We start from the raw sequence: 72,089 nt of genomic DNA, 5'->3' as shown, positions 1-72,089 counted from the left end.
TGATACTTATAACTATCCATAGTAAACTTTTAAATGGATTCCAATCAAGTGGAGAAGTTGAATTTCTGACACAAGCCACTGTGACTCCAAAACCTTTTAGATAAATCAGCACTGCCTCCCACCACCAAAAGAGCCAACATTGACATAGACCCACGTTAGGAAAAAGCATTTTGGTGGGAAATGACAGAGAAAATAGATTCATTTCGCTCATTTTTTTTTGAATTTTGCATATTCTGTCAGAAGACAGAGTCTTAACATAAAATTTCTCCTGGTATTTCCAAAATCTTTTCAATTCACTGTGAGTGAGAACACTTTATGATGGATATATTAGAGGTTTATAAATAGTATTTGGCCAGATGGATGGCATGAAATCCCATAACAGTGCCTTAGATAGGCCTGTATGGGCTTTAATATAAGTGACCAGTTTCAAAGTGTCCTTCTAAAAAATAACAAGTATTCTGAGTCCAATGTTATTTCATTGTGCTTCCATTTCTCTCCCTTCCCTCCATCAAGCCTGAATTTTCAGTCATTAGTCATTGTGGAATGTGGGATTCTCTCAAATGAGGTTTCAATCTGGAACCCTTAGAATTTCACCTTCCATAGCTGAAATAATTTGAAGCAACCATACAATAACCCACACTAGGGATGTGTAAATAATCTGCCGCAGGCCGTTAGTGATTAGAATTGTTTGTCTAAAAATGTCCTTAGGTCAGCTGGCAGGATGCTGTTCTTCTAACCTCTTCCCATTCTGGTTTTGTTTTGCTTTGTTTTTTTCCATTTGCTGACTTCTCACAGGATGTGAATTTGACTTCAATGTCACAGAACTGTGGAGAACATTTTAGAATTAGTCAAGACCATATAACATAGTCCATATTTCATTCATCTTTAATGCTTAACCGAAGTCTGTTGATGATATTTATATAAGATAACTTCATGGCCACTAATGACCACCCCCTTGTCCCTCAAAAGATGACTTCTCGGTCATAGAAACGTGTCTTCATCTTTTTTCTCAATTTCTTCAAAGTAGCACTACTCATAAGGAAAGAACAGCTGGTTTATCCCAAGAAGAATGAAGGTGATACTTGACCATCTAACTTTGCTAATCTCCTGAAGTATCAAATATTTGAAAATGCTTCAGCTGATCCCTCACACATCACACCCACTCAGGCAAAAATCACTGACATTGAAAATTAAAATCCGCACTATTTTAAAATGCATATTTTGTTCACTGCACTGATAATGAGTTCTTTTTAAAGGTATCACTGATTCCAGCCACAAGTCCCTGGCTGTCAGAAAATGGCAGATTGCTCTTCTGATAAAGTGACACAGCATGAAATATGTCTTTGAACAGAGGCTCTCATTTAAACTGTGGAGCTCACACCTAAGGAGGCAATACCACTAATTGGAAAATGTCTCAAGAAAGATCACAATATGTCGCAACAACAGAGTACTCAGTTGTGCTTTCTGGGCAAAGAGGAATAAAAGAAAATAATGCTAATTTTCTCATCAGTTTATACAAACTATTAAATGTGTTTTTAATGTGGGGAAATATATTTTAGCTGAAGCAGAAATCCTGTCATGCTGAAACCTCCATTTTGGTAAGAGTCTTCTTTTGTAAAGTTCTTTTACTTCCAGCCTAACACTATCATATTCTTGTACTGAATTACTTGAAGATAATAATTACCACTCTTCCCAAAAGGCCTTGAGGTCTGCCCTGCCGGGAAGGAGAATGAGGGTTGGATTTTCTTTGGGAAGAAGAGGGCTGGGTTTTACTCGCCAATACACTAGGCTATGCCTTGCTGTGAAGATCCAGATTCGTGTTCTTCCCCAGATTACTCATTTGGGTTTTCATCAGTCCCAGAAGAGGAGCACTGGATGCTTTATACTGAAAGTCACGTTTAAGCTGAAGCAAAGACAAATGGAGAGGATGAAAATCCACACTTCCCCAGCCAGACTAATGGGATCCACCCTGGAAATCAGTGCACATTTCGTGTTGTAGCCAAATGACTTCGTATCTCCTGTTAGTCTTCTCCAAATGCAGTGCAATAGGATTTAGCAACTCTAATCTGAAATCAACCTTATTCTCTTGCCAAAGAAGGCTTGACAAGTAGAGGAATCTAATTAGAAATTCGGTTTTGGTGAGGATGGCTAAATAGCACATAGTTTATACATTCATCATGGCGATAGTAATACTAAAAATCCAAATAGGTAAATTGGAATAAAGACATTCCCACTCAAAGAAAAGAAAGAAGTATTAAATGTGCTCTAGTAACAACAGTCTCTGTTCTGACATTTTAAACTGATCTTTCCTAATTTGATGAGAAAATCCCTTCATCCTTTACGAGGACAAAGATTACACTTGGAATGCCCTCCTGACACTTCCCTGAGAGACTGAAAACTCGTATGAGAAGAGCTGGAGTTCACATCTCCTGAGCTTCGTCCTGCGGTGAAGATCGGCCCAGCAACAAACATGCTTTCTCCCCTTAACACCCATTGTGGTGCCTCCTGATCTGTCAAGAACTCTGTCCAAAGTGTCTGGTTCAAGACAAGAGAGAACTTAAAACATTTTTTCAGTACCAAGATGAATTTACCAGGGTAGGTGTTTACTAAGTGGGCAGCTCCCTTTCAATGCATACAATATTTTTTCTTAACCAGCCAACAAGCAATATCCTAGAGGTCCTGTAGAGGAAATAAAAATCAGTACCCATGTGGAAACTTAACTGTAGCAAGAAAATACCCCAATATTGCAAATACGTGCAATAAACATACTCAACCTTCAGCTCTTAGCTTAAACATTACCTCAGAAGTGCTCTCCTACCCCTCTCTTCCTACCTCTAACTAGGTCCCTTGTTAGCCCTTAGCCCGTCTCCTAGTATACCTTTGCTTGTCTTTATAACACTGGCAATATTGTACAATTATGTATTTACTTCATATTAATTTGTTTCGTATTTGTCTCCCCCACTTAACTAAGTTAGAAGAAGGCAAGAATTTTTTTTCTGTTTGTTTGGGGATTTTTTTTTTTTCCTTTTTCTATTACTCAGAATTTAGTGCCAGTGCTTAGCACTGTGAAGGTATGGGGAGAAGTGGATGAAAAACTTGATTCAACAGCCAAAAAGGAAATATAAATAAATTGGAATTAATTGATCTGGGGAGACTTGGGAAGATTCCATAGCACAAGAAAAATTGAGATTACTAGGATTTTAACATTCAAAGGGGGAAGGGAAGGGATGCATCCCTGCTGGCTGAGGAAAATGTGAACAGATATAGAAAAGGAGGGAAGTGTAAGGAGTAATTCTGGAGTACTAGGTTAGATCAGAATATACCATTTATGAAGATGGAAGTAAAAAAATAAATCTGAAGAGAAATGAGGGACTACTTGTGGAGGTTCTGGCTGACATACTAAGAATTTTGGCATGTTCTTTTATGAAACTTAATCATAAAGTTTTTTGATCCTATATGTAGCTCTGTTTCTTCATCTCAAAAATAAATACAACAATGCCGTACCAACTTAACTGAACTGATTCGGGGAATACAATACACTAATTTTTTTCTAGTGAAGATGCGATGAGAAATCTTGATATCGTCCATGTTGACTAAAAAAAAATCAATATAATATTTAAATTTAAAATGATGAGTGATAGAACATAGGGCTGCATTTGTGCTGTTTCTTCTCAGTCACTGTTTTCTTCCTGTGATATTTTATGAATAATTAGACTTCAATGAAACAGCACACCCGAGGTTGGACAGTCTGCCACCGGCTTCCACGGCTGAGTTCAGATGTGTGTGCACTCAAATTAGCATGTGGGGAACGTGTGTTTCCTTTGGTGAGATTTACAGTAGCATTCTTTGTCTTGTTGGGTCGGGGTCTGCTCCCATTTTCCTTTTAAGGAGCATTACCCTCCCCATGGATCCAGTGCTGGGACAGGCTCCTGTGCCAGGAGAAGCCAATGAAAAATTCCTGAATTAAACATAATGATGCATCAAATTGAGCCTTTCCCATTCCAGACAATTAGAATGTTACTCTGTCCTCCTCCCTCTGCACCCACCTTCTGTACCCTTGGCCTCTTGATCTTAAGTTTGATTTGGCCTTTATAATCGTGACTTTTGTTTCTAGTTTGGTATTTTACTTTACTGTTTACTTTTACTGTTCTGACCTTCCAATTCTATAGATGCCTTGAACTACTTGCTTTCTTAATTACTTCTTTGACTTTGTAATTATAGTAAAGGCCAACATCCCAGGGTACTTGCTGTCTCCCGATTGTTATCGGCACATTAGTGCATTCTTGAAAGCGTCCTTCAGTGTTTGTACCACTATTCCCATTTTGTAGATAAGGAAATGGAATCTCTAAAATGATAAATAACTTGTCTACGTCATGCAGCTGGTAGATGGCAGAGACAGAATGCATACCAGCTCTGTCTGATTCAACATCTATTTTCTTCCCTTGCAGTAACACTCAGACTCCTGCTTTTTAACTCCTGCACATCTAGGCTCTTCGTTTCCTACCAATTTGCTGACTCAGAGCCTTGGCAACACCTATAAACTGCCTTTTTCCAACTATAACTGATTTATGAAACTGGGGAAATAAAATCAGGCTGCATTATTTTACCCAGTGTGTTGGAAAAACACAGACTGTGGAGTCAGAGACATTCATTAGAATCCAAACTCTTTCATTTCATCTATACTGCATGACTTTTGGAAAGCTGTTTATCCATCCTGAACACAGATGCCTCGCTTATCAAATTAGAGGACTTCACTAGATGATATATAACAAAACTCTCAGGCTTTCTCTCTGGGGCATGCACTCAGCCCATCTGTGCCAGGACAGTGACAGGCTCTATCTGCCCACTTCTGACACCCTACCACATTTGAAATCATTTCTCACACTTCCCTTGTGCTGTCTTGAGCAGGCAATGTCTCTCACTCTTTTTTTTTTTTTTTTTAAGAATACACAGTATCCCCTTTATGAGAATTCAGTGGAAAATCCTTTCAGATTTTAGTACCTGGAAGGGCTTAGCTTCTTTTGAGTAACTTTTCATATGTTAGCTCTATAAATACTATGAACTTTTTTTTTAAAGATTTTATTTATTTATTTGACAGACAGAGATCACAAGGAGGCAGAGAGGCAGGCAGAGAGAGAGGAGGAAGCAGGCTCCCCGCTGAGCAGAGAGCTCGATGCGCTGCTTGATCCCAGGACCCTGAGATCATGACCTGAGCCGAAGGCAGAGGCTTAACCCACTGAGCTACCCAGGCACCCCGATACTATGAACTTTTAAATCACCAGACTCTTTCCTTGTTTTGATTGCTAGAAAACTCAAAACCAACTATTAACCTACCTCTAGGAGCTATTAAAAATCTTATGGCATGCTTTCTGTATACTAAATTTCTCTCTAGTTTCCCTTGCTAATTGTTATTTACTTTTGTTCCAATCGTCACAGCTATTAATTTGTTCTCTTTATCCTGTATATAATCTGTATTGCTATAAGTGTAACCTTTGAAACTGCTTTTTGAACTGGAGAATGGGGCAGAAATGCATACTACTGAATGAATAGTAGAGAGGTGCATAGGTAGATTCATAAATAAACTAATAAATAAATATAGTATGCTAAGACTTGCTTTTCTACAGCTCCTGACCAAACAGTAATTTAAGTTTTAATATCTTTGGATCTTGATTATTCCATAAAAGCTGATAAAAGTATCCAAAAGTAGTATTGTCTTTAGCAAACTGGAAAAGTCTTTAATAGTAGAGTCATTAAGAATGATGCCACCAATAGAATAAAATATTTGTCTGATATTCATTAGGATATGGTTTAGGACAAAAAGCAGTGTGTCAGTTTTATCTGCGAAGTAAGTTCCCTGCATTTTTGTTGATGCCAACCAAACTGAAAGGAATCACGGTATTGTCAAGTCAATCAAACAATTAGCCCTTATTAGGATTGTGATTTAAAAGTACATACACACCCATATATAATAGACCGTTTTGTTAGGAATGGGGGCACCACAGCCTTAAAGGAATAATCCATTTGGATTTATAAAAATCTTGATCCAGCTTAGAACTCCAAATCTCATACAAGCAAACATCTTAGATGCTTTTTCTCACCCTCCTCTAAAGCAAATCAAAACACTCCTATTTTCATTTGGATTAGAAAATAAATAATCGTTTCATTAGGTTGGGTGTTTAAAGAAATAATTAGTGGGGTGCCTGAGTAGTTCAGTCAGTTAAGCGTCCAACTCTTGATTGCGGCTCAGGTCATGATCTGAGGGTCATGAGATCAAGCCCCTTGTGGGGCTGTGTGCTGGGTGTGGAGTCTGCTAAAGATTCTCTCTCTCCCCCTCCCTTGGCCCCTCCCACCCTTTACACATGCACTGGAGCTCTCTTGCTCTTACTCTTTGTCTGTAAAACAAAAACAAAAACCCAAACGAATTAGTATGAAAACACCATGTGCTGCTACCGGTCCTGACCTTGAAACTTACAGAAATTTGTCTAGCCTTTTATCTTACTTTAAAAATGTTTATTGAGCAACTACCAATGCCAGGCATTGTGCTAGATACTGAGAATACAGTGATAAATAACACAGAGTGTCTGTCCTCTTGGCTTTTATATCCTGCTAAGGTGAAACACTAACAGCAGTACAGTTCAGGCAGTACAGGTAGAAAAAAAAAATCATAGTTACTAATAAAAATTTTAAAGAAAATTGGGCAGAGCAATAAGATTCTGTTAGTATGTAATCAAGGAAATGCTTAAAACAAAGGTAATGAATTAGTGGAAGAGCTGAAGAATGAAATAGGATGATGAGACTTTCCAGAGATTAGCAACAACAGGACATCACGATCACTCCTAGACTGGAGGGACAAAGAGAGGAGGTTGTGTTAACCAGAATCTAAAGACTATAGTCAGCAGGAGGAAGCCGGAACCACAGGGCACCTGAAGGAGTAAGCTGGAATGACAGAGAAAAAAATAGAGGTTGCTGGAGACACCGCTCCAGACAGAGGGGGAGGCAAATTCCTTCCATGTCTGCATCAGTGCCACCATTGATCAAATGTTCCAGGAAGCCAGCTGACACGGCAGCCTGGCAATTACAGCCTGCAGCAGTCAGCGCCAAAGTCCTACAGTCCGTGGGAGATGGGCAAGGATGGTATCTGAGGTCAAAGAGCTCAGGCTTTCACAAGAATGGAGGGTGACCAGGGAGCAGAGGAGCTATTTTAAATAATAGGGGGGATGGTCAGACCAGGTAGGATGTGACATTTGAGCAGGGACCTGGAGAGGAGAAGGAAGACGCCATGGGGAGATCAAAGGAGAGTATTCCAGGCAGAGTAACAGCAAGCTAAAGGAGGAAAAGACCTTGTCAAGCCTGAGCAAAGACATGATGACATGTGAGGGGGTAAATGATGGGAAATGTAATCAGACAATTGGAGATCAGGCACTGCGGAAAATGAGCATAATACTACTTAAAACTTGGCAGCCACTCTTAGGGGAAAATGACTCTACTCAGTGAAAAGAGCTGGGGCAAAATTCTCCAGCTATGTTCCTTGCCTATATCTTCCCCATCTCAAAAATGCACATATATTCAAACTAATTGGAGATTTGTAAGTATACACCCAAAGAGAATGCATGTCTCACCACCACCACACTCTGCCTCCCATGAGAATGTAGAGAAAGTTCCAGTACACCACAGGCTGCTAACTTAACTGCCAATATAAGCTCTGGCATCCTCATTTTCTACTGATTCTTTCTAAGCGCCATAATTAGGAAATCTCTGTGGCATGGCTCCATTACTTTATTGTTCTTTATTTTTATTTATTTATTTTTATATTAATTTGATTAACCAACATATAGTACATCATTAGTTTCACATGTGGAGTTCAGTAATTCATCAGTTGCATATAATACCCAGCGCTTAACACATCATGTGCCCTCCTTAATGCCTGTCACCTAGTTACCCCATCCCCTGACCTGGTTCCCCTCTAGCAACGTTGTTTGTTTCCTAGAGCTCAGAGTCTTTCATGGTTTGTCTCTTTCTCTGATTTTTTTTCCCATTCAGTTTTCCTTCCCTTCCCCTATGATCCTTTTTGCTGTTTCTTGTATTCCATGTATGAGTGAAACCATATGATAATTATCCTCTGATTCATTTTTTACTCAGTGTAATACCCTTCAGTTCCATGCCCATCAATGTAAATGGTAAGATTTCATCTTTTTGATAGCTGTGTGATATTCCCTTGGGTGTTTGTGTGTGTGTGTGTGTGTGTGTGTGTGTGTGTGTACACTATATCTTCTTCATCCATTCATGTGTGGATGGACTTCTCGGCTCCCTCCACAGTTTGGCTATTATGGACATTGTTGCTATAAACATTGGGGTGCACATGTCCCTTTGGATCACTACATTTGTATATTTGGGGTAAATCTCTTGTAGTAAAATTGCTGAATCATAGGGTAGCTCTATTCTTATTGAGAAACCTCCATGCTGTTTTCCAGTGTTTATCAGCTTGCATTATTTTTTTAAATGGTGGGATAGTGCCAGCTTGCATTATTTTTGCAAATGGTGAGCTTTTTTTAGAAGTAAGTTATTGCACTGGATGTGGTGCATAAACAATGAATTTTGGAACACTGAAAAATAAAAAAAATAAAAACTCCAAAAAAAAGTTCTTAATGAGAAATTTCTCATTAATTTGAACTGTATAGAAATGGTCTTTTGTCACATATAATATTGCTATGCAGTTATTAATGACTTTAGACACTATAAATTTTATACTGCATAGTCTCATTATCTTCATGATCTTCTACATATCAACATATCAACTTAAATTTATTTAAATAAACTGATAATTATGGAAAACATTTTCTGTTCAAAAATTTATGGCGAAGATAGTACAAATGACAAGAAAAGAAAATTAAAAAAAAAATTTATGGGGACGCCTGGGTGGCTCAGTTGGTTGGACAACTGCCTTCGGCTCAGGTCATGATCCCGGAGTCCTGGGATCGAGTCCCGCATTGGGCTCCCAGCTCCACGGGGAGTCTGTTTCTCTCTGCCCTTCTCCTCACTCATGCTCTCTCTCACTGTCTCTCTCTCAAATAAATAAAATCTTTAAAAAAAAATTTATGGAGGACTAAGTGATAAATGAGATTAAGGTATATCAGATATTCATTCATTCAAGTTTTTAGTTCTTAAGTACCTACCATGTACCAACCATCATGGCAAGTACTGAGGACACAACTGGGATATGGTCCTAGACATAGTCTTTGACCTCCTAGAGATTTATAATTAAGAACTATATTGCTGTACTTCCGGTGGCAGTTACAATGGTGCCTTTGCACAGAATAGGTACTCAATAACTGTATGTGAAATGAGTGAACCAGTGACTCCATTTCATGTATTAATTTCATCAAAACGAATCAACTTCCATAAGTTAACTTCCAATAACCAGATACGTACATGTCAGAATACCAAAAAGTTTAGGGTGTATATTGTTAAAGTTCAGAACTGAAATGGTATATGAAAAATGGTTTATCACTGAAAACACAATATGAAAACATCTAAAAATTTAAAAAATGAGTAAAGTTTTGGGAAGGCAAAACAAAAAAGATGAGAGAGAAAAGCCTAGACTGACCTTCCCAATAATAGGAAGGATTAGCAATGGCTAGAAAAAATAGCACAGCTGATAATCTAACAACTCAGTACTTGCTACAACTTTTAATAAAATATTGCCCTTTTAAAAATTGTATGTAGGCTGTAGAAGCAAATTAGCATAGCATATAGAACAGAAAGGGTAATGTCAGTTATTTCCAATATTTCTCTGGAAAATTATACCCGAACTTCCCTTAATGGAAGTATATAAGATGTACGAATATGTCAGAGATCAAGTGTTCTCTATATAGTAACAAAACTTTTCCCCATTTTTACCCATTCTTACAAACTTTTATACCTGTAAAAATTATCTAGCATGGTATATGGACAGGGATATGACCAGAGAGAAGATGAAAATCTCCTATTATTATCTACTATATGATCAGTTAGCTAATTAACCTAAAAGTAATGCTTACTATATCAATCTCTGATTGTCTTGAAACCTGAAATTCTATGATATTTGGTGATATAAATATTAGAACATCACATTTTTAAAGAACCAAGTCAGGATCAATGAAAGAGTAACCACATGAATAGGACTGTATGTCAGCCTTGTGCTAGACACTAGCGAATATTATGTACAAATAATACCTAAAGAAAAAACGGTGAAGAATTCGATCTCCATCATTTCACATAATCAAAATATAGGCTGAAAATAATTTTGTCAACTCACAAGAGAGAGATATTCTACCAAATGTGGCCAAAGATCTGCTTTTCTAAGGAAATAAAAGGAGTTCATTGTATCCAGATTTAGGATAAATCTGTTCGTGCAAGCAAAGGCATCTGTTGTTACTAGTATTTTTGTGTATATATGAATATGAATTGAACATGAGTTTTACTTTCATAAGCTTCTTTGTCCATCTAGTTTTTAAATGCAAAGTTCTGGAGGGATTTAAAGGGCAATAGTCTTCCCCAGACTCTAAAGAGCATAGGATATATTTTAACTAGAAAGAAGAATGCTGGGAAACAATATGCCTGTTTAGCCCAGTTACTCAGAGTTTTTTTTAAAAAGTGTTATAATAGCCTTATATTTGTGAAAAAACAAAACCACTACAGCTCTCTGGTAACAGGAATATACCAAGGAAATCGGAAACGTCCCCAGGCCTAGCACAATGGAATGAGGTCAGGAATCAGAAAAGCAGGGAATATATTTCTTCCTTTAAAATTGGATGAGCAGATATCCAAGGAAAACAGCTGTTATGATGGTTGATTATCCCAGTTAAGCCCAGGCTTTTAACCTGGGTCTAACTTTCCTCATTTATCAGTATGAGAATTTGACCCTGCATGGCCAAGTTCCATCTCCGCAGAGAAAACTGGCAGAGGCATTAGAAATGCTGATTCTGGAGGCAATCAGAACTGGGCCCCAGGCCTGGCTCTGCCCCTCCTCAGCTGTTTGACCTTGGGTAAGTGGTTCACCATCACAAACCTAATCAGTTTCATGGGATGGTAGGGACCTAGGAAATAGAGCTTATCCATCACAGAGGGGTTTCCTTCCAGGTCTAGAGACCTGCCCTGACCTCTCTCCATGTTCTATTTGCTCTGCCTCTGAGGAAAACTCTGATTAGTAGATTTGGAATGAATACCTATTCAACACTCAAATCTAAGCATCACCACCAAAATCACAGAGAACAAAGATATGTCCTGCTTTTCTGTGCCTTAAATCTTGCGTGGGAAGCCTGTCCTGGTTCAGCATTGTCACGGTTGGTGGGGGAAGATCTTCCAATGCGGCTTCTACTTATAATCAAGGTGATGTTTACACTCTGCTTCTCTCATTTTTCTTATTTCTCAGCAAGTTTAGAAGTCTGATGGGGAAGAGGAGTGCCCTTCTTCCCAGGTGTCCCTTTGGAAGTCCCCGTATTCGTTATTATTACTACTATCACTGGTCTTTCACTGATTTGGGAAAGGGGAAAGGGTTAAAAATATTCCATACTCGGGGCACCTGGGTGGCTCAGTGGGTTAAAGCCTCTGCCTTCAGCTCAGGTCATGGTCCCAGGGTCCTGGGATCGAGTCCCGCATCGGGCTCTCTGCTCAGTGGGGAGCCTGCTTCCTCCTCTCTCTCTGCCTGCCTCTCTGCCTACTTGTGATCTCTGTCTGTCAAACAAATAAATAAAATCTTTTAAAAAAATATTCCATACTCTGGAGAATTCAGAATTTAAAATTCCAGCATTCCTCAGGAGTTCATTAACATCTACTGGATAAATTACAAAATAATGGAACTGTGTGGAACGTTAAAGCCCATTTAATTGAATGCCATTTTTGTACAAATAGAAACCTTTGTTCTTAAGTTTATCCCAGTCCTGTAGGTAGCTTCGGGCAGAATCCAGACACAGCCGCAGCTTTCAGACTTCTAACTCTCTAGGCTCCCAGTCTAATGTTCTTCCCACTCCCTACTTGACACCTGCACTAAGTGAACAACTCATTCTGTTTTACTTTTGCTTTTTTTTTTTTTTTTTCTAAACTACTAAGTATTTCTCTCAATTTAGATTTGGGGTTTTTGGAGAGAAACCAAGAACCTTAGAAAGAAGGGGGCAAGGGAGCAGGGAAAACTAAGAAGAAGCTTAGTTCACTCAGTTTGACTCAGGACAGGAAGTACTATATTAATATTAGTTTATTTTAATGTCTCAAAGATTTGCAAGCCCAGTGGTTCACGAAGTGTAGACCAGCAACATCAGCAGCATCTGAGGACTTGTTAGAAAGGAAAATTCTTGAGCCCATCCCAAACCTACTGGATTAGTGTTCCAGAACTGCCATAACAAAATAGCACAGACAGGGTGACTTGAACAACAAAAATGTATTGTCTTGCAGCCTAGAGGCTAGACATTTCAGAGTAGGGTATCCACAATTTTGATTTCTTCTAAGGTCTTTCTCTCTTTCTCTGACTTGTAGATGGCCACCTTCCTGCTGTGTCTTCACATAGTTTTTCCTATATGTGAGCATCCCTAGAGTGTCTTCCTCTACTTAGGGGGAAAAAAAAAAAGTCAGGGGCACCTGGGGGACTCAATGGGTTAAGCCTCTACTTTCGGCTCAGGTCATGATCTCAGGGTCCTGGGATTGAGACCCACACTGGGCTCTTTACTCAGCAGGGAGCCTGCTTACCCCTCTCTCTCTCTGCCTGCCTCTCTGCCTGCTTGTGATCTCTCTCTCTCTCTCTGTGTCAAATAAATAAATAAAATCTTAAAAAAAAAAAAAAAAAAAGAGGGCTCCTGGGTGGCTCAGTTGGTTAAGCGACTGCCTTCAGCTCAGGTCATGATCCTAGAGTCCCAGGATGGAGTCCCTCATCGGGCTCCCAACTCCATAGGGAGTCTGCTTCTCCCTCTGACCTTCTCCTTGCTCATGCTCTCTCTCAAATAAATAAATAAAATATTTTTTAAAAAAAGAAAGAAAGAAATGAGTTATGTTGAATTAGGACCCCACTTTATGACCCTCACGTAATCTTAATTACATCTTTAAATGCCCTAGGTCCAAACACAGTCACATTCTAAAGTACTGGGGTTGGGGTGTCAACATGTGCCTTTTGGGGAGACAAAATTCAGTCTGTAACACCTATTGAGTAAAAACCTCAGAGGTTGGGGCCCAGCAATCTGTGTCCTAATAAGTCCATCAGGTGATTTTAATGTAAGTTAAAGTTTGGGAGCTCCCGTGCAAGCCAGCAAGAACACCCACTCATCCTGAGGAAAGAGTAGTTTGGGCTGAAGAGATAAGCTTATTGTGAGGATCTACAGATTTTTGAGGAAGAGCTGATTCTGGCCTTCTCTATCTCTCTCTCTCTCTCTCTCTCTCTCTCACACACACACACACACACACAGATAGAGAGATTAATCTAGGTCCAGAAGACCTCAGGACCAGTGTTGTTTTGGTAAACATGAGCATGTGAAATAAAGGGAGCTGTGGGGCTCAGGCTTGGCGAGGACCTAGCCACCAAGGCATGACTGTGAGTGTCCATCCAATACTGTGTGAGTGCTAGAAGCTTGTGCAGGAGCCAGCAGATTCAACTCCCCAGTATTCTTGCCAACTGGCCTTTGGAAGTGGACTGAAGTTCTTGGATTGACCAACCACCCTAACTGGATTGTTAGATAATTCTGGAAGTGGCGGGATCTCAAAAGAGAACTAATGCTCTATTTTAACACATTGAAACCCACCTTAAAATGCAAACATAAAAGGGATGTCTGGGTAGCTCAGTTTGTTAAGAGTCCAACTCTTGATTTCAGCTCAGGTCATGATCTCAGGGTCATGGGACAAAACACCACATCTGGCTTCCTGCTCAGCGGGGATTGGGCTTGAGAGTCTCTCTCCCTCTTTCTCTGCCCCTCCCCTGCTCATGTTCTCTCAAATAAATAAATAATTTTTTTTTAAATACAAATATAAAGTAGAAGAGGTCATAAATTATTACATCATTATTGAAATTAATTAACCTAAAAGAAAAGAAAGATCACTGTGCTTCCTGCATGAGGCAGGAAGGAGAGAGTAAAAGAGAAGGACACGTTCTGGGCTTTATAATCCTGGCTGGCACTCAGAATCCCCTGAGAACATTATCAATAAATGGATTTCACAGTCACAGGACTCAATCCTGGTCTTCTGAGTAAGCAGAAATTTGGAATAACATACAGAAGTGGTTGAATTAGCAGTTCATCGTTATTAAGCAGCAAAGATACAAAAATAGTACGCGCACTTTTGGTCACGTATTTATAGGAACGGGAAAAAGAAAAGAAGAGAATAAAGGGAGAGAAGTTTATCACAAATAATTCCTGACTGGAATTTATATACTATGAAATGGTAATACTGATAGGGGAAATGGATTCAAAACTACTTCCCCCTCTGTCTTTCCTTACCCCATCGCAGGCTTCCTACAGGAAGCTGTCGGCCTCTGACCCGTTCAGCACACACAGGCAGGTCACTCTCTGCTGATGCGTTAGGATGCCACCACTTTAGTGCTCGTACCAGGTCCTCACACCCATTTTGAAATCTTAATATAATTGCTCAAGAATAAAACATCTTTTGTCAGAATTCAGATTGAACTTGAAAGAGCTATTTCTTCCTAGGCTAATGAGCTCAACAATCACCTGCGGTAGTTATAAAAGGGATTCTAAACATGAACTCAACTTCTTGCCTCCCCATCCCCAAATGTGAAATAAATTTGGCTGATTTCAAAACAAATTAAGCAAAATAATTTCCTTTTGCAGTTTTGGGATGATTGGTTATACTGTCTTCTTGTCATGTGTCTGTTTCTAAAAACTCCTTTTCCTTTTCTACCAAACTTAGTTTACTTTAATATAAAGGTCTTGCTTCTATTATTCATTTTCTAGAAGCCACTTCCTTATTTCTTGAAATTAGCCTCTGTATGTATGCCAGACAGGATTATGTGTTTTATCTTCCTGTTCTAGTCAACAGAGATGACTAGAAACCCTTACATGGCTATGAATTCTACCTCTATCACAGGCCCCAAAAATCAATTGCCCATATATCAGGACAGGTTTGTGTAATACACAATAAGTTGTGACAAGGTCCTGGCAGAGATTTTGATCAAAGCATAAAACAAACTTTTTTTGTTTAAAGATTTTATTTATTTATTTGACAGAGAGAAATCACAAGTAGGCAGAGAGGCAGGCAGAGAGAGAGAGGGAAGCAGGCTCCCCGCCGAGCAGAGAGCCCGACGCAGGACTCGATCCCAGGACTCTGAGATCATGACCTGAGCCGAAGGCAGTGGCCTAACCCACTGAGCCACCCAGGCGCCCATAAAACTAACATTTATGTTGCCTTGTTTATTCCAAACAGCTTCATCTATACCATCAAAATTTTTGGTTAGTTAGTTTTTACTTTTATCCTTCTTTTTGCAACCTTTTCTGTTATTTTCCACCACATTTGACCATTTGAACTATAATTTCTAGAAGGTCATCAGTAATAACTCATTGCTATAAGTTCACATTCATCTGTGAATTCAACTGTGTGGCAGTTGGCAATCTCAACTCACTTGAGAGAGTTCCCATAATATCACAAAAAGTTTGCCTTTAAATAACTCTCTTCCATCTACTTTAGATACCAATGGTGAAGAGGCTTCAAATTAATTTTGATAGTTGTAGTTAAGAATGTTAATTAACTTGTTTATATCATACTTGCCTCCCAAACCTGAATGTGAAAATATACAGTATAATTATTCTTTATAATCTATCCCTGTGTCTCCACATAAATTTTGCACCTGTCCCAGATCTTTCTTTGGAGCTTTGTGATCTGTTAGCAGCATTAGACAGCTACCTGTTGGAATTAAAGAAGCAGTGGGACCATTCTAGGGGATTCCCGTGGTTTGTCTGAGCACAGCTCTTCTCCTGAAAGCACTAAGACAAACAGATATATAAGATAAAATGTAGCATTTGCATACACTTCCCATTGCTGTTTGGCACCATCATTTATTGAGTTCTTTTGCAGACTAAGGAATGTAATAGGTCCACGGAGTTATGAATGAGCTAGTCTCCTCAAACCTCAAGGAGCTTATAGTACAAAATGAAAATGTGTAGGGTCACGACACAATCTTTCCCTTGAGTGCCAACTTTAAGCAAGACGTTATTCAGGGAAGGGGTGAAATAAACATGGAACCTGTCTTCCAGGAGAGAGGAGAGAGGAGGTGAAAATAGGAGGGTCACATAGGAGAGAGGAGGGGAAAAGAAAGCTGAAAATGGCAAGTATCATCAGTGAGGCATAAAGTGCACTGAGGCTTGAAAGGAAGCTAGCAAGATGAGCAGGAATGCTCAGAGCTGAGCTGGTGTTATTTTAAGAATAATTATAAGAGGTTCTCAGAGAAATTTCTTTTTATGAGAAGGAGTCATGTAGAAAAACTCTATAAGTGGATATTAAAATTATTTTTCTGGGTGTATCAAAATAACAGGATACGGTGTACTTGATGGTGTATGCTAAATAGAAACACATTTGCATAGCATCTGATCTGCAGTTTTTCAAATGCTTTTGTTGGAAGTTGACAGAAGCCTCCCAGGTGTCAGTGTTTTTGCCGAGAGACATTTTCCATTCCCACATCTCCACACACAGTGAGCATTATATTATATGCTAAAAGGACATTGTCAAATTTTAACCTAAAAAGAATCCTGTGATCTGCCAAATAATTTTTAACTCCAGATATAACTTCCATCAGCAAATGTAACATGAAAAATAAATATGCAACTGGCTCTTAGGGCCATGTGTTGAGCATTTGGAAAAATTAAGCTTCTGGAGTGTGCCATATTAGTGCTCTTCTGTGACTAAACCAGGCACATTGTACTCTAAAATATTCAATGTGGTATCTTTCTAAGGGACAGAAGGTACTAAGTAATTAAATCACAGTATTAAAAAGGGAGAGGTGTTACATGGTAAAACCAAACCCTCTAATGCAATTCGTGTTTCAGACCTTGACTTTGTGGCCTTATGTATGTATAGATTTTATTTTCTCTGTGTTTTTGCTTTATCCAACAAGACTCCCAAATCCCTTAAATGTTAGTACTGCATTGTCTCTGACTTCTCTACTGAAAGAAGGTCTACTTCCCCCATCTTTTTACCTCCTAAGTCCTACTTAGTTCTAAAGAGAAATGAAACCCAGAGGGACATAGGGTCAACATTAAGTATTTTATGAGCAAAAGGTGAATGCAGGCTATCATCTGAAGAACAGACTTGTGTATTAAAAGCTGTCCATCGTTCTTAATACCCGGAAAGCCTGTCAACAAGGAAGTTCAAAAGCTGTCATCCTGGGAGATATTCAAAATTGGAAACAGGAAAAACACACAGGTATCTGGAGATAAGAAGGAAGGTTCAGACCTCAGGCAGCTCAACGCATTCTGCCAAATACGTCCACCTCACCCAGGGCTGTTTTCCATGAGTCACTGGAATGTTCATCTGCTTTCACTCCGTGATGTCACAAAGGTGCCGTTCCACCTTGGACCCGCCTCATCCTTTAAGGCTTTACTCAGAATCTGCCTCCACCCTGTTTCCTTACTTTGAATCCCCAATAATCTTTTCCAACTTCCTATACCGTTTTCAGATCTGTCCTCCACAATTGAAATGAGTGTCTGATCACTGGTACTGTCAGATGAACGTGAAACAACAGTTTATAAAAAGAACAAAAGAACAAACGTTTTTATTTTTATTTTTTTAAAGATTTTATTTATTTATTTGACAGAGAGAGAGATTACAAGTAGGCAGAGAGGCAGGTAGAGAGAGAAGGAGGAGGAAGCAGGCTCCCTGCTGAGCAGAGAGCCCGATGTAGGACTCGATCCCAGGACCCCGAGATCATGACCTGAGCCGAAGGCAGTGGCTTAACCCACTGAGCCACCCAGGCGCCCAAGAAAAAACGTTTTTAAAAAAGAAGATGAAAACCAGGCACATTTGGGGTGCCTGGGTGGCTCAGTGGGTTAAAGCATCTGCCTTTGGCTCGGGTCATGATCTCAGGGTCCTGGGATCGAGCCCCGCATCGGGCTCTCTGCTCAGCAGGGAGCCTGCTTCCCCCTCTCTCTCTCTCCCTGCTGCTCTGCCTACTTGTGATCTCTGTCTGTCAAATACATAAAATCTGAAAGAAAGAAAGAAAGAAAGAAAGAAAGAAAGAAAGAAAGAAAGAAAGAAAAGAAAAGAAAAGAAAACCAGGCACAGAAAACCTGGGCAAGGCTGAGGCAGAAGATAAGTCAGTCCAGCGAGTGGGTCAGCCCTCAGAGAAATTCATATACAGGTGATCACAAGGTGGAGCCCAGAACTAATGAAGCATTCTACAAAGGAAACATTTTCTGAGTACCTGCGCCAAAATATAAGGTCAAAGTGGTAGTTCAGAACCACACATTGGAAACAAGTGCCAGGAGGGCAGGAAAGTAGTGAATCTGATGGCAGGCTGCAGACCTCGGAACCCAGAAAGATTCTAAGAAGCCAATTTTCAGGTGTGCGGGGAAGCATAAATGACAGTGTATATCTAAAGTAGCTCCCCATTCTCCTCCCTGGCGGCACCGCTCTTTCCAATCTCTCCCAGGGATCTTGGCCACGTGACCTCATCTTAAAGAGATCTATTTAAAGCAACTCATGTCTGATTTGAGGCCCTAGAAGGGCACATAACCTTGCCTATGATGGGGGAAATAAGCCCCGAAAGGCAGGGATCATAGCAGAGTACTTTGATTTTTCCACTCCGTATTCCTAAGCCTGATCTAGGAAAAAAAAAAAATGTGGAAAAATAGAGGATTTTTGCACATATTTAAAGTTAGGTTATTTTTAATGTCCTATTAAGGTATTCTTTGGACATACTGCTTATAAAAGAAGGAATATCTCCATTTTTAAAAAATTCTGTGTTCTTATATCCTTCCTATACTTTGTGGTATTTGATTGCCTTTATTGTGCTTTATAGATGCTGCCCTACCAGAGCCCCCTGCAGAGTTATCACATAACTGTTTCTGAAGAATTAAATAAGTTATAAAAGTATGTTTCACAGATTCCACACTGTCCCCCACCTGCAGCCGCTAGCTGGCATTTCTTTCTGCTTTGAAATAGCAATTTCTGATCCCCAGAGGCTTATCAGAGTGAAACACACTTTTCTTGCTCGTGTATCCAGAGGGCTAAATCAGCAATACCTGGGCTTAAAAAAAAAAAAGAAAGAAAGAAAGGAAGGAAGAAAAATAAAGTTGTTGAAATCCCTCCAAAGCCCTATAAAACTCTTAATGGTCATATAAAAGTAAAATAACATTGAATTTGAACTTTTGATTGCCTTTTAGTGAATCAGATATACAAAATGTTCAACAACAAAAACAGATTAACACATGTAAAAAATAAAATGAATGAGTGAATTAAAATTGTGAACACATAAATGAATAAAACCTCAAACGTGGTCGATACTGGAGGGAGAGAAGAACACAAACCATGTTAAATCTTTTAGGAGGTGATGTTCCCACTAGAGGAAAGTCTCCTAATGAGCCCCTGAAACCACAAGTTACTGTCCTTCTTCTTTCTCTTAATGTTATAATACCAAAAGTTATAGAGCAAGATACGTGGTCACAAAGCTAGAGAGTGCATTAGTCAGCCTCCCTTGCAGCTACATATGGTCACATGACTGAGTTTTAGCCAATGAGATATGACTCTAAGTAGTATGTGGCAAATCCATTTTTTAGCCTTAAACCTTTGGCGCCCTTTCTCCATTCCTTACAGGTTGGAACATAATCATGTTACTGGTCACCATGTAAATAAGACAAGGACAACTGACACAACTGACCTTAAGTAAAACACTTCAGCTACTATTATGGATATAAAAAAGAAGAGAGAAACGTTAATCTTCTTTAAGCTATTATTGTATTTGAAGGGTCTTTTGTTTCAGCAGCTTAGCCTTTGCCCTAAGCATTACATCCCTCAATCTATATCCAGGCCTCATTCAAAACTGTCTCCTCCTGCCTTCCCTTAGCTCCAACCTGACTGAAGAGTGACCAAACACTCCTTTCTACAGAAGATGGAAAACTAACTCCAACTATCTTAACAGTAAAGAAACAGATACTGTTCTCCCTGTACCTACGACTAAGAGCTTAAGTTCCTAGGACCATAAGAAACCATCAGCTCTCAATCACATATCAGATGTTGTTCTAATTAGGACTCTTCTCATTGTAAAACAAACTAACAAACAAACAAAAAACACACAGTAAGTCATGTGTGGGCTATCAAACAGGGGAGCTTTAAACAACGGAGCAGATCCATGGAATACCAGCAGGGTCCATGGGAACTGAAGTCAAAGAACTAAAACAACTCATTTTAACTCTCAAGATTCACATAGCTTCCAGTTTCTGCTTCTCTTTGCTGCACAATTCACATACTTCTAGTTTCTGCTTCTTTCTGCACAATTCCTCTGTCCTCTTTCTTCCTTTTCTTTGCAGACCAGCTCTCTGCTACAGTGGGGGGTAAGCAGTGTAGTGTGGTCACCGGACACTTGGGGTGTCCGTTACCAGTGCTACGTAGAGACAGGTCTCAAAGAAAGGAGTTAGAGCAGAGATGTTCCAAAGTATGTCCATCAAAGATGCTAAATTCTTAAATCTCTTCTCCTTGTCTTTACCAGGACTCTCTTTTGCTACCCTGCGTCCACCACTATGAAAATCCTATTTCTTACAGAGAGACCTTCTTTCTAGATCTCTTGGTTCTTTTCATCCCTGATTCTGAGAAGTCACAAAGCATTCAAGCTTATTTCCCAAGACCCTGAGCTAATACACACACAATTCCCCAAAACTGTCTCAGCCCTTCCCCAAAATTCTACCCCTGTTTCTTTTTATCCTTCTGTGATCTCCCTCATCTTCATCCAACTAATGTTTCGGTTACTGATTTTATCAACATGTGACACCATTGCACCATGGTATGTATCATGGGGAAGCTGAAAAGTCACTACTCACCCTGGGTCTCACTCAATAAGACCTCAAAATAAACTTCTAATTATCTCTCTGAATTATTTTATACATATTGCCTCTGGCATACTTAAGATCTTATTCATCAAAAACCTTAAGAGCCCATTAATAGATACCTACAGTATATCACAAATAACACTGATTGATTTTTAGAGAGAGAGAGAGAGCATGTATGAGTAGGGAGGGGCAGAGGGAGAGGGAGAGAGAATCTTAAGTGGGCTCTACACTCAGCATGGAGCCCAATATGGGTCTCGATCACACAACACTGAGATCATGACCTGAGCAAAATCTAGAGTCAGATGCTTAGCCACCTGAACCACCCAGGTACCCCTCACAAATTACTTTAAAATAAAACCCCCAATGCTTTTATAAATAGAATTATTACATTATAATTTGTGTATTAAAACTAGCATTTTTTACACAATAAGATTAAAATTTGGTTTTGGTTTTTAAAACACATCTTAAGCAAAGGAAAGAAGGTAGCTCAGAGAGATGGAGAGAGGGAAGGAAAGAGCTTTGCTCAACCTCTGAAGGGCCCTGGCCCTGGCCAGCTCTCAGCTGCCCCCTTGGATTTTTATCCCCCAAACATTCAAACATGTCCTAATGAAGTTTGGGGTTGCAGAGAAGTAAGGAAGAAATAACAAGGAAGTGGACCATACTGGGAAGATTGGTCAGAGGGATAAGAGGGAGATTTCTTTCAAATGGAAAGGTCAGAAGAAGACATGACATTGGACTTCAGAATCAACTTTGTCTGAAGTGAATAACGTGAACATAAGAGAAAGGGACAAAAGCAGGAAAACATAGGGAAAGTAAGAGAGGAGAAGAAGAAAGTCATTTTACTAGTCTAGGTTCAGTTGAAAAAACATGGCATTCTGTGAACAGACAAGGCCGCTTCTCCATAGCCTTCTACTGTCTCGTATATGCCACGAATTACACCATTCTACTTCTCGAGATTCATTTTTGGGGCACTAAGCAGAACCCTCAATAGGGTCATATATTAGGTCTGTGCAAGTTATCAGAAACTCCTTTTCACTGCCTTACATGACTGAGAAGGGAACTAATAAGTTACAGAAAAAGCAGGCGAATGTTGATGTGTGGTATGGGAAGATCCACAGTGGACGTCCTGTGTGCAAGGACTGCCTCAGGGGCACCTGGATGGAGCTTGAGGTGGGCCTTACAGACTCTGGACATACACACAGGGGAGACTAGGATAAAATGCCCAATTTTGCCTATATTACTATTTTTCCCAGAGCCATTCTGGAAAGAAAGCAAATGATAAAAAAAGGGAATCAAGGCTGCCCAATGCATCAACAGAAGACCCACAAAGGCAAGGCCTTTGTGTAATTTGTCTCTGCTTGATCCCAGAGCCTACAACAGTGACTGGCACTCAAATATGTGGAGGATGTGTAAACAAACGTCTACCCCTTTTTGAGCCCTTTGCTCGGTACTTCACCCACATGAGCTCAAGTAAGTCTCACCCATAAACACAGATGAGGAAATTGAGGTCCACAGAGAATCAGAGCCTCGCCTGAGGTCATACAGCCCGTGAATGGCAGTGCCAGAATTCAAATCATCGTTTCATTGACTAAGGCCAGTGTTATTAAGTACCGTGAAACACTTCTTCACCAGACAGGAAACCAGACCATGACTACAGCACACAGTAATCTCAGTTTGGCACAACCGACTCTGATGATAGCAGCCTTCAGATGGAAACTGGAGGAGCCAGTCTGAGGGAAGGTTGAGGGGGTGTGGAATGTAAAGTGAAGCTGACTGCGTTTTATGGTCTCAAATTTGGTCCGCCCAAAGTTTAACTGGAACCAGAATTAGTGCAAAGCACCAGTGAGGGGCATATGGGTGGGTTAAAGCCTCTGCCTTCAGCACGGATCATGATCCCAGGGTCCTGGGATGGAGCCCCACATTGGGCTGTCTGCTTCATGGGGAACCTGCTCTCTCCTCTCTCTGCCTGCCTCTCTGCCTACTAGTGATCTCTGTCTGTCAAATAAATAAATAAAATATTTAAAATTTAAAAAGCACCAGTGAGAAGTTATTTTTATCTCTGCCTCTCTCTTTGCTTTGAAATTCGATAGAAGAAAACCAAAAACTGGTCTTTCTTTAAGCCAGTGGTGTCAGAAACTATCACATCAGTGTTGAAAAGTACCAGGTAATTTCTTAGTTTCAGAAACCTCAGGTTGCCACCAGCAAAATCCCAAGAAGGCTGTGATCACCAGTTACTTAGAAATATTTTGATGATTCTTTGGGAGATTCAAACGAGATTCATTCTATATATAATACTTTCTATTAATCATCGCAAGCCCAAAGATGTTTATTTTACCCTGGGACTCTATAAAATAATAAATGGCAGAAGAATGAAAAGACAGGAGGAATAAGGGGGAGGAAATCTATATGGAACTGTGCCATTCATTTTGTATTCTTTACTCATGGACTTTGTCAGGTGACATTGTGCATTCAGGCTGAGTCTGCTTCTGAACGTCTGTACCGAGTGCCAGAGAAGTGTGATGCAACATTCACTAAGCTCACGGCCAGCCTTGTGCTAGCTAGTAAAGAACGGAAATGAGTCATGCGTTTTCACCCACACTCTTGAAACTAAACCTGAAAGGGAAAAAGTCTAATACAAAAATACAGCCCCATCTTGTTTGTTGCCCTGTTCACATCTGCAAGGACGGTGCCTGACCTGAAGGTTTATGGCATAGATGTTTAACAAATATTCGTGGAGGGAATAAATAAGTGAATGTTTGGGTTTTTTTTTTTTAATTTTTTCATTCCTCCCCCAATCCAGGACAAGAGAGCAATGCTGATGACCACAGAACTCTTGGGTTTGCTGAGACTCAGATGGACTTGTATCACAGTCCACGTAGACCTCTAACAGGCATTGTTAACTCAACCTGTGTAAAACAGAGCTCTCAGTTTCTTCCCGTATAAACCCATGCCCCCACCCACAACCTTCGCTCAGTAAATGTGCTTCCACCTAGCCAGCTGCTCAGGGGAAAATCTTAGAAGGGGTATCTGATTTGTCTCTGCTCCTCATTCCCAGTATCCAAACTCTTAGCAAGTGAGCACTGCTCCCCAAAAATATATCCTGAATCTCTCCAACTTTATCTTCTACCACACCACCCCTCCTGCCCTTGCCATGCTGGTTTGCCTGCTTCTGTTTGAACATTTCCATGGAGAGGACTTTGCAATGGCTCTTTGTCTATACAGAACCCCCTTCCTCTGGATCTTGATGTGGCTGCTTCTCATTCTGGCTTTGGCACACAAGTTTCCTTATCTGGAGTGCCTTCCCGGAGTGATGTTGACGCTCTCCACAATACCCACACACCAGGCATATTCTACCACAGCACTCTGTTTTGTTTCCTCTACGGAATTTAAAACTCTCTAAAGTGACATTATGAATATATATACTTCCGTGATTATTGTATGTTACCCGACTAGGATGTAATTTGATAAAAGTAGGGAACTTATTAGACCTGCTCTTCATCCTATCTCTTAAACTTGAAAAAGATGTTTCTGGAAGCATTTGAGCCATTTTTGTGCCTATATTTGGTACTTTTGTTGAGTAAGTGGTCATTAGTTTACAGAGAGTCTGCAAGCAGGAGAGAAACCGTGATTGAGACCGAGTCCTTTAACACTGGTTCCAGAGCAGAATCTGATAGCCCTCTCTTCACTTTGAAACTGCCGGTGTATCACAGAGCTCATTCTGACACATCTATATAAAATTAATCTCCTCAATTCTATGTGTGTAGCTTTCAATTTTTTTCCTAAATATTATACACATCCAGCCTGGCCGTTATAGCTAAATGATTCTTTTAATCACGTATTTCCAACTGCCTCTCTGCCTCACTCCCCTCATTTTTACTTACACTGATAATTTCCTAAATGTAAGCAGTTTCATTTTAAATGCTGGCAGAAAAAAAGAAATTCTTCTCTGCAGTGGCAGAGATAGCTGTTGTGACCTAGCCAAGTGCTGCTTTGGTAGCTAAGTTCTCATTAGAAAGCTAACTTTCCAGAGTAGTTCCAAGGTGCCATTTAGAATGATTTCATGTTACTGAGCTGGTGTGCCCTGTCGTGACACCCCGAGGCTACTTGCCCTGGAGTATCACAAAATGACACCTGTCCTAATCATCATCACCTAAATAATCTGAACCCATAAGCCTGATCTTCAAAGTCTAAGAGTACTGTCTGCTTCTACATGAGGAGAGATTTGATTTTTTAAAATCATTTTTAATGATTTTTTTAGCTTATTGTAATAACTGACCCTTCATATTTAAATTTTGCGTTGCATTAGTTGTCATTGCAAACAAAGATGCATTTATATTTTTAGGTTTATTTCACGGTACTCATCATTTGCCCATCTGTCTATCTACTTGTACTCAAATTACAATACAATTCTAATGGGATATGCATTTTTTTTTAATGCCTGTGTTAGAGAGAATGGCAACAACACAAACTGAAAAGGCAAATTGTAGAGAAGAAAAATTAATGCATATCTCTAAGAGGCATAGATAACTAAAGAAATAAATAATAAATGTAAAAAGGAATCAAAGCTATTCAAGTAACAATTGTCAATATTTTTGTTTTTTTTAACAAGAATTTTTTTTATTGAAAATTGCACTGAATGGTGAGTTTCCACCTTTACATTAAACAAATACAGAAATGATAATTCACACTGAAACAAAGCACCAGAATAAGACATATTTCTGACACTTGTTTGTTTTTTTGGCCACAAAAAACAGAAATATACCTCTACAATGGCTCAAAGTAGGCCATCTTTTAAAAAAAAATAGTCAATGATTTACAAAATATAGCATGTAACTGGTTGATACAAATCTAATATTTGTTAAAATAGTTACATCTTAAGATGCATCGACAGTGTTCTTGTATAAAATACTACATGAGGAAAAGAATATTTTATTAATATCTAAAAAAGTGAGTTTGTTCCTAGACTAAGTTACCGTAAAAAGTGTTTCTTGAGACATTAAGCAAATGCACCATAATTCTTCCTGAAACTCTTCAACTCAAAACTTTCCTCTCAGTGAAATAGCTGAGGATCTGCAACTGAGAAAATATATTTGAGTACAAGCAATCTGTGAAACACAATACTTTTTCTTTTCTTTCTTCATCATCCAAAGGAATTACTGCTCTTATCAACAACTTGCCTGCCAGTATATAACTCAGATGTCAGAGACAGCTCTCCACAGGATCCTGTAGTGTCTTCGGTGCTATTTCAGAGCTACGCTTATAATTGTCCAGCGCAGGCAAAGAGGGATTTTTTTTTTGTAGTAATTTTCTTCCTATTTGTCAAGGAGGTAACTAGCTCCCATAAATCATAGGATGGGGATTTCTTCCTCATGTTTTTATTTTGATGTTTAAAAGTCCTGTTGCAACATTCTAAAACAAAGTGCTCAAGGAACTGATGAAGGGAAAAGTTCTATCTATGCCTCATGATTTGATGTACAGGTACAGTCTCTAAAAAAATTAATAAATAATACTATGAAAGCAACAACAGATGTGACACCATGGAAAACATGACTATTTGTATTATTTCTTCATTTTCCAGTTCTGTTCAAATGTAGGATTTCGCAGTAACTTACTAATATTAAGAGCGAATGGATGTTAAAATTATACCGAATGCTGTATTTATTAGTTCCTAGTTAGAGCAGTTTTAAATGGGCCTATTGCTTAGCAGTAGGAACAGCAAAATACGGGAGACATTATAACGGCCATTAGGAACTTTTACATTTTAGAAAAATAAATATAAAGTCATCTAGGCAAAGAGACAAATGAGTGGTATAGGCACTTACTTTTCAGAGAGCCAGAATAATAAGCTTTAAATTACTTTTCCAATTTAAAATATCATTTGATAAAAAAATATGAAAGGAACTTGGTCAATTACTATTAAAATTAATATCTATAAAAATTAAAAACAACAGCTCTGCCTTTAGGAATTTATTCTATTGAAATACATATCAGTATGCAAAGACATATGTAAAAAAAATGTTGATTGCTGTAAATGTTCATTGGTGAAAAGAATGGAAATGAGTTTCATGTCTGACAATAGGGTTCCCAGCACACAAAATAAATCCTAGCCTCCTAATGTAATACTGTATCATAATTTAAAAACTGAGTTAGAATTTTAACTCACTGTCATGAAATCATAGGTAAGATACTAAGTGAACAAGTAATTCACCAAAATGTGTCTATAACATGCTAATCCAAAGATATGTAAATAGTTGTTTATATATAACAGATCATGAACTTTTGCTTATGTTATTGTCAAAGTATGGATATTACTGGAAGACTATTAATTATATAGAAATTAATATCAGTTGCCTCTAAGAGGAAGCTACGGGACAAGGAGACAGGGAACAGAAAGTTAATTTCATTATACTAACTTCTTTGAATAATTAAAATTTTTGATCAGGCACATACATTTGTTTATTAAAAAATACCTGTAAAATATAAAGAAAGGAAAATTTTAAAATATTACCCATAGTCAACTAGGGCTCCAATTTCAAAATGATCCAAACTAGGTAATGGGACAACTTTTCATTAAAAATGGAAATTTATTTTACTGGCTCTCTAAAATGTACTGAGCTTTTAAAAAGGTAATTATACAAAACCTCTTACTGCACAATACCTCTGTATAAGCATACTCAGTTTTATTGAATTTTGTATATACAGATGTTAAGATCTCATAGGATTTATTTCATTTTGAAAAAAAAAAACAAATATTGAGATAAGATAATGGTTTGCAATGTCTTAACATTAATTGATTTTTTTTCTTGCAGTTTCTAACCACATCCTCTACCAAAACACTCTTCTATAGTTTCTGTATCTTTTCAGTTTCTTTGTAAGTAACAATGATCTTCAAACACTCAAATATTATTTTTAATGATCAAAATAGTTATAAATTAAGGATATACAAAATAACACAAAGTAGTAGTAATTATTCTTATACATTGAACAATATTTCTTCATGTTATTATGGCTGAGTTCTGAATCTTAAGAATACAGCTGCAGCTGCTTTTTTCCAATGTTCTATAAACACACACCTTAAATTGTATCTCCTATTAGTGAATGTACTATCTTCTTCTGGCACTAATACCACAAAGGTTTATGTGCTAATAGTAGGCATTATGAGAAACTTATAAAAAGATTGAGAACAATAATTTTTTACCAATCTGAGACTCAAGGTGAGCAATTGTGATCACTTCATTTTTAATAGAAGAAATTTAAATTTAAATATTTAAATATAAAATATTTAATGGAATAAAGTGGAAAAATATTGAAACTAGTTATTTAAATGGAAAAGTATCTACAGAAAAATGTAGTCCTTATGTATTAAATTCAGAGTTCAGTGGATGAAGTGGTTAAAAGGAAAAATCATTGAAAAATATTCTATTCTGTTATTTGGGACAAAAAGTAAATACTGTATTTATTTCTAAGCATCTAAATAAAAGAAAAACTAAAGGGGAAAACTATAAAATTTGAACCACCCTAGGCAACTGACATCCAGAAGAATATGTAAGAATATTTTCACAACTTTTCCCAAGGCTATACCTAATTGAAATACAATAAAAAATTCCCACATAATTCAGGTATTTTTAAAATCCCACCTCTTTTTGAATAGAATGTTAGGTGTTTGAGCTTGGTCACAGGATATAGTCCACATTTTACATTACCAAACAGAGACAAAGATAAAGCAGGCAGGCAGCCATAAAATGCTCAGTTCTAAGCTCTTAATTCTTTAAAGTTTGAACCGGCTAATAACACAAAATGGGACATCTCATGAGGATATAGTCCTGTTTAAGTATAACTACTCTTGAACTTCTGCACAAAAGTGTAGATGTGGACACTAAAAATTCTCAATCTAGTAAATCAAAGATATTTGACAATTAATCCCTCTGGGTGAGTATATCGGGTCAAACTCTGATTTCTGTGCTTGGCTTAAGCTCCTATTAAGGTCAGACAAGTATAGAATTGAGTTGAGGGATCAAAATCAAAATCAAAAATAGAAACTTTTCTAAGTACCCTAATTAGAAAGGAAGCAAACATAAATTTTCTGGAAATTGGAGGGTTCTATTTTGTATCACTATCACCTGAATTCTTATACTACAAGAAGATGAGGAAAACTAATATTTGTATCTATTTTGGAAGGGAGGAAAGAAGGAAAAGGAGGAAGAAGGGAAGGGGAAGGAAAGTGGGGAGGGAGGGATGAAGTTTACATGCTTCACAGTTTCTCCAGGATGCAGTTGCATTTATCCTATAGTTATCATATAGGATAACTAATATCAGAATCTTCATAAAAACAGCCTGATCTAGGCAACACTGCTGTCACAAATTTATTTTCAAGGAGTCTTTGCCACCGATTCTATATACACTTCATCAGTGACTTCTCTCCTACTGGTGTCTCTTTTCCTATAAAGTATGTTTTCTCCCAGAAGTTAACTACGATGATAAAGAAAATGTTCATTAATATGTCTTGATGGTTACTTAGGCACTGGCATTTCACTCTCAGTCATTTGAAAACTGAAATGACCTACAAGATCCAAGGGAAGGAAGCATAAGTCACTCATTACTCATGCCCTCTTTGGAGCAGACACTATCTATTCCCTATTCCTTGTTGCTCAACAATCACCATTATACAGCCTACAGTTTGTTTCTACAAACACCTTGTCGGAGGGTTTTCTCTGCATGATCAGAAGGAAGGTAATAGAGAATGGATGCACTCAGCAGCAGCCCTCAACCAGTAAGAATGGGGGTTCTACATCATCTCTCAGATGCCAATAGAATATTGAGCCCCAGTGGCTCACAGTGGTCACTTGATCACTAATATACACTTTTTGAGAACACCCTCCCCCTTTTTTTGTCTTCTCCACCTTTCTACTGAGACTTCATGAGACCTTCCAAATAAACTACTTGCACTTGAATCCTTATTTAAGAGTCTGCTTCTGCTGGGGAACCCAACCTAAAATACTCATTCTTTCTTTATATAAGAAAATTTATTTAGTATATTCTAGGGACTAAGAAATGTGACCAGCAATAGGAATCAAATATGAATCCTAAGGAAAAATAAGTGAATATTTTCAAGCAGGGAGCTATGGTATGCACTTCTGCAAATTCCTATCATAATAGTTTACCTTCTATAATCAGCTTTGCTTGTCATTGTTCATCCTTTTATTCAGTCAAGACCAGGCAGTGATTGCCTGGTATTCTGGCAATTTTTTTTCTTTATCAAGTCATGTTTGGTTTCGTCATCTCTCTCAGCACTTTTAACACTTCAACCTACTCATTTGATTTGAACATCTTCATTCCTATTTCCTCTCCTAACTTTACAACATTCTATTGGCTATTCTTTATGACACAGCAAAATATCACATCACTGTAGCCAATAAAACTATGTCCCTGTTCTCATTTCCAAAACCTTAGATTGTAACTCACTTAGGTATGTTCCCCAATGGGATGAAAGCAATTTCCCAATATGCAGCCATCTTTAAATGTCTCATCCTAGTTCCAGTAAATCATTCATGACAAACGACTTACAAATATATTTTTACATTTAATCCACAAGTAGTTCCAAGACAGGAATCATTATATGTATTTCATAGATTAGAAAACTGTGACTTTCTGTCTTGAAGGTTTTAATATTTCCACATATCCTAGTGTACTCACCCCCACAATCATATACAAAGAATTTAAATACATTTTTCACTTGTTCTTTGTAATCATTCATGAGAGCCTATAAAATGTTTGATGCTCAAATGAGCCTTCTGGCATTTCAAGAATCATAAGCTTATATTTTGTTCTCACTGACCAGTTGTTAAGATAATCTTCAAATAATTTCATTAGTAATGAGCTATATTCCTTGTGTGTCATTCATTAGTGATGTGTTGTCTCTGAATTCAGGAAATAGTTCTAAAACAAAATACCTAGGGGGCACCTGGGTGGCTCAGATGGTTAAGCATCTGCCTTCGGCTCAGGCCATGATCCTGGGATCGAGTCCAGTATGGGGCTCCATGCCCAGTGGGGAGCCTGCTTCTTCCTGTGCCTCTCTCTCTCTCTCATGAATAAATAAATAAAACCTTTAAAAAATATATCTAGGAAATTTTCCAATGGCACATATACCAGTTAACATCTCAATTTTCCACCACTAGAATTTCCTTTAAAATGTTTGAGCTCTTGGTCCTGGCAAGGCCACCTCCTCCATCAGTCAGTTCATGTGTGTCACACCGGTATCTAGGGAAATGGTTAGGTAGTAATTTTTCCTTGAGAAAACTCTGCTTTTATTTATTATTGTTATTTTATTTTCTCTCTTGGAAATTTTACCAGTTGGCAGGCAGTCCCCGCCTCCTGCCGAAGGAGCCACAAGCTCTCACTGCTTCTGGTTGCCGTTGATGGGGAGGTTCAGGGCCTCAGGAAGACCTTGAGCTTGGGCCAGGGGCTAAGGTATGCCAAGCAGGCAGAGAGCAGGGGAAGGGAATTGGGGGTGGGCTGGGGGACAAGGTGTGGGATCCAGGGCCCGGTGAATCAGCAGCAAGTCTAGCAGGTTGTAGTGTCTGCAAGGAGATCTGGTTGCCTGTGATAAAGGCCTGCCTACCCTGGTTCTGGGACAGCAGCGTCTCAGAAGGCTTCAGGTGCCCTGGTAGTGACTGCACGTACTCCTCCTTGCCTGCCTCATAATTGGTGTAGATGAGAATGATGTATTTGCAGCAGAAGTTCTCCATACCATCATTCCCCGCACCCACCAGAGCTGCCTCCCCACCAGTCCTTCCCATCCAGCCCCTGGGAGCGGCCCAGGTGCCTCAGAATAGCACTGGATTGATACAGAGCAAAGTCTCCATCCCGGAGCTTGGGAAGCTGCCCATATACCCAGGAGGTCTTGAGTGAGCCCTGCAGCCAGGTTTCCATGGTCACCATCTCCTCTTTCCAGCTCCGCCCCTGGTCTGTGTCAGCCTGCGCAGGGCCTGGCCGCACTCTCCAGCAAGAAGTAGACAATGGCGCGAGGCGTCACGGTTGCAGCACAGGTGGCCGGGCGGGTGGTGGGGCGACGGCGGTGGTGGGAGAGGTTCCCCCAAAGGCTCTGCTCTTAAACTGCGTTTTTGCAGGTTGTTCACTTTTGGAGAACCCCCAAAATAGTACATACTTTCATCTTTCTGCTTGAATGGGTGTTCCTCGCTGGAAAGGAAAAAGACGTGGGCATGTGCTGAGCCTGTCAGGTGTAGGACATCCAACACATTCCAAGGAGGGCATGTTAAGTGACATCTTGTCTCGGTTCCATATCTTCTCCCTTCTAAGTGGTGTACGCAGGTCAGAATGATCGCTTGGAAATATTCCAGTTCCAACCACCTCTTTACACGGACCCGTGGGTTTTGTTTCAGCAGTATGAAGACTTGGAGGCAGATTTGGAAAAGCAAATGGCCGAAGTTAAAACTTAGGAGGGGAATGGAAGGAACATAAAAGCACTAAAGTCTTTCTCTTCATCATTTCGTTCCTACAAATCCAAAAGTTCCTCAGATAATAAAGAGCTGGATTTATTTGCTCTTTCCATTTGATGTTCAAAATGACTGGAAAGGGGAGCATCTGTCTGTGTCAGTGGTTCCAGACTGAAAGAAGAGGCTTCCTTTAGAAATGATCACTCAGAACGATTCAGAAAAGAATGGGATATTTTTAGTAAGTCATTTACTCAAAAAACCTCCGTGGGACTGCTGGAGGAGCAAATCTGAATTTATTCTCAGAGGATATAGTTAAATATTCCTGACTGAAATAAGGACTATGCCATTTGAAACTACATATAAAAACAAGAGCAATGGATAAAATAAGAGCACATATTTGTGCTTTACAAATAAAAACCACCCAGAGGAAGATCAGGAATGAACAGTAAATATGAGACGTAGGGGAAAATGGACAGCTGGCTTCTGCATACTGTCACCAACCTTCCCAAGGAAGAGTCTCTGTTATTGCTATCTGAATAGAAACATGACCTTTATATTTTTATTACCAAACTTAGAGGAAAGGCTAGTTAGGAAATAGACATTATAGCCCATCACCAATTTTTCCTTTCTTCATGTACCATTGTCGCAAGTTGTCAAGATATTTTGAAGGTGCATTTTAAAGGTTTTTCTTAGTGGCATAGGGCTATAAGATAATGGCCACTGTTGTTTTCATGAAGTAGAGTACCCTCCATAAAACCAAGAGGTATCCACACAAGTAAATGCTATTGTAATGTGAAATAAACTGAGGAAATGAGAAGATAGTGAGATATTCTAAAAATCATTTTTCAGAGGAGAGACATGTCTATAGGTAACAGTAACTACTTCTTATGCCCCTAGAACTCTGATAAAATGCTAAGACCAATGGGATAATTTTGGAAGTTAATAAATCTCCAATTATTAAAAATAGCATATATAACTTGGAAAAGGTAAACAAAAATCTTTTAAAGAATTCCCAATTCAGTAATAGTCACCATTACTATTTTGAAGAATTTTTAGGTTTGTTGCCAGCATATTTTTTAAAATTGAGATATAGTTAACATGTAACATCATATTAGTTTCAGGTGTATAATATAATGGTTGGATATTTGTATATATTGTGAAATGATTGCCACATTAAGTCTAGTTGAGTCACATGGTTGCAAAAATTTTTTTCCTGGTAAGGAGAAGTTTTAAGATCTATTCTCTCAGCAATTTTCAAATATGCAATACAGCATTATTAACTTTAGTCACCATTATGTATATTATGTCCCCAGAACTTATTTATTTTGTACCTGGACATTGGTGCGTTTTGACCTCCTTCACCCTTTTTGCCTACCTTCCTACACCTGCCTCTGAGAACCACCAGTTTTTCTCTGTATCTTTTGTTTTGTTTTTTGTTTTTAAATTCTACATTAATGTGAGGTCATATTTGCCTTGCTCTGTTTAACTTCTTTCACTTAGCAGAATTCCCTCAAGGCCCATTCATGTTGTCACAAATGGCAAGATTTCATTTCTCTTTACGGCTGAATGATATTCCATTGTGTATATATGCCACATTTTCTTTATTCATTTATCCACTGATGGACACTTAGGTTGCTTCCAAGTGCTGGCTGTTGTAAATAATGCTGCAATGAGCACAGTGGGCATATACATTTTTAAGTTAGTGTTCTCATTTTCTTTGAATAAATACCTAGAAGGGGAATTGCTGGATTGTAGAGTAGTTCTATTTTCAGTTTTTTGAGAAACCTCCATATTATTTTCCATAGTCGCTGCACCAAAGTGTACTCCTACAAATAGTGTACAAGGCTTCCCTCTTCCTCCACATCCTCAACACTTGTTTTTACTTGTCTTTTGGATACTAGCCATTCTAACAATATCTCAGTGTGGTTTTGATTCACATTTACCTGATCATGAGTAATGCTGAGCACTTTTTCATGTGCGTGAGGTCCGCGTGTAGGTCTTCTTGGGGAAATGTGTATTCATATCTTCTGTCCATTTTTTAATGGATTGTTTGGTATTTTTTGCACTTAACTTGTTGGAGTTCTTTATGTGTTTTGATTACTAACCCCTTATCAGGTAGATGATCTGCAAATGTTTTCTCCCATTTAGTAGGTTGCTTTTTCACTTCATTGATGGTTTCCTTTGCCATGCAGAATCTTTTTCCTTTGATACAGTCCGACTTGTTTATTTTTGCTCCTGTTGCCTTTGTTTTTGGTATCAAAATCCAAAAAATCATCACCAAGACCAATGTAAAAAAGGCTAAAAAGCTGTGTTTTCTTCTAGGAATTATAGGTTTAGGTCTTATATTCAAGTCTTCAATCCATTTTAAGTTAATTTTTATGTATGGTATAAGATAATGGTCCAGCTTTATTCTTTTGCATGTGGAAGTCTAGTTACCCCAACACCATTTATTAAATAGACTGCCCTTTCCCATTATGTATGTATTCTTGGCTCCTTTGTCACATATTAATTGCCTATAAAATGCATGGGTTTATTTCTGGACTCCTACCTCATTCCACTGATCCATGTGTCTGTTTTCATGCCAATACCACGTTGTTAAAATTGCTTTTAGCTTTAAGATATAGTTTTAAGTCAAGAAACATGATGCCTCTGTCATTGTTCTTTCTCAAGAGTGCTTGGGCTATTTGGAGCCTTTTGTGTTTCTGTACAAATTTTAGGATTGTTGGTTCTGTTTCTGTGAAAAGGGCCATTGGAATTTTAATAGCTACTTTGCTGAATCTTAGATTGCTTTGAGTAGTATGGATATTTTTAACAATATTAATTTCTCCAATCCATGAGAATGGAATGCCTTTCTATTTATTTGTGTCATCTTCAATTTATTTCATCAGTGTCTTACAGTTTTCAGTGTATAGGTCTTTCACCTCCTTGGTTAAACTTATTCCTAGATGTTTTATCCTTTTTGATATAATTATAAATGGGTCTGTTTTCTTAATTTCTCTTTCTAACAAGTTGCTATTAGTTTTTAGAAACAGATTTTTATATATTGATTTTGTATTCCACAATGGTATTGATTCTGATTTATTAGTTCTAATAGTTTTTTGATGGAATATTTATTAATTTCTACATGTAATATCATGTCATTTGCAAGTAGTGATAGTTTTAAGATTTCTTTCCCAATTGTCATGTCTTTTATTTTCTTGCTTAATTACTTAGACAAAGACTTCAGTGCTTTGTCTAATAAAAGTGGTGAGAGTGGCCATCCTTGTCTTTTTCCTGATCTTAGAGGAAAAGCTTTTACCTTTTCACCATTGAGTGCAATGTTAGCTATGGGTTTATTATATATGACCTTTATTCTGTTGAGGAACATTTCTGGTATACCCACTTGGCTCAAAGTTTTTATCAAAAAGGGATGTTGAATTTTGTCAAATGCTTTTTCCTCTCTCTCTGCCTGCATCTCTGCCTGCTTGTGATCTCTTTCTGTCAAATGAATAAATAAAATCTTAAAAAAAGGGGGGGTGTGTGACTGGGTGGCTCAGTGGGTTAGGCCTCTGCCTTCAGCACAGGTCGTGATCCCAGGGTCTTGGGATCAAGCCCCGCATTGGACTCTCTGCTCTGATGAGATGACCTGGACTCAGTTCCAGGGAGATGACCATATGATTTTTATCCTTCATTTTGTTAATGTGGTGTATCACATTGACTGATTTATAGATGTTGAACCATTCTTGCATTCCTGGAATAAACCCCACTCAATCATGGTGGATGATCTTTTTAATGTATTATTGAATTCAGTTTGCTAATATTTTGTTGAGGATTTTTACAACTGTATTCATCAGAAATATTGGTCTGTAATTTTCTTTTCCTTCTTGTGGCATTCTTGCCTGATTCTGGTATCAGGTCAATGCCTGCTTCAAGACAAAAAAAAAAAGAAGGATTTAGAAGTGATGCCTTCTCCTCTTCTATTTTCTGTGAAGAGTTTGAGAAGAATTGGTATCCATTTTTCTTTAAATGTTTGGTAGAAATCACCAGTGAATCCATCTGGTTCTAGACTTTTGTTTGTTAGGGGGCTTCTGATTATTGATTCAATCTTTTACTAGTAATCAGTGTATTCAAATTTTCTATTCATAATTCAGTTTTGGTAGGTTGTGTGTTTTTAGGAATTCACTTATTTGTCTAGGTAGTCCAAATTTTTGGAGTCTAATTTTTCATAGTATTCTCTTATGATTCTTTATATTTCTGTGTTATCAGTTACAATATCTCCTCTTTCAATTCTATTTTTATTTATTTGAGTCCTCTTTTGCTCTCAGTGAATCTGGTTAAAAGTTTGTCAATTTTGTTTATATTTAAAAAAAAAGCTCAATTTCATTGATCTTTTTTTTTCCTTTTAGTCTCTATGTGACTTATTTCAGCTCTGATCTTTGTTATTTCCTTCCCTTTGCCAACTTTCAGCTTCATTGTCCTTCAGCATTTTTTAGTATCATAATTGCAGTCTTATTGTAAGCATCGTTTGGTAACCTGCTTTTCACAATTTTGATACTAATGTTTTATCATACTTCTGTAAATTTTAATGACAGCACAATATTCTATTGAACAGAGATACCATGTTTTTTTAACCAATCTTTTATTGATTTTTTTCTAAGTTTTTGAATTTGAGATAGTATTGTGATAAGCCTATTTTTCCAGGAAGCCTTTGTAAATGTCTGATTTGTTTTAGATTAGCTTCCAGAATTGCAAATACCAGTTAAAACACTATGAACAATTTGAAACATCTAAAAACGTAAAACTGAATTGCTTTCAGATATGTTTTCTAATTTACATCCCCACCAGCTGTGCATGTAAATTCACAAACTTTTCAAAGAGATCTAGGCCCAATCCACACTAATTCAAAATAAATTATTATAAGGGAAAAAGAATGACATTTGCCTCTAAATGTTTTTTAATGCTTGATAATGCTTTCAAGTTTACTTCAAGTATATAATTATAGAATTTTATTTAAGTGATTCTGCTGTTATGTTTTCAAAGATGAAATCCATTTTAGAAGATTTAGCAAAATTAATAAATATCAAATTTAATATTCAGTAGTTATGTTTACTTCACATTACATTAAATTACAAATATATCTAGAATATGTATATATGTCTTACAGAACTTAGAGAATACTATATTACTTATATCCATTTATAATTGTCATGTCTTTGCTTTCCCCATGTGTTCAAAACTACAATTTGCTTGGTATTGTTCTTTTTTTTTTTTTTTCTTAAAGATTTTACTTATTTGAGAAAGAGAGAGAGTGCATGCAGAAGCAGGGAGAGGGTCAGAGAGAAGCAGACTCCCCCCACTGACCAGGGAACCCTACATCGGCCTCGATACCAGTATTCTGGGATCATGACCTGAGCCAAGGCAGACGTTTAATTGACTGAGCTACCCAGGCACCCCTACCTGATATAATTCTTTCTTACTCATACAACCCCAAATTACATCATTCCTGTGGAGAAAATTCCCCCTGTTCGAATAATCTTCCATTATGGTCATTTCCACAAAGACTCTGTGGTAAATGTAAAGTCTTCTTGAATGCTTGAATGCTTGAATGAGAGAAATTTCGTGATGCTATAACCCACCTCGTTGCTGTATTCACTTAATAGTTACTGGGTCCCTTCACAGTGGAGGCGCGGTAGACAAATACGGAACTACATTGATCTAGTGTGGAAGTGGACAAGGTGCTATAAAGTATGTGTTGGGAGCACAGAAGGCCCATTTGAGTTCACCTAGAGACAAGTTATTATTTGAGCTAAGACTTGGAGGATGAGAAGTTGGTTAGAGAATATAGGGGAAACATTAGGGGCAGTAAAAATAACATATGCAAAGATATACAGACATTTTTTTAAAAGCCCACCACATTGTAGGAGCTCTAGGTAATAAATCTTAGTGAGTAAAACAAGGGTTGAGCTTGGGAGGTTGAAAACAGACACAGAGGAGACCGAGTATGCAGGACCTACAACACGAACATTTGCTATTGTATTGTGAAGGGAGTTTGGATTTTATTCTGTAGATAATGGTAAACTATTGAAGCAATTTGCATGAAAAGTTTTTGGTCATAATTATAACTCTGGAGTCAATGTAATAAATATTTTGGAAGTAGAGAAAGTCTGTATGTGAGCACAGAAGAGACATTAGTGTTTGTGTTAAGGTAATGAAAATTGGAAGGGAAAATAAGGTTAAAAAAAAATCTGTATTTTATGAGAAAGGTAGCAAAAGCAATAAGACTTAAGAATTGATTGAATTTGGAAGATGTTGTCCTAAAGCCAATTTTGTAAAAATTATCTCAGTGATGGATTATTCAGTAGGATCTCGTTAGCTCATTACAACTGAGGGAAAAGGTTAATTTGATTTGTTTCAAGTCTGAATTACAGAATATTTGTAAGAGAAGATTTTTAATATACTTAAGCACAGAAAGTTTTTCAGTCACATTTTGGTGGTATTAAAAAAAAAAGAAGGGGAATTTTGGCAGAAGAAAAGATTCATATGAGAAATCCTTGCTCCCTCAGACAATATTATTACCAAATTTAAGATGTTGTATTAGTTTGCTAGGACTGCCATAACCATGGACTCAGTACCACAGACTGAGTAGTTTAAACAACAGAAATCTATTTCTCACAATTTTGGAGGCTAGAAGTTCAAGACCACGTTGTCAGCAGTGTTGATTTCCTCTGAAACCTCTTTTTTTGGCTTGTAGATGGCAGTTTTTTGCTGGTGTCTTCACATTGTCTTTCTTCTCTCTGTGTCTCTGACCTGATCTGTTCTTGTAAGGGTCCCAGCTATATTCTATTAGGGCTGACTTTAGTGACCTAATTTCACCTTAATTATGTCTTGTAGATCCTGTCTCCAAATACAGTCACATTCTGACGAACTGAGTAGGATTTCAACATGGAAATTTCAGAGGGATCTCAGAAGCCATAATAGATACGGACTGGAGTAAAGATCTCAAAAGGTATTTTCATTTCCAGAGCGTTAAGTAAAAAATTAAGAATGACTATCATAAGAAGAACATTACATAAATTAAGAAATTTTTAGCAAAACGGTTTTCTAAAATTGAATCAACGAAGTTCAATATCCATTCCCAGTTAATGAATGAGAGAACGTCTTCTTAATACTGACTAATGTGGTTTGTTTACTAGCGAGGCCTAGTAACAACAGTAAAGAAGTTGTGGAGATATGTCTTATATTCAACAACGTTTATCAAAATACTGGTCAAGCTCATCATATACTTTATGTTTACTTGTGAGAAAATTGGAATATTATGTATACAGCACTGGGAAGCTAACTGGAGGGGTTTTCTTAGTTGTTCAGCTGACTTTACATCCAAAATTATAAGGAAGCACACTTTTTAAAAATCAAGATTTGTAACGACCAAAGCCGCTCACTAGTCAGAGAATGTGTCTATATTGTGCTAAAGCAGCTGATACTGACATTAAATGAAACTTCACTTTGGAATTTAGGATCGAAGAGGGCTTGTGTCAGGTGTTAGGTTTTAATAGATCTAGGGGCCTGTTTAATTGTTGTTTTCTAAAAAAATTTCTGTGTTGGAGCATAGCATACGATATACTAAGAAATTTTAGCAGCCTAAAATTTCGTGAGATTTTTTTAATTAAAAAACCAAAATGTCAAACCTTCTCTCTGGATACTTACATAAAATAGGCGATGAGACATTTTGAGCAGAGAACATGATCTAGTAATGTTTATCATAGCACCATGGGAAGCAAGAATTCCAGGTCCTACACCCACCTGTTCATTTCCTGTCTGCAGCCTCAAATTTAACTACTTTGTAGTCTTCCCTCTCCCTTTGTAAGAAAACTGTAAAAAAAGGTAGCTATTTGTTTCACACTTTGCTAGCATGGTGGGATGGGGTCAGAGGAGGGAATGGGTTAGGACATGTAGCATCTAATGAGAATTCTGAGATGCTTAGAACTGTATCTCTTCAAAAAATTTCATTACAGTCATGAAATCAGCAAGTATCCAGTTGCTAGACTGTGACAACAACAGCGAACAATAACAACAAAAAGACCTAGGGGAAGGTGTGGGACTGGAAAGTAGTATTTATTATATTCCTACTTTGAGTCAAATAGTGTATTAGATTATCTGTGTGCTCTGTATAATTTACTTTAGAGATATTAAGAAAAGAAGGCTCTGAGAGGTTAAATGATTTTCCCAGTTTAATATGGACAGCCAACAATGGAATTGGTATTTTAAAATAAATCTGGACACCCAAGTCATGCTTACATCTCCCCAGTGTGCCCAAGATGGCCAGGGTGGTCAGTTCTACACAAAAGGGGTCAGAACAATCAAAGAGAGCCAAAGAAGTCATATTTGTTTGGATTAAACAACTCAATCTGCAAACTATTTCACTTTAACATAAGGTGGAAAATGGGATTTCCAAAGGAAAGAAGAAGAAGAACAAGAACACAAAACTGAGTTTCAGCAAAGAGGGCAAGTGAGCGATTAAAAATAAATCTTTCATGATTTGCTCCTGCAGGCAAGAAAAATAATGTTTTTCAATCCTGCTTAACCCAAACTAATCTGAGTTATTTAAAGTATTATAACCAGTAGTGACAAAGCAGAAAGTTTATTATATCCTTCCACAGGCAATGACTACTCCAAAGCAGGAAGCACGTGTAGAAGAGGACCATGGTATCCACGGTCCAGTGAGCAGCTTTCTGTTACAGGGAGCCACATGAGCGCTGGGAAGGCTGTCCCACCCCAACCAGACCAGGCAGCTTGTTTTCCATTCCGGCTGGGAAGCAAGAATACTTTCAGTCCTGGTGGGCACTCAAGTCACAGGGCCAAAGAGAAATCTGCACCCCATCCAGGCCCGTGCTCACCAATGGGAGTTGATGTCTTTAGGCACACCAGTAGTTAACAGCAGAATCCCCGTTTAGAAAGCTCAAGATTTCTGAAATCTATTCCTCCAAAATAAATGCATAGTTTCATTTGCAAAGTAGGACATCATTACCTAAAGATAACAGCATCTGCAGAAATACTTACTTAGCAACTAAATCACAAGGTCTTCCTTAGAGCTTCCTTTAGGCTAGAAATAGTCCCTGCTTAGCCAGCTGGCCTGGAAAACTAGTGACAAACATAAAAACCAAAAGAATTACGGAGCTCATCCTATGCTTTCATCTACGGCTCAGACAAGCATCTGTAGCACACTGTTTTTGAGATGGAGGGTTACAGAGTCAGTGGAAGGAGGAAATGCCTAGATTTTCTTCTGTTGTGCTGTGTTTTCAGGCCCAAAAATGTCTACCTCTCCAGGTAATGAAATGTACAACTTTTTATGCAACTCTTGTGTAAATTTAAGGCTGGCAGGATTTGCAAAGACCGTGATAGCCATGACTTATTCAGTGGACTCAGCCCTGTTGCCAGTGGGCCCAGGAAGACCACAGACGTTGGGATGTGTCAGGAGAACTGGTACCTAGAGAATCTGGATCCCTGGGAGCACTGATTAACACTGATTTACACTGATTTACAGACAGCCTAAGAAGTCTTCAAGGACACCTTCACGTCCTGCTTTTAAAAATGTGTTTCAGAAGCTCCCTGTTGCTGCTGTCCTAATTTTGTTATGTTGTTTTCCGAATCTATTTGCGGAGAAAGAAAATACTTCCATATTAAGGCTATACTGATGATAAAGAAAAAAATAAGCTTAAGTCAGACTCATCCCTCTAATTTACATGCTGCATTTTAAATTCACACATGAGTCAGGGAAAGAGACAGCAATTCCTCGGTAAAGTATCTGTGAATGCATTATTTCTTCTTTCCTTTGACCTAAACAAAGAGGCGGAAAGACTCTTCTAACAAAGCTTTCCTGAATCACCCATATCATCATATTTATTTTAGGACAGGCATGAAACTTTCCTTTTTTTTTTTTTTAAGATTTTATTTATTTATTTATTTATTTATTTATTTGACAGAGGGAGAGAGGGAGAGCGAACGAGCACAAGCATGGGGAGAAGCAGAGGGACAGGGAGAAGGAGGCTCCCCACTGAGCAGGGCGCTGGATGTGGGTTCCATCCCAGGACCCTGGGATCATGACCTGAGCTAAAGGCAGACGCTTAACGGACTGAGCCACCCAGGTGCCCCGGGCATGCAACTTTGTACATGTTCAAGAGAAAGTTGTAAAGACAAAATCTGTCTCTGTGTGTGGCATGTTGCAGGATATCCTAAAGATAACTTTATTAACATAACAGTCATTGACCTCAGAGATTCCACCCCCAAGTCATTCCTGTCAACTACAGAGAGAGAGAAACGTCAGTGTACCATTCTTTTATTTCCAAACAGTGCCTGGTTCCAGAAAATTATGAATCAGGCTAGATGAATGGAAGGCAATACCAGTTTCATTTTCCCTCACCCGGATATCTCTTAAATAGCGTCTAGGAAACTGGTTTTAAACAGTGTGCTTATAAATGTTCTGTATTTATTTGCAAAGTTGCCCTGGAACACTTCTCTGATCATGCCCATTTCTAGCAATTACCATTTTAAATTGTGTTTTAATGACTAAATGACTCCAGGAGCAAAGAAAAGGTCATATATAACAATTTCACGGTGTGACACTTTGTGTGAACTGCACTGAAGGCAAAGGGTTGCAATAAATAAAATGGCTTTTGTTTCTAGCAAACCCACTCAAAGACACGCATACATATCCACAAAAACTCAGAGACAGTTCCACATTTCCTGATGAACACTGGCCTTTCTTGAAACATACGCTTAGCCATGGAATCTAGAAAAAGATCTCTCTGTGTTTTATAAGCATCTTTATCAGAACAATGGCATGCAAGGAATGACAAATATCCGCACTGGGGATTTATGTTTGTTAAGAACTCAGAAAACACAGAATTTGCACCTGCTACAGGATAATATTGGGCTTGCAAAGCAAAACAAAGATTTCAGCACAAAGCTAAAGATATTTACACGGGTTGGGAGATTTGCTGAACTGAGTCATGAGAAAATGACAACCAAATAAGTGCTTATAAGGCACCCAAAGTCCTGAATATTAAGACACTATTTGAAACAAAGAATTTAGATTTGTGCCAGAAAACAATAGGAAAGATACTATGGATCAAATTTCAAAGGAAGGAGGGGTGGAACAGGCCCTGCCAGTTCTTACTATTCATTCTACCCACATACACATCATGAGCTCTTTTCTATTTTTAATTGCTGCAGAAAATGCCTCAGATTCTACACTCTAGTAGTTCTGCTATGAATAACATCAAGACCCTAAGGATGGCAAAGAGAACCTAAGAGGCTTTTTTCGGTCTTCATCTATAGCATGTTATGTATGACATGGTCCATGCCGTCCCCAAATAATAACGTAAAGCTTTCCACCTCCCCCGTGCACCTGAGGCCCACCTGTCAGCTTTATGACTTGAGAAAGAGGCATACAGGACTCCTCAGGGCTGCCAAGTGCAGCTCACGGAAGGTCAGTGTGTATATCCCTGCTTCCGTGCTCTTGCCATTTCCAAGAATAACACCTTGAATTTAAACAGTAGCTTTCCTCCAAGGAACACAGAAGGTTCTCACCTATCTGAGACACAGATAGGTAAATAGATCTACAAACAAAGGAAGCAAGGATTTGTTGATTCTATTTTAGATGAGAGAACCAAAACACAGTAAGTTAATAGGAAACCAAACAATGCCAGAGCACGCATGGTCTTCTAACCTAGATTTTTAATTCAAAATCCCATCTTCTGTGGCTAAATTATCATTATGCAAAACTTATCTCATGCAGGTGGTATTTGGTTATTTGGTTTTTTCCTTGGTTATTTGGAAAAACCTTCCCGATTTCAAGTTTGAAAGCAAATAATCTCCACTGAGATATAACTAGTCTAGTGTTTCCAACATTGTCACTCTAATATCACGTTTCTTAGTGTAAGACATAATATTTGGCAATTCAAAGATTATTTAAATGAGTTGCTATCCTGTACCTAGTAACTTTCAGTTTTTCGTTTTCCAGTTTTCATGACTAAGGAGTCAACTTAAAGTAGATCTCAGATTTTCTTAAACCCTGAGCAAGTTATTACAGGCAGACAAAAAATACAGTCATATTCATGGTTAGTGTGTTATTCCACAGCTCAAAAAATACTGTTTGACATGATTACTGAAGAACCAAAGCTGTCTGCAGACAGGCATGAAGGTGTTGAAATGGAAACAAAAAGAGGAACAGGAGATGCTGTGCAGGAAAGAGAACAGGGAGTGGGCCCAGCTGGCTCAGTCAGTAGAGCATGCATCTTGATCTTGGAGCTGTGAGTTCAAGCCCCAGGTTGGGTGTAGTTTTTTACTTCGAAAAAAGGCGGGGAGCAGAAATATGGCCTTGTGGCTCCTAACAGCAACCATTAGAAGAGAGAGGAGAGACGGAGGTTTATGATGTAACATATGACGTGGACAGAACATATTACATTTGGGAATAGGCAAGAAAAGTTTATCTTAAAAGAAAAGGCCGTGACCTCTGTGTTTCAGATCCAAAGAGATCCTTTATAGGAAAACCCTATACAAAGACCAATTTAGTTTGTGATTACTGCAACAGGCATTGTGCTAAGTCTTTCCAGATTACCTCATTTGATTCTTACTAGTCTTGACGTGGGTCCTATTATGCCCAGTTTACAGCTGAGAAATTAGGTTAAGAGATGTCACCTGACTTGCCACAGGTCCCAAAGCTCTTAACTGATAGAGTCAGAATAAAAGCCTCGAGTGATCTACCTCCAAAGCTTTCTCTTAACCACTCTGCCCCCCTGACTCATTTTGAGGGGGGAAAAAATGATTAAGCCTTTGAGAAAAAACCGACGAGGACTTTTTCTCAAGGATTTTCTCTCTCACACCAGTTCTTCCAATGCTTCTCTTTTTCTTTCGAACTAAAGTACTCCCCCATTTACTGAGGAAGGGTTGGGTCAGAGATGCGTTCACATATTATAGCTATTACTCATGTCTCGCAGGAACCTGAAGGGCAACTCTGTGTGTGTAATTGTCAGCAGAGGCGTAATTAAGAATTTCTAGTACCGGAGTGAGCTCCAAGATTTAGACTCCACCCCAGCCCACTTTTCTTTATACCAATTATAGAACCGAATATCACTGTATGCACACATACCAATCCCCGGTTAAGTCGAAACCACTCGCAACGGACACTGGCCGGCTCTGCACCCTACGTGGTTTTGTCCCTGTTGGATTCAGCTGTTCCTGCCCTATCACTAGTATCATTTGCCATCAGTGGAGAGAAATAGAACATTCCCGTCCGTCCGCAACTGGCCAACAGAGTAACTAGTTGCTAAAAATTAACTCTATTATTAATATCACTAATAGTCTCTAAATCGGAAAGTCCAGCACACACAGCCAGTCACAGCCTTGCTTTCTTCCCTACCTTAACTTCCCACTTCTCTTTTCTCACCCCATCCTGACAAGTGAAATTACACCGTCCACTTTCATGAGGCTGGGCCTCTGAAAGTGCTGTTCTTTCTTCCTGGGTGCCTTCTCCTCTCAGAGCCATTTGGCAAACGCTCGCCATCTTTCAAGATTCAGCTCCAAGTCTAGAAATCCTCCTGTTTTCCATACTGCCTTCCCCCTCTGGACTCTCCTGGATCTGGAGAATGCCTGTGTTCTAGGGCCTGTGGTACCACACACAGAAGTTCCATCTCCATCTCCCAGAGAATGTGTGAGTCCCAGCAAGCAGAGCCCAACACGCAGTAAACCTCTGGTCGGGGCTGGACAGTCTGTGAGTGAATGAAGGAACAACCATTAAAAACCAAGGCTTTTCCTCAAGTGCCTTACAGTTTTAGTTCCGACTTGAAAGTGTATGCACGTACTCTGGGGTTGCTGACCTAATCCTTCTGCATGAATTTAAATAAAAGCTGTAAACATTGATACTTACTCAAGAGGAAAAAAGAACAACAAAACTCTCCTTGAGGTCAGTGGGACTGGAGAGCCGGTGAGCTCACAGCACCTCAAAGAGGTGGAAGAGTAGGAAGGAAGTGAGTAAGAAGGGCAGCGACTAACTGGTTAGCTGGTATCACCACACATACCAGCGTTAGCTCTGATTGACATGAGGTCGCCTCAGTTGTAGGAGCAGCCTTGATTCCTTGGCCGGCTTCCTCTTAGGTGGCAGCACTCAACTCTCTGGCCTTTGACAGGAGTAGTGAGACCTCCTGCTGAGTCATCTGTCATGCTTCTCTCTGGCATCATTCCTCCACCGAGAGTTCACTTCCTCTTCCTCTTCATCAACATTGTTTTCTGGATGAATTCCGCTGCTACCATCCTGACAGTGTGTAAGTTCCCTTTGCCCTTAGAAAGTACATACTGTGGTGATGAACATTTTGTCTAAAGTATTTTCACGTTACATTCTCTGATATAACCTCAAAATATTATCTTAAGAATAAAGAAAGGGGTGGGGCCCCAGGTGGCTCAGTCAGCTGAGGGTCAGCCTTCGGCTCAGGTCATGATCCCAGGGTCCTGGGATCGAGCCCTGCATCAGGCTCTCTGCTCTGCCTGCCTGTCTGCCTACTTGTGATCTCTGTCAAATAAATAAAAATAAAAATATTTTTTTAAAATAAATAAATAAATAAAAATAAAAATCAAGACTTCAACTTTTTATTACTTCAACATGGAGCAGAACGTAGTGGGAGTAAAAATAGAGTAATAAAGAATTCTTTTTTTAAGTTAACATATAATATATTATTTATTTCAGGTCTGTGATTCATCAGACTTACACAATTCACAGCGTAGAGTAATAGAGAATTCTTACTAAGGATATTTCAGTAATTTCTTGACCAACGATAGCCTGGCACTCTACTGAATATCTGTAACAAAGTCAAAGAAATTTCCTAACTTCTAATCGTCCATCATCTACAGGAAATGCTCAGCTCATACTGCAAAGTGGTAAGAGAGAGAATAGAGATAATCTATGTAATGGGTATAAATCTCATCTTATAAAATAATATGTACAAGAAATGTATTTATTATTTTCTATAATTATGCTTAATTATTTTTTACACCAGGGACCCATCTTCCAAGATAGTGGAGAATTTGACCTTGGTAAATCTTAGTTCCTTCTATCCAGTCCTCTTACCTATGTCATTGGAATAGGGGAGGAAGGAGGGTAGAGCGCCTGCCTCTGGTTATTGTTCATTGTTTTTCCTGACAGTAGGACTCCCTGGGCCCTGGGATGCTTGCCAACCTCTGTGTCCGCTTGCCAACCTCTGTGTCCTGCAAGAGAAACAAGACATTTTTACAGGGCTTCAGATGGCTTCCTCTGCCTAAGTTCCTCAGGCAACTGGTTTGGTGGTATCACAGCAGGGAGGCAGAATCACAAATTGTTTAAGAAGGCCAACTTTGGCATCACTTAGATTCATATCCTGGGCTTGCCGTATCTCATGACCTCAGACCATTTTTTTCAATTTCCTAATCTTCAGATTCCCACGTGTAATGTAAGGGTGTGCATGTTACATACCTCACAGAGCTGTGAGGGCAAACTGAGGTAATCAGAGTAAAGTGACAGTGCCTGGCTCATGGTGAGTGTTCAGCGACAGTTAGCTGCTGTTATGACCGGTGCTAGGATTGTTGTTATTCTTTGTACTGACACCATCATGCTCCGGGCACTGTCAGAGCGAGGATGGACGTTGTCCTCTCTGCTCCAGACCCACAGATCTCTTTCTCTCCCTCCCTTCCCCAGGCTGGTGAAATCCTTCTCATCTGGGAGAGAAGGCCTGTGTTCTCTCTGCTTTCTGCTGGATTCTCCTTCTGTGGTGGTATACCACTATATCTTGTTATTTTTCCTATGGTCACCTATTCAAATGTCCTCAGTAGCTTGATGTGTGTGTTTTTTTGGTTGGGTTTGTTTTTGTTGTTGTTGTTGTTATTGTTGCTGTCTTGGTGGGCAGAAGGGGGGGTTTCTTGTTCAAAAACTATGCTGGGCAAAGAATAGGGAGGAGGAAAAGAGGCGGGACTACGGAAAGAAGAAAAGCATTAATTGGATCTCAAAATATCACTTCACTTAACTAATGCAAAGTAGTATGAGAGCACTAAAAAGGAAGAATTCAACTCCCCCTGGGAAAAGCAGAGGAAAGCATAAGGGATCAAAACTCTCCCCCTAAAAATATTGCATGTTCCCTGTGGCAAAGAAGGGTGGAGAAGGTACATTCCCTCCCCGTCCTGAAAGCTCTCTGAGGGATGGACAAATTTTATTTCGTTCTCCAGTGTCTTTCTTATCTTTCTGGGCACCTGACACAGCACAGGCATTTCATACATTTTTGTAAAACAAATAAAATAAATTCCTGTAAGAAAAAATAGCATGCACAAAACCACAAGCCTGGAAGAAGTTGAGATGTTCAGAGGAGTAATGGGTATAGAGAACACTAGCTTTAGAAGGTCAGCAGTGGGCATAGAGAGAGAAAGGGAGGGAGACAGCACAAATAACGGAAATGAAATGTGTTATACATCTAACCAGGATGTAGTCATTGTTTTTACTAAAACTTTTAATTTTTTCCTGAAATGGAACTATTGACTTGATTGAGCAGAGGGATGACCAAATATCAGGTCTAAATACTGAGGTTGTGGAGCAAGGCTAGACACAAAAGAAAGAGTAGCTAGGTAGTCTATGGTGGTCCAGGAAAGAAGATTGAGTTATTGGACAAAATCACTGTTCCTCACTTGTAGAATTATACATCCACACCCGTACCCCAACTTTGTGGAGAGGAGGGCTAAGTGAACGTCCCCATTCCTTAACACTGGGTTTGTCCGTCTATCTTCCTTTGACCGATGACCCAAGCATCAGCTTGAAGGTGTTCATGCACTTAAGTGGCCCTCTGAACTCTGGGGATCCTCCCTGAGAAGAACACACCTCAGCAGCCTAGGCTCCCAAACAAGAGAGCTATAGCAGGCCTATACCCAACCTGTAGCCTGTAGCTCAGGGCCAAACTTGAGTCCAGCCTTCCCCAACGGAGACTCCTGAAAATAAAAAAAAATTGTTGTTCTGAGGCAGCTGTGGAATTTTAGAGTAGTTATTTTATAGGGTACTCTGGATTCTAAAACTTGAGATATTTTTTAAAAAATTTGGTGGCCTTCTCCTCACACTGCTGTCTCTGCTGTTGACAATCCCTATAAGACCCCTAAGGTGCTACTTTCAAAGTTACAAACAAGTCCTACATTCTTGGGTGGAGTACTTGAGGAAGCCTGTTGCTTTGTTCCTAGGGAAACACAGAGGAGTACCCACTCCTTGTTTGGAAGAAAACCCTGAACTCAATGAAAAAACTCCAAAGTTAGTGTTTCAGAATGGGAATTTAATGTTTAATGGTGTAAACTGGGGAATTTTTTTAAAGAAGAGCTTTGATAGGTGTTTTCTAGAAAATGTTTCTTTTGACAAAGTATATTTGAGCCATACCCTAAGTATGCATATATGCAGAGTCGTCTGTCCCATCTGAGGATCTAAAATGTGAAGCAAGGATAGAGAGGAGGTGAAGGGTTCTTAGTGGCCCAATTCCTATTCTACTCCATTCTACTAAAAAGCTGGATTTGTGGGGCGCCTGGGTGGCTCAGTGGGTTGGGCCGCTGCCTTCAGCTCGGGTCATGATCTCAGGGTCCTGGGATTGAGTCCCGCATTGGGCTCTATGTTCAGCGGGGCGCCTGCTTCCCTTCCTCTCTCTCTGCCTGCTTCTCTGCCTACATGTGATCTCTGTCTGTCAAATAAATAAATAAAATCTTAAAAAAAAAAAAAAAAGCTGGACTTGTTAAGGCCAAACCATGCCCGCTCGGATGATTGCGTTCAAATAAGGCATCACTAAAGGCAGAAAACTGCCACTGAGCTATGATGTTACAAGTTTCTGAGGCAAGATCCTAGCTTTGTGGTAAGGTTTCCTTGAAGAGAGTGTATCTTCCCAGTGTCAGTCATCCTTGGTGAGTTCCAATATGATGCCAGAAATGAGGATTGGGGCCTTGGATTGGGGTGAATGACACCTTCACTTGAGGCCTCGAATGTGGACAGGGCTGAGTCGTGCATAGGCTGGGACGTACCTGGTGAGCTGTCAGCCTGCCTGAAGCTGGACCAGTAAGAGATCTAAGGTCCTGTCTGCTCTCAGAGTAGCCACTTATGGAGCAAAAGTGAGTTACCATTTTTTTAAAGATTTTATTTATTTATTTGAGAGAGAGACAGTGAGAGAGAGCATGAGAAGGGAGAAGTTCAGAGGGAGAAGCAGACTCCCCGTGGAGCTGGGAGCCCAATGTGGGACTCGATCCTGGGACTCCAGGATCATGACCTGAGCTGAAGGCAGCCACTCAACCAACTGAGCCACCCAGGTGCCCATGAGTACCATTTTTGTTGCACTTTCCTTCCATGATGCTGCAACCGTTCATAAAGCCTAGTTATCATTTTAACCCAGTCTCCACTGTATCATGGGAAATTAGGGAGACATCTATCTCCTATTTCAGAGGGAGAACAGGCATCAGGCTTGTGTGGGACCAGAAAGGTTGGGGTGGTAGCTGTCAGTCTTGGAGGACAGGAGAGCTGAGCCATATGTTTAGTGGTCTCTCGAGCAGGGCAAACAGCAAAGGCAGCAGCGTAATGAGGAGGCCACCTGCTTCTGAGCAGATGTGAGGCAGGACTTGGGAAAATCTCTCGCAAGTAAAGAAGTCTTAATTCCAGTGATCAGGTTGGTAGGTGCTCAAGCTACAAGCACTGGGGAATTAAAAGAAAGCATGATTTTATCTTATGGTCACTAGTTAGTAAAATCTGGACCATTAGATTACAGCAGTCATTCATTTTATCACAAAATATCTTTCCAATTTCTAAAAAGCTTTTTCCTTAAAATGGAAAAGTAAGGCAATCCTGTAAGAAAAATGAAGAGTGCAATCCAAATTCTAAATTCTCAAAGATAAACATATTTCTTGCATTAAAAAATTTCTGGCTTTGTAAATAAAAGCCGACTCGTATAGTAAATAACCATTGAATTGACAGAGACATACGGAAAGAATGTAGATAGATGGGAGTTCTGTGGAGGCCATTACGAAGAAGTTATTTAAATAAGATGTGTTTTTCAATGCCAAGAACATATTAATGAGAGAGAGGAAATCATATCTTTAGCTTTTTAAAGATGCATTTGGATTCTCCCTTTAAAGATTACTCTCCTGAAATTAAAGCTAGTGCTTTGGGGAGAAAAAAAAATGTGTACCTTCAAAAATGTAGAACATTGTTTTTGGTTAATTATTTATAATGGTTTAAAACAGTTTGATTTCTGGAGCCAAGTTAATTTAAGAACCAGATTGAAAAAAAAAAAAAGAAAAGAAAAGCTTTGTCTTCCTCTCCTTAAAAACAAGATTTGCCTGCTGCTTTTGAGTGACATTTAGGCTTTAATTGATAATATTTAATATTATTGAAAATACTTAAATTTAAGGATAGCTTTTTAACAAATGCTTGACATTTTACTTATTCCTAACATTTATAAAATAGAAAACCTAACAAGGCTGATTTTTTTTGTATGTGCATAATCCTATTACACTGCTTGAATCCTTATGTGAGTTAAATAGCAGTTCCAGCATCACGCATGGCAAGGAGAGTGTATCCCCTTCTATGAAGTCTTTAAGATGAAAGGCATTGATCTGATACTCAGGCCAGTGTACTTTAACATATCTCCCTTGGGTGGATATTCTATATTCAGGACTATCTTCAATATTTTCAATAAGAGAATGATTCTGTAGTATATAAAATAAAATAAGAAAATTTGGGAGGCTCAGTGGGTTAAACCTCTGCCTTCGGCTCAGGCCGTGATCTCAGGGTCCTGGGATCGAACCCCGCATTAGGCTCACTGCTCCGCACCCCCCCACCCCTGCCTGCCTCTCTGCCTACTTATAATCTCTGTCTGTCAAATAAATAAATAAATAATCTTTTTAAAAAATTCTGTAATTAATCTAATTTTCTGATACACATACCTGAGCTTCACAGGAAAGATAATACAGACTTTAAGAAAAAGTCAATTAATTTTTAAATGTGCTTTAGATCATTCTGTAAGTACTCTGAGCTCTCAACATGTCAGAAATAGGACTGTTTTGGGTAAGAGGGCAAAGAGAGATACTTTTGCTTCTCATAAAATGGACAAACAACTGTTCATTTGAATTTTAAATCTTAAAGCTCTTATTATATTTTCTCCTGAGAGTCAGTATTACTTTCTTGCTTTCATTCACAATTATAGGCCGAGGCTCCTTCTTATTCATATTTACTCACTCTTTATTTGCAGAGCATAGGAACCCGTGCTGGGTTAGCACTGCACAGTTGTAGGGCCTGGTCCAAGCTCTAAGTGACAGAACACAGAGGACATAACTCCCTGAGAGGGCCAGTGCTCTTCTATCGAGAGCAACCTACATGTACTACGAAATGAAATTTACTGAAAATCTATTATCTGGTTTTCAGAAGCTGCATAAAGACTAAAGATACCTCCTAATACAGAATTTATTAAAACCTTCCTTTCTCATTTCTTAAAAAATATATTGTTTCAAAGCACAATGGTATCATTATAAATAGAAGCAGCTCGGGAAGAATATCAGCAAATGCCAGCAGAAAGGACTTTAGTGCATAAAAATGAAGTGTGTTAAAACTAGAGACTTTTCTATTATTAATGAAGCGGAGTGCCATGAGGAAATGCAAGGAGACAAGAGTAATAGCAAAGTCATGAATTAAATAGTAACTTAAAAGTGAGAGTTACTAGTTTCCTAGCACATGACATCTTCCTACTAAAGTTTATTAAGTGGGGAATCATGAAATAGTACTAAGGCTTCAGATAAATACATCTACTGAATGGAAAAATCACTTCAATATCAAGATGCTGGGGTGAGTGACAACAAGGACCTATTGCAGTTACTTGAACAGCTTCGACACCAAAAAAGTCTCATGCCTTCCTCCGCTCTGCCGTTTATGGGCTTTCTGTGATATAGATCTTCCTTTGACCAAAACAAAAATCAAACCTGCAGTTTATCTTGTCTGAACTTGCAACACTAGAGATGAGTTTTGCAACTGTTATACGTTAGAAAAATATTCCTGCAGAAAGGAAAGTCTCAGAATGTAGAGGAGGTTAATTCGTACAAATCCATCACCACCAAAAACGTCAGGAACCACACACAGATTTGGATAAAATCTCCACCAGGTCCTTGGAACTACTCCGATGACAGTCACTCAGAAAAGCTCACAAGGAAGGTAAAGTAGTTCTTCCTATATCTTTGTAACAGAAAGGGAAAGTGCCTTTACCTTTAATGAAATTCATTTTCAGAGCCCATCAATCTTTGCTTAAGGACCTTGAGAAAAATGAGATGTGTCTTATTCATTTAGAATTCCTCAGTGCCTAACTATCATGACATCTGTTATTTAATTAGTTCTCATAAAAGCTTGTTGAGTAGAAGAATAAATGAAATAAGTATAAATGTCTATGATATTTTTATCTCCATATCCCCTTATCTATAATGTATGATAAACACAGTAGCAAGCCTTCACTGAATGATCCACCAGAATTGTGAGTCAAGTGACCAAAAGCAACAGGGTATAATTTATCCCCTTGGAGTCTGTGCTTTTGAAGAAAATGAACACTACTCAAAGCACCATAAGAATCAGAGAAAATAAAAGATCAGTGCATTATATCCTCTTGGAGACCTTTAGTAATTCTTCCTGATAGTTTTGGACTGTGATCCTATGAAGCTTGACAGGGTTTTTGTAACTCAACTAATATATGTAGAATAGAATTCTTTGTTCGGGATGGGCAGTATCACCTTAGATAAGTAATGGCTTGTAGGTTTTCTTGGTAACTTATCAAGAAACAAACAAACAAAAACAAAACAAAACAAAACAAAAAAAACACTGAATGTCCTGGGATAGGCATAGTTAATGTTGGGATAAGATAAATACAAAAATAAATAATTAACACAACTCAGTGTCACTCACCAACTGATCCCTGCACATTCTGAGCCCATTTATTTTTAGAGGTATTCAAGTTTTACCTCTCTTCTTTTCACTGATTCCTTCAGTCCAAGTGTGCTTCAACCTCTGGAACTACTTTTCAAGCTATCAGCTATCTTCAAACAGAAAACTGCTTTCTTGTGTGTGCACAACCTACCTGTCTTTCCCCACCTACCCCAACATGCACATACTCCCCAGGAAAAGCAGTAGTAATGATAATAAAAAATAATTAAATATTGAAAAGAAATAGATGATACACTTAAAAGAATGTAATGTGGAGAAGTTTTATTTACAAAGAGATTATTCCAGAAGGAGTGGGTGGGGCATATATTGAAACCACAAAAGATTATCAGAAATCCCAGGGCTATTAGTGGCCAGTCAGCCACCACCGTAGACTTAAAAGGATGAAGGAAGGAAGTCACTGGAAGACAAAAGAAGAGAAGCATGTACCACAGAGCAGGCCACTGTGAGAAGACTACAGACTTTCCATGGAGGAACACACCCAGCCTGAGAAAGCCTCAGAGGAAAAAGGCTGGGGAGTTGGAAACCATTGATGTAATGGAAACAAGGTAGCCCTGATGTGAGAGAGAGAAGGGATGGATGAAGAAGGACAGAGAGTTGGATTTGTAGGAGACAAAGTTGTGGGGGATGGCCTAAGCATGGAAGAAAAAGTCACTCATTTGCAACAATAAATGCTTATCTCCCCTTGGCAGATGAGTATGGGTGTAAATGACCCTGGAGATAATGGGATTCTACGCCCGGGGAATTCAACAAATATTCATTGATCAACAGCTACTGTGTGTCAGGAATTATTCTAAACACCGGGGATTAGGATATGAATAAGCCATGAAAGCTGTTCTGCAGAAGGTCATAGTCTGGGAAGAGATTTAGGCCCATTAACAGGTAATTACAACAAAATATAAAAAAGTGCAGTCAATGAAACTATGATTTCCTTAAGGGCAGGAACTGAATCATATTCTTTTTTGTATAACCAGCTCCTAGAAAAATGGCTGGCACATAGTGGGACTAAAAAAATGTTAAATAAGTAAAAGGTAGAGTATAGGGATTACCCAGAGGTAACCTTGGGAAAAGCTAGTTTTATTCTCTCGTAAGTCCTCAGCAAACCTAAAATGGGAAAACTTTGCAATTCACGGGTATCATTTTATTTCATTTGCACAATTTTTTATTGTTTATTCTCTAAAAAATATTTAGAGTTTCCTCTTATTTCCTGGATGCCAGTGAAGACCTACCCCTATGTAGAATGCCTTTTTTCTACTTTCATTTAAAACTTACCTGATTTTTTTAGGTCCCTGCTTTTCTCTCTCTCTCTCTTTCTCACACACACACACACACACACATCTCACAGACATATATTTTTAAACGTATAATGTATATTTTAAAATTATTCAATGTGTAACCTAGATGACAAAGAAGGCATATAGAATCATTGGGCAAAAAATGGTCTACTCAAATGCAGTGGACCAATTAGCAATTTGGGATGAAGGTAAATTTGTAATAAATTCATGCCTTATAATAATTTGAGGTTAAGATTTTAAAATAGAAAATGAAATAATAAAAATATAGGAAGAAAATTAGTACTATTTATGTTTATCTTGAGGTAAGGAAATTTTACTACAGAAAAGAATTGCTGTAAACAAAGGTGAAAAATAAATGACAATGAGAAGATATTTGCAACATTTGCAATATATGACAAAATGTGAAACAGGGAAGGGGGCATTGTAACTGGGCTTGGAAGGTACCTGGAAAAATAAATGTTTACCTGTAATACAAATAATCCACATGTCCATATTGTTTCTCTCCAGGGTTCCAGTTTAGTAAATAAATAAAGAACAAGGTAAAATTATGGCAGTGTGAACAATCTGAGGACATATACGAGCTTGTGAAGAATTCTTTTTTTTAAAAGATTTTATTTATTTATTTGACAGACAGAGATCACAAGTAGGCAGAGAGGCAGGCAGAGAGAGAGAGAGTGAGAGAGAGAGAGAGAGAGGAAGGGAATCAGGCTCCCCGCTGAGCAGAGAGCCCGATGTGGGGCTCAATCCCAGGACCCTGGGATCATGACCTGAGCCCAAGGCAGAGGCTTTAACCCACTGAGCCACCCAGGCGCCCCCTTGTGAAGAATTCTTACAAACCAGTGAGAAAAAACAAAACTTCAATAGGAACGAAGCAAAAGCATGAATAAACAATTCATAAAAGCATAAGTGGATAATAAACATATGGACAAAATGCTTACATTTTTAATCTAACAAATTGACAATGATTACAAGAATGCTAAGATCTGGGGCACCTGAGTGGCATAGTCAGTTAAGCATCTGACTCTTGGTTTCCACTCGGGTCATGATCTCAGGGTGGTGAGATCCAACCCTGCCTTAGGCTCTGCATCCAGGGTGGAGTCTGCTTGAGATTCTTTCTCCCTTTCCCTTCCCCTTTGCTCCTCCCCCCTCTGTTTCTCCCCCTTTGCCCCTCTCCCAGCTGGCACACACACACACACTCTCTCTCTCTTTCTAAAATCAATTAATTAATTAATTTAAAAATCTTAAAAAAGAAAAGAATGATAAGCTCCAATTTCAGGTGAAATATTGGAAAATAGGTACTCACATACTTAATTTTGTCAATACAAATTAGGTCACCATTTCTATGCAATAGACTCTTTTATTATGAATAAAGGATAACCATGATATTGTCAAAGAGTAACCAGATTAAAAGCAATTATAATGTGGCTCTTTGAAGATCATGAAGAAACTGTGGTTACTTTGTTAGTGATTGATATTGTTTTGTTTTGTGCAAGAGTTCTTATCTTCTAAAGTTAAATATTGAAGTGTTTATGGATGAAATGATAGATCATCTGGATTTGCTTTAAAATAATTCAAGACTACAAATAACAGAAGGTAGAGATAAAGCAAGATGGCCATATCTTGATAATTGTCAATGGCACATGGCTATTCATTATACAGTCTTTCTCCTTTTTGCATATATAAAAAAACCATACCAGAATTGTTTTAAGCTGTTTGCATACTAACATCCATATTTTGTAAGAAATAAGATTATATATGGATTATACATTAAAAAAAGAACAGATGAAAAGATACCAGAAGTTAACAGTGGTTATCTCAGGGGAAAACTTTAGTTTTCTCCCCTTTGTTTCTCCACATAGCCTGAAATTTTTACAATGAACATAAATTACTACGACTGCTAGTAAAATAATTTTTTAAGAAATGAATTCATTTTTAAAAATGCATTCACTGCTGTCACTTTAATCTTAGATAATGGGAGCCGTGAAAGACATATTAATATATTTTTTCCTAGGGAACCACATCTTTCACAATTTTTATAGTCCTTTCCTTCTCTCCACCTGATTTCAATTCAGGAATATCAAGCATACTCTGCTTTTTGGCTTAGATTAAATTTTATTTCATATTTTACTTTCTCCTAATTTCTTTTCTCTTCTCTACTTGGTGTATCTTGATATTAGGCTTTCATTTTAACTAACCACAATTACACGTTATTAACTAAAGCCAACATTTTGTCCCATCATGCTTTCATCTGAAACCAATGAGAACTCATTGATCATATAAGGTGTAAGCAACACAGAGATAAGAAATATGCCTTAAGATACTTAGCTAGGCAGGCAGACCCCATTGTAACTGAGACTGTAAGCACTAATGTTAGAGTCAACCAAAGTAAAACTGTGCTTGAAGTGAATTTTTAAAATAGCAATGAACTATTTTTGTCCCTTGCATTTCGCAGAGCTGAGTATTATGAGAGCAAAGAGAAAAGTGAGTTTTACAATAAAATGTTTGAAGGGACATAGCTGGGTGTTTGGCCTCCTCCTCCTTCCCCCACCCTTTAAATCCGCAGAATACTTGTTTATAAAAATAAGAAGAATCTGGTTATTATCAGTATCAGATCACAACACTGTGCTAACCATATTCCACTTAAGATCACTGATCCTCGTAACCACATCCACAGACTTATATTTGTGTAATCTAATTATATTATACAGTGGAAGACACTGAGACTCAGAAAATGATTAAGTGTGTAGTTCAAGGTCACAGAGCCTGGATTCAAATATTATTTCTATCATATGCCAAAGCTCATTCTCTTTTGATTCCACCACACTGCATTCATAGACAGAGCACAGTATGTGGATTGATGGGGAATGAAATGGGAAAATAGTGGGGGCAGGAGAGTATGAGATATAGCAACATTAAAGGGAGAATAAATACTCATTTCAGCTGCGATGGTTATTCTTATTCCATGTTTTCAGCCGTAAATGTGCACTATCCCAACATTTTGAATTTACAAAGGCATGCCTCTTGCAATTTGCTGCATACCTATGCGTTCTAGGATGATTCATGAATTCCAAGGCTATTAAAACTAGAAGGAACAATAGAGATCATCTACTAAAATCTTTCCCTTCTTAAAAAAATAGTTGTAAGAAAATACTGTGAAGTGTTCCTTTATCTATAAGCTCAATTGCTATTGCTGTTCATGACACAAAAAACAATTGGGCGTGAATTTGGTTTTGTTTGAAAACTCCTCCAGTAGCATCCATATCTATACTCTAAGTGCAGTGAATGTCACATATATTTGAACAAACAGGTTACAGTGGACAAGGGGAACGGCCTCAAACTGGAACTAGAAGCCGGGCGCTTTGGTTTCCTAGTGTTGCTAACAAGTTGTATGATTTTGATCACTTAAACTGGTCGGATTACTCATAAATAAATAGACCTGGACTGCATTCTCATCTCTTGGAGTCTTTTAAGGCAAAGAACTGTAGAGTTCTAGTATTGTGGATGCGGTTCCTTTGCTGACACACAAAGGGATGTTGTGGTTAGACTTGGAAATCACCTGACCAAATAACGTTTTCTCAAAACACAAGTAAATCTACAGATACCTCTTCTACGTTTCTGATGTTCTGAACTGGTAAATGAATACAACACACAAAGGAAAACTACAGCAACGGTAGAGCAGAAAATGAACAGTGGGAGGTTATCCACAGTCTTTTTATATAAAGAGACATTTGTTAACTCAGTTGAGGCCGTGTAAACTTGACCAAGGAGAAGAGAGAACAGGGTGAGCAAGAAACTGACGTCTTGGGTTGTGAGGCAATCAATACTCAGAGCTGTGGGCAGAGTCATAAACATCGATTTGTTTAATTGGTTAAAGTAAAAGAAAAGATGTCTACATAATATTTTCTGTATGTCCTCACTCAGAGATTGAAAAAAATTAACCTCATTTATTGTTTTACCTCCATATTTGGTTCCATCTATAAATAAGTGATATAACTTTCATTATTAACATTCTGTACCTACTTTTTAAACAATCTAATTCAAACCAGTCTGAAAGTTCCTAAGTAAATAACTCTCCAAACACCTGATCCATGTCCTACCTGGGGGATGATGGCATTAGCTATGCTTCCAAACTCTTTCAAGTAAACGGCCTCAATATAAACATGAAAGGCTGTTTTTACAGGGGCGTCACAAGTGGCCAGCACCTTTGGAATCTGGAAACCTACCTCTGCCAGATCTGTGACAGTTGTGTTATTTGACCGTTCTCACCCATCGGTGGTGTTCGTACATGTCCTAGGCTAAGCCTCCAATCACCAGAGACTGTAACACAGCAGACAGGGAAAAATCAGCCATGGCTACACCTGCTAGATTGTGACAGAGCTGGTTTTGTGGACAGGAAAAGGCACTATGTTAAGGCCTGTTTCCTCTAGAACGTTTCCTTTTTCTTTTATTTTGAATCCTTTCTACTTTAAACACTATTCCCCATGCTTTTCTTTGTGTATTTACCAAATCGAACTCTCAGATGTGTCGTAGATCGATGCTGACTAGAAGTCATGAGAACCACTTTACCCACCTTATCTACTGATTAGTAATTATTCATCTGTCTAGCTAAGAAATATTGGAAGGGCTTATTTTTCAGAGTTTGAAATCAGTGTTCAGAGTGATCCTCTGAAAATAAAGTCAAACTCTGAGAAATGTTCTTTAGAGCAAATAAAGACAAGTAAGTTAAAATGTGGCTATAGCTGCTTGTGTCATAGATAAATAAGCCTTTTGATGTGCCCAGTGAATTGGATAGCCTAGCAGTTCCGTAGTCCATATTGCTATAATGTAATGTACTTAAATATGTTAATTTACTATTTAAATATACTAATTTACTAATATCTAAATACAATAATATATGCTAACAGAGAACCAAGCAGTGTTGGAAATGTCACTGTGTGACATTTATAGATAGAATATCTGCAGTTTCCAAACTGGAAGAAAACACATCTATCTACTTTCCCCCTTCCAAAGACATACACTGCAGACACTGGGCACCACTGTAGACAGCAAGGAATGAGAGTGGAGGAAACAAGATGGAGGGTAGACAGGTATGGTGGAGACAGGAAAAAGTAGGCATAAGGGTAGCAAAAAGAACAGAAAAGGAATTTAAAATAATAAAGAATGTTAGTGAGACATTTCATGTCTGTTTTATAATACTTGGCCATACTTATTTTCTTATACTTAAAATTGACCTGCAGTCTTTCATCATAAAATCAACTCATATTAATGATTTATGTGACATATTTGGAAAAATGGTACTTTTGACAGTCGATGTTGTTGTTTTTGTATCATCACTCCCACTGAAAGAAATAGACACATGAGGATTAAACTAAGTATCACTCAAGAATTTTTTATAAATTGTCTCCTGGTTCAACACAAAAATGTCTCATGGTGAGCAGCTGCTAACATCCTTTAAATGTAGTAATATATAAAATAATTATAAAATGAATTATATATTATATTTATAGAACTAATTCCTGTAAAAATACTTTCTTAAAATAAAAGCCTCTTTTTTGTAAAGTGACTAATAATCCCTGGATTGTATATTTTTTATATCTCTATGTTCATTTACTACATTTGCCAAAATTGTGGTAAAAAGGGAGACTACATTTTGCTTTTGTTTTCTTTATGACATTCCAGAGCTTGTTGGTTTTTAAATTAGTTCATGCCATAAATAGGCTCAACTGATATGTTCAATTTTCCTACATATCAATTAGTATCTATTGATTAGATATTAATTATATTAATATGTTTAGTCCCTTTCTTCTATCTTTACCCCAATGAATAGTGCTCAGGGTAATATAAAAACAAACCTTTAATTAAACATAAAAACATTCTAAAGGACTATTCAACATAGTCCTGACAGATGTTCATTGGAATATTTTGTTTTCTAATAGTTAAAATGCAATTGACTGAAAAGAGAAAAGCAGATTTCTTATCCCTTCTGTGCTGTAACTGGTAACATTTTAATTGCCCAAACCTTTGTTCATATCCTTTCATGGTTGATCTTTGCATAGATGTTCAATCTGTAATTGAAAACTAGGGATGGATATTTTTTCCTCCTAGAGGATCCCTTCAAGTCACTAGCCTCTTCAGATTATTTTTTGTTAAAATCTTGGATGAATAAAATACAAAAGCTTTGAAATGTGTTATTTATCAAAACATATTTGATACAGCAATAGCTCTGCTGAGATTTCTTTATGTTCCTAATATTCTAGAGAGAATATTCTTTTGATTTTTATGGCATGTACCTCTTAGGTCAAATGCAGAAACTGCTTAGACATACGAGAATTTTATGTATTGAAATTTGGATAAAATCATCTGTCCCTAAATCCCAGAATTAGTTATTTAAAGGAAGGAAAATAGAATATCTGCAGTTTCTAAACTGGAAGAAAACGCATCTATCTACTTTCCTCCTTCCAAAGACGCACAGCTTTTTTATGCTGTCCCCAGAGCTGTCACTGCTCCTGGATTGGCCCTGTTGATCAGTTCTGCACCGCCAAGAACTTAATTATGTTACATGAATCTTAAGAGTTTGTTTGGAGTTTTCAGCCAGGAAACCCAGGTCCTCCCATTTTGAGAGAACCCTCTGTTATCTAGGAAGTCGGTCTTTTCTGCCAGGGTGTGCGGCTGACAAGAAAACATAGACAGCAGGGAGGTAGCAAGAGCATGGAGGCCAAGTTATTATCAGTTTGGAAACAGATCACTTTTTGTTTTATTCCATATTTGATCAAGGCCTTTCTTAATATTAAAAATATAGGTTTTGCAAGCATAAGAAACAGAAAAGAGTGAACATAATTTGGGGCAGAGAATCTTTAAGATCATCTTGTATACCATACATGTAAACAGCTAACTGCTTCTCACCTCCCATCTCCACCCAGTCAATAACTCAGATTAGCAAAAGAAACAGAATAGGGTTTTCATTGTTATTGCTGAGAGAATGTTTCAGGAGATTGATTTTTTTCTGTAACTATGTAATTCCACAAACGCTATTCACATTGGGACTTTGCCGCAGTCTTCATATCTGTAAGCTTGCAAAGTGGCATTAATTCCACTTTTATAATAAATAGGCAGGTGACGTGGCTTCTTTTAGGCCTAGGATATGTGAATCCAAGTGACTTTTTCTTGTCTTTTCTCTGAAAAATTCTTTGCTTCAGGAAATAGTGATTGACAAGCCTGAATAAGACATGGTCCCTCAACTTGTATGCTTAAAAAATTTCATGGGGAGGGGCATCTGGGTGGCTCAGTGGGTTAAGCCTCTGCCTTTGGCTCAAGTCATGATCTCAGGGTCCTGGGATCGAGCCCCACATGGGGCTCTCTGCTCAGTGGGGAGCCTGCTTCCCCCCCCCACCTGCCTCTCTGCCTACTTCCAACCTCTCTCTCTCTCTCTCTCTGTTAAATAAATAAATAAAATCTTTTTAAAAATTTTTCATAGGGAAAACAAAGGTGTAAACCAAATCAGGTAAATAATCTATCTTGAACCTGGATCAAATAAATGGAGGGAAAACAAATGCACTGTGCTAGGACCCATGTGGTACTTGGGCTCTCTCAGATCATTCCAGGGAAAACGGAGTTACCTTTTTGATGATCATGTCTACACCAAGGCTGAATCCACAGGCCTTACCACATTTTCTGAACTAGCTCATGACCAAGAAGGCAAGAATATCATTAATTTTCCTTTTGTCTGTGCAATACCTCAGACCATATCTCTAGGTGCCAGTTCATTTTTACTCATAATTGCCAAATGTGCTATTATGTTGACCCAAATCACAGACCTCTTAACATTTTTTTAATTTATTAAGACTTTATTTCTTTAGGGCACTTTTAGGTTCACAGCACAATGTATAGGTATATATGTATACCCCTGCCCCTACATACACATAGCCTATCTCCTATTATCAGCAACCCCCACAGAGTGATACATTTATTACCATTGGTAAACCTACCTTTTGAAACATGATAATCACCCAGAGTCCATAGGTTACGTTAAGAGTCACTCCTGGTGTTTTATATTGTATGGGTTTGAACAAATATATAATAATGTGTATCAAAAACAACAAAAAATCCCAAACATGTATTCATCATTATAGTATCACGCAGAGTAGTTTCACTGTCCTAAAAATCCTCTTTATTCTACCTGTTCATCCCTACTACCACCCCTACCCATGGACACCAGTGAAATTTTTACTGGATTCATAGTTTTGGCTTTTCCAGAAGGTCGTATAGTTAGAGTCATACAGAATCCAGCTTTTTCAGATCGGCTTTTTTCACTTAGTAATAAACATTTACCTCTCCTCCACATCTTTTCATGGCTTGAGAGTTTATTTCTTTTTAGTGCTGAATAGTTTCCACTGTCTGGATGCTCCAGAGTTTTTTTTCCAAACTTTGGAAATTATGAGTAAATCTGCTATAACCTTCTATGTGCGGATTTCTGAATGGACATAAGGTTTCAGTTCATTTGGGAAAATATCAAGAAGCACGATTGCTGGGTCATATGACAAAAATATGTTTAGTTTTGTAAGAAGCCACCAACCTGTCTTTCAAGTGGCCATATCATTGTATATTCTACCAACAGTGAATGAGATTTCTTGTTGCTCCACATCCTCACCAGCATTTGGTGGTGACAGTGTTCCGGATTTTGGCCATTCTCATAGATACCACTAACCTAGTTGTTTTAATCTGCATTTCCCTGGTGACATAATGTGGAGCCTCTTCTCATATGCTTATTTGCCATCTGATCTCTTCTTTGGTGAGGTGTCTCTTAGGGTCTTTGGCCCATTGCTCAGTTGGGTGATTTTTTTCTCGCATTCATTCATAAAATATTTATAAAATATCAAATCACTGTGATTTACACCTGAAACTAAAAGGATATTTATGTCAGTTGGAATTTAATGAAAAAAAAAGAAAGATCATTCTATGGTCAACTATTATTCAGGCAGAATAAATACCTGGTTTTTTATTAGTTGTCAGAGTAGTGAGTTGGTTTCTTAGAAAACTCCATTGAGAATCAGGATGTTGGGGCTAGTGTGTTTTGTTTGGTATTATTGTTCTATTTTTATTTTTTATCTCACCATGGACTCATAATTTTTTTATATACCCTGTTTAAATCTTTTTTAAGAGGTTATTTATTTTTTTTATTATGTTCAGTTCGTCAACATATAGTACCTCATTAGTTTTTTTTCCTTTCTTGTTTCCTTTTTTCTCTTTTCCTTTCTTTTGCATATTATTATTATTTTTGTATGTTCAGTTAGCCAACATATTAAATCTTTTTGATGTTTGAGTTGCTTTATCTGAGGTCAGTGGGACCTCCTGCAAGCTGTGTCATATATCCTTTTAATATGACCACATTAGAATTTGATAGCTTTCCTGCTTTCTGGGGCAAGAAGTCCCAGGCTAATCTTAAAATTTTTCTGTTTCAGATTTAGAATCAGCCATATCTCCAAGGAGCTTTTGTTCCTTTTAGTGAAAAATAGTATTTTGGGGTACTCATTTCTGCTTGATTGTCATTGTTTCTTTTATAAGATTAGGGAAATTAATAGAATCTTTTATTTGGATAGATGAATGGGTAGACTCACAAGTGCTCACTGATATTTCTAGCTCATTTAAAATCCAAAGTGTTTTAATATCTTATACTTGTTTTCCTCTCTATGGAAACTTTTATTCCTAAACCATTAACTTATTTACTTAATATTTTATCCTATAACGTACCCTAAATAACTTCAAAATAACAATACATCTAACAGTAAAAACTGGATCACAATTTTAAATGCCCATTCTCTTGAACCTTCCTCTTTGAGGAATAGAATTTTGAAGTAATGCCCAAGATTCACATATACACAGTAATTAGGCATGCCTTTAACTTCTCTTTACTATATTATGGCAGCTGAAATATCTTTCTTCTATAGATCCTCCTAGAAAAACCTAAAACCCATATCTATGATAAAATAAAACTAGCCAATTATTAAAAATTATTAGTAGCTTACTATTTGTCAGATATTATCTAGAGTTCTGTGAATACACTGCTGTCATGAACCATCAGTACAGACTAGATTTAATAGAATTTAAATGTGGGTATGTACCTGGCAGCCAGCTTCTACAGTGGCACCTAATGATTCCCACCTCACAGTATTAACACCCTTGTGTGATCCCCTCCCATATTATACTAGAGTTGGTCTCTTGGTGTGACCAGTAGAATATGTCAGAAGAATTAGTATGTTCCGTTATAAAAAACACTGCAGCTAGGGGCACCTGGATGGCAGAGTGTGTTAAAGCCTCTGTCTTCAGCTCAGGTCATGATCCCAGGGTCCTGGGACCGAGCCCCGCATTGGGCTCTCTGCTTAGCAGAGAACCTACTTCCCCCTCTCTCTCTGCCTGCCTCTCTGCCTACTTGTGATCTCTGTCTGTCAAATAAATAAATAAAATCTTTAAAAAAATTAAAATTAAAATTAAAAACACTGCAGCTACCATCTTGGTTGGTGCCTCTCAGATCACTTGGTCTGGGGGATGCCATATCCATGTTGTTTATAACAAACATGTTTACACACTGAACTTAGTTAAGTAACCATGAACCTTGGATCTTAAAAAATATATGAGGATACAAGACAAGGTCTTGGCCTGCGTAATGTAGGAAATTAAATGATACTAGTACATAAAACTGATACTTGAAGGTGCTTGTAAAAGAAGGGACACAAACAATTTATTCACCAAATGTGCCTTTATCCTTGTTCAGAGTTTGCATTCAAATTAACTGCAAAGTCCAGGAAAACCCAAAGGAAAAAATAAGTAGAGGAAGAAAAAAAGAAAGAGAGAGAGAAAGAAAGAAAGGCAGGAAGGAAGGAGGAGGGAGGGAGAGAGGAAGGAAGGAGGAGGGAGGGAGAGAGGAAGGAAGGAAGGAAGTTAGTTAGTTGACCTGGATTATTGGCTCTGATCAATATTACTTCTAAATATCTGTACATAGGAGCACCTGGGTGACTTGGTCGTTAAGTCTGCCTTCGGCTCTTGTCATGATTCCAGGGTCCTGGGATCGAGACCTGCATCAGGCTCCCTGCTCAGTGGGAAGCCTGATTCTCTCACTCCCACTCCCCCTGCTTGTGTTTTCTCTCTCTGTGTGTGTGTGTGTGTGTGTCTCACTATCTCTCTCTCTGTCAAATAAATAAGTAAAATATGAATAAATAAATAAATATTAGTATATAAATCTTAAAGTTAGTTTAGATTTAACAGAAAAAATAGAAGAGGAGGAAACTCTACCAAACTCATTTACAAATCCAGCATTATGCTGTTACCAAAACCAACAAAGTTGTCATGAGAAAAGAAAATTAAAAGTCAATAACCCTGGTGACATAGATTCAAAAGCCCCCAACAAAATGTTAGCAAATCAAATTCAATAATACATTAAAAGCATTATACACCATGATCAAGTGGGATTTATTCCAGGGACACAAGAATGGCTCAACATTTGCAAATGAGTCAATGTGATATATCACCTTAACAAAATGGACAATAAAAATTATATGACCATCTCAATAAATGCAGAAAAAGCATTCAACAAAATTCAACATCTGTTTATGATAAAAACCCTCAACAAAGCTAGTATAGAGAAAACATATCTCAACATATTAAAGGCCATTTATGACAGGCCTACAGTTTACATCACATTCAACATTGGATCGGGCATAAGACAAGGATGACCACTCTTACCATTTTATTCAACATCGTGGTGAGAGTCCTAGCCACAGCGATTAGGAAAAAAAGAAAAAAGAAGAAAGAAAGAAAGAAAAGACATCAAAATTGGAAAAGAAAAAGTAAAATTGTCACTATTTGCAGACAACATGATACTATATATAGAAAACCTAAACATTCCATCAAAAACTTGTTAAAACTAAAAAATTTAGTAAAATTGCAGGATACAAAACCAACACATGAAAAGTTGGGTTTTTTCTACAAGCTAACAACAACTTATCAGAAAAAGACATTAAGAAAACCTATTTACAATCTCATCAGAAAGAATATAATACCTAGGAATAAATTTAACCAAGGAGATGAAAGGCCTATACACTGAAAACTATAAAAAATTGATGAAAGAAATTGCAAATGACAAAAACGAATAGAAAGGTATTCCATTCTCATGGATTGGAAGAATTAATATTGTTAAAAACATTCATACTACCCAAAGAGGTCTAGAATTCAGTGCAATTGCTACCAAAATTCCAAAGACCTTTTTCACAGAAAAAGAAAAAACAATCCTAAAAGTTTGTATAGAACCACAAAAAACTCCAAACAGCCAAAGCAATCTTGAGAAAGAAGGGCACAGCTGAAGGCATCATGCTTCCTGGTTTCAAACTATATTAAAAAGATGTAGTAATCAAAACAGTATGGTATTGGCATAAAAATGGACACATAGATCAATAGAACAGAATACAGAGTCCAGAAATAAATCCACACATAAATAGTTCATTAATCTATGATGGAGAAGCCAAGAATATGCAATGGGGAAGGACAGTCTCTTCAATAAATGGTGTTGGGGATATTGGACATCCACATGCAAAAGCATGAAATTGGGCCACTATCGACAACATACACAAAAGTGAACTCAAAATGGATTGAAAACTTGAATGTAAGACTAAGACCATAAAACTCCTTGAAGAAAACACAGGTGGTAAGAAACTGACATAGATCTTGGGGATGATTTTTTTAATCTGACACCAAAAACAAAGCAACAGAAGCAAAAATAAACAAGAGAGACTACATCAAACTATAAAGATTTTGCACAACAAAAGAAATCATCAACAAAATGAAGAGGCAACCTACTGAATGGGAGAAAATATTTGCAAATCATATATCTGTGAAGAGGCTTATATCCAAAATATATAGAGAACACATACAACTCAATAGCAAAAAAAGTCCAATTAAAAACGAGCAGAAGAACTGAACAGACATTTTTCTAAAGAAGCCATACCGATGGACAACAGGTACATGAAAAGATGCTCTGTGTCCTTAGACAGAGAAATGCAGATCAAAAGCACAGTGAAGTATCACCAGACACCTGTTTGAATGACCTTTATCCAAAAGACGAGACGTAATAATTGTTGGTGATGATATGGAGAAAAGGAAAGCCTTAATGCACTGTTGGTGGGAATGCAAACTGGTTCAGCCACTGTGAAAAACAATATGGAGGTTCCTCAAAACATGTGATCAGCATAGAACTACCATGTGATCAGCAATTTCACTTCTGGATATTCATCTAAAGAAAACAAGAACATTAGTCTGAAAAAAAAAAATCAAGAGATCAAAATAGTTTTTCCTCTGGAAGGCAGTGAGCTTGAGAGGAGCATGGCTTTCTCTCCCTGCCATGGCATGTGCCTGCCCACTGGTATCAGTGTACTTCAAAAAGAGGGAATCTTCTGGCAAAAATGTCACTTTGCCTGCTGTGTTCAAGACTCCCAATTGACCAGGTATTGTAAACTTTGTTCACACCAACTTGGGCAAAAACAATAGACTATCAATGAATTAGCATGACAATAGACTAACAGTGAATTCACTGTGCTATCAGTGAATTAGCATGTCAGCAAACCAATCCTGAGTCTTGGGGCTCAGATTTCTAGAGTTCCAGTCAGTGAGACTCACAGGTCTTGCCAGGGTGGTTTTGAAAATATGTGTCAAGGGGCTGCGTGTTTGCACCGACCAACACCCGACACCATAGGCAACGCATAGTGAACACAACAACAGAAGCGATAGGCCACGTGCTCCGCCCAGGCCGCCTTTGGCCTTACCAGCGCTGGGCATGTCTAAAGGTCAGCAAATTGAGAAAATGCCTGAACTTGTTTTGGTGGTCAGAGATAAAACTCAAAGCTACAAGAAGGCCAAGGAGCCTGATTTGCTTCTTCGGAAACTGAACGCCTGGAATGGTACCAAGAAGGTCTATGCTCTCAGCAAATGAGAGCTGGCAAGGGCCAAATGTGTCCTATACAGCACAGGAGAGACCCTGCCTCCTTTATAATGAGTACAACAGTACCGTGAAGGCCTTCAGAAACATCCTTGGAATGACTCTCCTTAATGGAAGCAAACTGAACACTTGGAAACTTGCCCCCTGGAGAGCTCGTGGGATGTTTCTGCCTTCGGACCAAAAGTGCTTCCCGCAGGTGAGATGATCTGTGGAAAAGCTCAGAGATCCAAAGAGCCCTCTGAGCACCACACATGGTAGAGTCCTAAAGTGGAATCCACACAAAACCCCGAGAATCGTACTGAAGCTAAACCCATATGCCAAGACCAGGAGCCGGAATAACCATTCTTTCCTGGAGCAAGAATTACAAACTCCAGATGGATAAGGCAGCAGCAGCACTGGAAGCCAACTCAGATGAGAAGGGTTCCAGGCAAGAAGCCTGTGATAGGGAATACAGGAAAGGAGGCTGTTGGCGTGAAGGAGCAGAAGAAGCCTCTGGTGGGAAAAAAAAATGCAGCTACCGAGAAGAGAAGCCTGCAGAAAAGAAACCCACCACAGAAGAAAAGAAGACTGCTGCCTAAACTTAAATGTTTGTTCCATAAATGTCTAATCATCTTGGACACCTAATTCTGAATAACAATCTGACCAAAGGCAGTGAGGGGGAAGAATAGATCAAAACAGTATGGTTTTTGTGTATTACACCTCTGTGTCCACTGCAGCATTACTTATCATGGCCAAAATGCGGAAACAACCTAAGCGTTCATCCATGGATAGATAAAGAAGTTGTAGTATATATATACAATATTATTCAGCCATCAAAAAGAACGAAATCTTGCCATTTGGGACAACATGGGTAGACCTGAAAGTCATTACGCTAAGTGAAATAAATCAGAAAAAGACAAATACCATATGGTCTCTCTTATACATGGAAGTTTAAACAAACAAACAAACAAACACCAAGCTCATAGATCTAGAGAACAGATTGATGGTTGCCAGAGATGGAGGGTGGGAAATGGGAGAAATGGGTGAATATTTTCTTAGTCTAAATAAATTGAATTAAAAACAAATCATTCAAATTTAGCAATTAAAATCCAAAAGCAGATTTAAAAATAATATATCAGCACCATAATAGAGAGATTTCACAAAATCAAAGATGGTTGAATATTAGAAAAGCAGTGAATAAAACCCATAACATTATAAAATTTAAGAAGTATCATATGATCATCTTCACTGATATCAAAAAGGCTTTTGATAAAGTCACAGCAATCCTTGCTCAGATCATTCAGATGAATTTTTCTGAACATCATCAGGCATAAATAGAGTATATGCATATACATGTATCTCGTCATATATATACAGATAGATATACATATATTTATACACATATATCGGTATATAAATATGCACATATGTATTTAAATATATACATATGTGTAGGTGTATATATGCATATACACCTATACATATGTGTCTATAAAGATGAGTAAAAAATTAGCATTAGTGTCAAATAACACTAAATATTGCTTAGAGACATATATATGTAGTAAACATGTAAAGATACAAATGGGAATGAAAAATACAAATTCAGGAGGAAAAGAGGCAAAATGAGACTGGCAAATATAATTAGGGGTCCAACTTATTTATAATTTTTTCTTCCTTAAATTGACAGATGGGTACCTAGATTCTCATTTTCCTCTGTACAGTTTTTGTATGTCTGAAATAGATCAGGAAAAACAGCGATAAAAAGAGAAGAGAACACAAGCTTTTTGAAATCAAGACAAAACTCAGTTCCAACCTCATCTATGCAATTTCTTGGCTGTAGGCTCTTGATTAGGTCATTTAACTTCCCTGAGCTTCAGTTTCCTCAACTGTAAAATGAGGGTAGTAACAACTTATCTACTTCCTGAAAGTATGTTTTAGCATTTAGCAAAGTAATAAACACGTAGTGTGCACTTAACATATTTGATACTTCTCCTGACTTGTTTCAATAAGGCCGATATTAAGTGTGTGTTTTTGCATTCCAAATGTGTGCATGTGGGGGTGTTTACAGGGCATATGCATTTCAATTTCTTGGTGCTCAGCCCTTGGGTTCTTAGGATTTTACCATCCTTTTTCACATATGACCTTTTTATTTTGCACTTCCTGTTTTAATTTTAAACATAGAAAGGACAATTTTCTAGACAATCAACAGAACAGCTGCTAGGGGAAAAAAATAGAAATGAAAGAGCTGAATGATTGAAGGTTGACACTTAAAAGAATAGTTTTGCAGTTAACAGCTGTGTATTCCAGAAATATCTGACAAATACATGATAACAAAAAGCAAAAATTGCTACTAATATTGAGAACTCATAGCTGGAGAGCTGAGAACTACGGAAAAACAAT

The 72,089-nt window shown here is 38.2% G+C and overlaps 2 pseudogenes; one reads left to right on the top strand and one right to left on the bottom strand.

Moving 5' to 3' along the window:
* Positions 1-31,395: 31,395 nt before the first annotated feature.
* On the bottom strand, positions 31,396-45,995 carry LOC122919097 (annotated as a pseudogene).
* A 23,088-nt stretch (positions 45,996-69,083) lies between these two features.
* LOC122901040 lies at positions 69,084-70,288 on the top strand (annotated as a pseudogene).
* Positions 70,289-72,089: the final 1,801 nt, after the last annotated feature.

Source organism: Neovison vison, chromosome 1 (assembly GCF_020171115.1).
Source record: "Neovison vison isolate M4711 chromosome 1, ASM_NN_V1, whole genome shotgun sequence".
NCBI lineage: Eukaryota > Metazoa > Chordata > Mammalia > Carnivora > Mustelidae > Neogale > Neogale vison.
This window is presented reverse-complemented; position numbering and strand designations above follow the sequence as displayed.